General features: G+C 42.2%; 3 protein-coding genes across 3 annotated transcripts; 1 reads left to right on the top strand and 2 right to left on the bottom strand.

The window, feature by feature from the left end:
* The first annotated feature begins 6,905 nt into the window (after positions 1-6,905).
* LOC308113670 (mitochondrial glutamate carrier 1-like) lies at positions 6,906-10,552 on the top strand. Its single transcript, XM_080470066.1, has 9 exons — positions 6,906-7,006; positions 7,324-7,449; positions 7,656-7,711; positions 8,066-8,156; positions 8,249-8,367; positions 8,478-8,673; positions 8,764-8,921; positions 9,004-9,079; positions 9,188-10,552. Exons 1-9 carry the CDS (start codon positions 6,984-6,986, stop codon positions 9,345-9,347), a joined length of 1,005 nt encoding a protein of 334 aa, XP_080326192.1. The 5' UTR covers positions 6,906-6,983; the 3' UTR covers positions 9,348-10,552.
* An 865-nt stretch (positions 10,553-11,417) lies between these two features.
* Positions 11,418-24,175, bottom strand: LOC308113675 (CD9 antigen-like). The gene is made up of 8 exons (XM_080470072.1): positions 23,982-24,175; positions 17,186-17,288; positions 15,478-15,575; positions 15,311-15,385; positions 15,138-15,221; positions 14,737-14,793; positions 14,566-14,649; positions 11,418-14,468 (listed from the first exon to the last, which is right to left on the bottom strand). Exons 1-8 carry the CDS (start codon positions 24,048-24,050, stop codon positions 14,403-14,405), a joined length of 636 nt encoding a protein of 211 aa, XP_080326198.1. The 5' UTR covers positions 24,051-24,175; the 3' UTR covers positions 11,418-14,402.
* A 6,319-nt stretch (positions 24,176-30,494) lies between these two features.
* Positions 30,495-49,940, bottom strand: ngfa (nerve growth factor a (beta polypeptide)). The gene is made up of 3 exons (XM_080470070.1): positions 49,728-49,940; positions 32,676-32,783; positions 30,495-31,865 (listed from the first exon to the last, which is right to left on the bottom strand). The coding sequence occupies exon 3, from the start codon at positions 31,852-31,854 to the stop codon at positions 30,973-30,975; it is 882 nt and encodes a 293-aa protein (XP_080326196.1). The 5' UTR covers positions 31,855-31,865; positions 32,676-32,783; positions 49,728-49,940; the 3' UTR covers positions 30,495-30,972.
* Between the last annotated feature and the right edge of the window lie 22,149 nt (positions 49,941-72,089).

Genomic DNA, 72,089 nt, shown 5'->3' with positions numbered 1-72,089 from the left:
CGGATTCAAACAGAAGTGTCCTGCGCCTCACCAGAGAGTCCATCTGTTTCCTCCACGTCTGTTTTCATAGCTCAACACTGACAGATAAATCTGATGGCAATAGGGAATGATTTCTCCTGCATGCCGAATGTAGCAGACGAATGCTGGCCTTAATTGCAGCAGCTATATTTGAGTTGTAATGTAGGGCGGGCTTTGCCTCCTTGACTTCGACACTGGGTTGGGACAAATTTGCATACCTTTAAAAATCAATGGCAGCCCAAAAAAACACAAGACAATGGAATTAGCATGAAACTGGGGGAACAAGGACTTGGGGCATCATTTTTTATTTTTCTTTGTAACTGTTTTCCCTTCAAAGTGCCTTTTAGATCAGACAGGGTCATGCTGTAGTATTTGAATTCTTCCTCAACGTGCAGCTCAGATGGCAGGAATACGACTCATTAGTTAAAGGTTGTAAGAGACAGAAATGGGGACAGTTTGAAGATCTTTTAAATGGATGCATCTCTGTGAATGGTGTTGTTAATTACCCCAGAGGAGACAGATTCGGTGTTGGCCGTGAGCCAGCTTCCAGATGCTATTCTTACGCTGAGGGATCGATGATATTTCTTCAGCTGTCTCGGGGTTACACCTCACCGAGACAAGGGGTCACCAATTACGTGGAGCCAGCAGCCTGTGTTTTCTTTGATGTTTGGTAAATACACTGTATTTTTACTCACATGTTGGTGAGTCATCTCGCACTCACTCACAGTGTGAATTACTTGAATAAATTGATGCACACACAGCATATGCCCAGAGGATTTGTTTTTTTTTTTAGGTGATGAGTGTTTGAATTAACAGCAGTTTGTATGTGGCAATTCTCCAAAGGGCTTAATCCCATTCAAGGTACCCAGCGGACACAGTGCAGATCACGATCACAGGACGAACACACAGAGACAGACGAATGTCCACCCATAGGGGCAATTAAAAAGTGACCAATTGACCCCCAGTTGTATGTATGCACGAGTGAGTCAGCTTTAAAACCACATTACAAAGCACGACTGACATTTCAATGACATCCAGGCTAAAGGACTTGCGATTACTGCATGCAAAGTGGAAAATTAAATCAACTGCAATGTTGAATTTAGTCAAATTACATAAATGCCACTGATGCATTCGGTTAAAGGAGAGAAAATCCAGATTATTCCTGAGATGGCTGGCAGTGCTCACATCCAGAGGAGGGCAGCGACGGAGACAAAATAAGGTGCGAGGTAGTGAGCTCAATGTTACTAGTAAGCCCTCCTCTCCAACTAGGTTGATTATTTTAAGCACTGTGAGATTGATTTTGAGCCCCTGTGGGGGCCTTCAGGGTCTGGATGAAAGTGAAGGTGCACACACACCAAAAAGAAAAAAAGAAAAAAAGAAAAAAAAAAAGGAGGTGGAATCAAAGTTAGGACAAGAATGAGAAGAGGGACCGAAATGGGAGGAGTGGAGAAGACAGAGGTTTTCTCCTGACTCCTGAGGTTATTAATAAGAGTGTCTTCAAGGACACCAGTGATGATTTAGGTCAAACTATTTTCTTTTCCTCAGGAGGTGTACCAAGGTCAGTGAAAAGGGCTTCAGGAAATCTCTCTGGACGACAGAACGTGATAAACAATTGCATACTCTCCCAAAACGCTGATAGGCTGTAATCATATTTTAAGAGTCACCTCTCATTGCCATGTCGACTCGTTAAAAACAAGCTGGTTTGCAACTGGTGGGAGAACGTTCACATGAGCAGCCAACAGATGGAGAAACAGATTGTTGCACGCTGTCCTTGGCGATATCATGTATTCTAATGTAATTCATTCGGAAAGCTGGGCTGTCCGCATGTATTCAATAGAGGTAGTTTCTCATTGTTCGCTAAGACGTGCATAAAGAATCTGTTCTCTCTTGTCTGAAGAAGATCCTGCCATGGCCACTTGTTGTATGACCAATGAAGCACGATGTTCATCGCCGCCTCGGGACTCGCCTTTGTGCGTGTATTCAAACAGCGCCAGCGTTTAGTGACAACTCAGCCTGAATTCCCTCAGATGAAAAGTTAATAATGCTTTTACCTTTGGGCTAAGGAGCAGAAATGTCGTTGCACGCCAGCTGTGGCCCAGCCATGATCATTTCCCACCTGTTCCACTGAGCTTTCACTTCATTACTCCTCCTCAGGGTCTGCAAATTTCATAAAAACATTTCTGCTCATGCGAATTATTCTGTTTGTGGCGCCTCACAGCTTGCAGCTGCCCATAGAGGAGACGTCAACAGACTAATCAAGTAAAGAGAAGCACCGACAAGAGCATCTTCTTTACAAACCAGGGCAAAATGATGAGATTAGGTTTGTCTGCCCTCTTGTGGTCATATAAGGTATTAAAGTCACTGGCGGGTTTGTTCCCATCTCCCCCTCTCCTCTTCCTTCTCTACTGTCTCACCCACCATATCTATGTTACATTGGGTTCTTCATCTTCTCCAGAACATGCAAATTGCTCACTCTCAAAGCCAAAACTAAGTAATAACAATGTGCAAAATGAAACATACATATTCAAATCAATATGAAGATTTCTTTTCCCAGCTATTTGTAATCCATTGGTAAGATATTTTTCCATATTTATACAGTTAAAAATCTGTAAAATAGACCAATGTATAAAAAAACGTCTGTTTCCGGGCACAAATCACATATACAGCTGGAATATTTTGGAGTTCCTAGATTAAAATTTATGTGATGAAATGTAAATTGTTGAGAAGATTAAATGAGCACATTTCAAACCATACAGACTCCCATTCTGGAGCAGAAACTAACAGTAGACATGGTTTGCACTAACATCATCACTCCATTAATCACTTCAGAAAAAGACCTGAGCTCACTGGAACCGGAGTGTGTTTTGATGGTACCAATCACAGTAATCTCCATTTAATTTTGGCAAATTGCCATAGTTTTCTCTTGGCCTGTTGACCAAAACAACAGACATTATTATTTTTTTTTTTTTTGTAATGATCAGTTTAGCTTCACAGCAGGAATATGGGTTTTGGAAAGTGTGTGTTGTTACTCGTGGGAGGAAGGAGAGAACCTGCAGAAAAGTAATGCAGGAAGAGGAAGAACATCATGTCTCAGCCACGAGATTTAACAAAGGTGATCACCATTACTTTAACAGTTAACTCAAAAATATCAAAAAAATTTAATAAATTTTTGAAGGGAACTGTCTGGAAATCACCTCACCTCGGTGACATCCCTTTAAGGTTCAGATTTATACTTTGATCAACTTCCAGTGTGTCTTTTACATCTCAGCGCATTGAATTGACTCACTTTTACCACCAGGGTCTGAAAGTGTGTCAGGAAGGTTAATTGTTGAACTGTCCATGACCCAGTTGGTGGTAATCATCTGATGGCTTTGTTACATAACTGTGACCCATCGTGATAAATGTGGCCCAAAGACAGGCCAGGTCAGAAACCTCCACAGGATCAGAAACTCACACGGGTCCATTTACATGTTCGGTAATAGTAGATTCATCAAATGGATTCTGTAACTTGTGATTTGAAGATACTGTTTGTAAAGGCTCATGTTAATGTGTATTTAAGACTTTCAGTGTGTGAAGTGTTCAAAAGCAGCCGTATCCGGATTCTTGAATGATTCACAGTTTAAAAAAAACTAAACAAAACTACTTTAAAAAAAACTTTAAAAACCTCAACATACCCCTAAATGCAGTTATAAGATCACTTCTTCTTATTCCGATCGCCAAAAGATTGAATGATTCTTCATTTTACATTCAAAAAAAGAGGTTGGAAAGTAATTTTTCAGGTAAGAAACAAACATGTGAGTTTTAACACCGAACAACAAAACTATTGTGACCAATAACAACAACTACACATCATATAATGTTAGTAATTTCCTGTCAAACACTCTCCGTTGTAAAGCATATTTGTTGTATCAATTAAAAACATTGACAAATGACTCTGTTTTCCTGTATTTTCACAAATTAATGATTTAAAAAAAAAAAAAGGTTGGTTTGTCATCGATTTCCTGACTAGCTAATTACTTAGCAACATAAATAAAAAAATAATAAGAATATATAACAAATAATAAGAACTATCCTACATGTGCAACCATGAACTTGACCAAACATTGTTATAACAGGCAGTTCTTATAAATATTGGTACGTAGGACGTCTGCAAGCCAAGAACATATAGAACCACTGACATGAAACAGACAAACCACACACGAGTTGTGTAACTTGTTATTTCTGGATTTCACAGATGTCGTCGTGCAGGATTCTTTACGTGCTCTGACGGGTTGAGACCTGCGAGGCACCCACTCCTAACTTTTTTGTACCAAACGTTTCAGCTTATATTCGTCGGTTTGAACTTTAACAAAAAAAAAAAAAAAAAAACGAACATTGGATCTTCGTGTGCAACCACACATGTATACAAAACGCAACAGGAACTGAACTGACATGTCGATTTAAAGTCTAAAGTGGCACTTTAGATTCAGTTTACACGTCAGTAATTACATGAAAACGACGTAATTTACCTTTTATTTAACCAGATAGATTATTAAGAAGAAATTCATATATATAACGGTAAAATAGCAAAAGGCCCTTTGCAGGAGAAGGGGGAAGAAGATTGTTTGCGCACCATCAACCTGGGAACCATGAGGAGACCAATTACATTTTTTTTAAAGAGATTTGTTGAATTTCTCTGCTGAAGAGCATACATGTTACGATTTCTGTAGTTTCTTAGATAATAAATATCGCAATAAAGACTGTGCTGTGCCTGCAACACGTGTGAGAATTGTTTATTATGAACAATAGTCGAACAATTTTAAAGGGGCAGCATGAAAAGAATAAAAAAAAAAGCCTCATCTGTGCATTAGATGGCAGCAGTGAGTCACCAGCTGTTACATGGATTAAAAATGATGTGATAAAATGCAGATCCAAATAGAATTGCATTATATTAAATGTTTTATGTGATGAGATTGACCCTCTATGATTGAAATGATCATCAAAACAAATATAAAACAACAAAAAAACGAAGGTTACAGACCTCTGTGCTTGAGGATGGAGGCAAACTCCTCCCATTACCATCCTCACCGCCATCTGAAGCATCTAAAACACGGCATTTAAGAGCTTTTCAACATCTTGTTGACCACATTTTATGATAATCGGGTTCAGTTAAACGTTTGACGAACTCAGTCAGACTACATCTGAAGAAAAACTCATATCCAACCAACAAATAAAGAAACGTGATGAAAACAGTCTCGACTTAAATGTTCTAAGAATTCCTCAATATTTTCAATACAAAGTGAAATCTGTGTCACACAATCCTGCACTCTTGAGTTTCACCGAATGAAATCAAATCTACATGGGACTTTGACAAGTGTGAGAAAAACAGGTCACACCATGACCTGCCTGAGGGCTTCCTGCCCACAAAAACACCACCTTCTTCTTCTTCTTTCCTGCACAGATCAGACAGATGTTTCCTCCACTTTTACAGGTGGATGTTGCTCTTCTGTAATCACACTGATGACATTAGATTGGCAAAATGCGCAAAAATGACCTACTGCAAATCATTTCTAAAGATTTCTATATTGTAAGATTTACAGAAGCTGATTCCAGGGAACGTGTTATAGTGGAAAGTTTTATCTGAAAGAATGTTTGAGTTGTTTCATTTCAGCTCCTGTCTTCTTCATTAGTCGGCATCACTTGTTATTAGGGGTGGAAGTAACTAAGTACACATACTGGCATTACTGGCATTGTCTTGACGAAGGTACCACACCTTGATCTCTCTTGTATTCAGTACTTCAATACAAGTTTGTAATTTTATACAACCCTGACATACAATTTACACCATGATGTCTCCTTTTAAACTTTTACGAGTCACTTCTGTGTCTGATCACAATTTGAATTAATATTCAAACGTTTTGAACCACATTTTTTTTGTTTCCAATACATTTATTCTTTTGGTCCCCAAACTTGATGATTTCCAATACATTTATTCTTTTGGTCCCCAAACTTGATGATCTTTTGATTTCTGATCTTTTATGCAGATATTTTAACAGTACATATACAAACAATTTATTGTCAGAAATTTGTCTTCGACAGGGCTCAAATTATTTGATGTATATGAATATACATCAAATAAGGTTTTCTTTATTCATATAGATTATTTACAAGGGGTTTATATACTTACTAGGTATATGTGTGTGTGTGTGTGTGTGTGTGTGTGTGTGTGTGTGTGTGTGTGTGTGTGTGTATATATATATATATATATCTCATCTAGAACAAATGCATAACAATAATTAAAAAAAAAGGAAAATATACCTATACCTATACATATATAAAAAAAGAAAAAACAAATAAACAAACAAACACAATTGCATATTGCGGATTGAAATTTTAATATTTAAATGATGATCAAATAAGCTCAAACCTAAATGTGACGTTTTTTTTATTTTTTTTTAAGAAAATAATTGATTGGGAAAATAAATCAAACGGACAATTGAATTAAATGCAGTATAACGGTGAATTCAGTACTTCTACTTTCAACTTTCTGCAACTTAGTGAATAAAACATCAGTTTAACTTGTGTGTACATTTTCACTACTTATAATACATATAATGAGCCATTAAATTCCTTTCCAGGATGCTGCACTTCAGGAAGATTGTAACTAATTACACTGTTTTGATGGATCAATTCAACCCTTAATATGAGCGCATGTCAAACTGGGCGTGGAGGCCCTAGTTGCCCCGGGGCAATAGCCCCTTCATACAGTGGTGTGTGATGACTGACACAGACTATTTTTCGGCTGTGAGTGTAGTGGGTGGGGAATGATCTCGAGTTCATCCCTGGATCTGCGGGGCTGGACTTTCTTCTATATATATAACCCGGAGCTTCTCTTTACTCCTGCCTTGCTCAGTGTCTCTCGGGGACCCTCCACCTGCTCTCACTCTGCGGCCTCAACTACAACCAGCAACCAGCAACCAGCAACCATGGCCCAGCAACAGCAAATTAGGTATGAACCCATCAAACATGAGCATGATTATATTGATTCATTCCTTTAATTTGTATAACGTATTTATACCAAACACTTCCAGGTTGCTAAGGGTAGAGCTGAAAACGCACTCGTGCGTCACGTTTTGTTGGATTCTTCCGGTCAACATGTTATTTTTGGATGACGAGATTCCCAGAGGCCCTCGCGATAAAACCTAATCTTAATTCCCGATTCACACACACCGGGAAGGGAAATAAACCACTGTGCTGCGCAGCGTGTGCGTCTATGCTGGAGTTCTGAATCATCACGTTCGAGACATTTTCTGCTTTCCCGTGAAGCCTCCCAGCCAAACTGATCAATGGAGGAATTGCTGGCCTGGTTGGAGTCACCTGCGTGTTCCCCATCGACCTGGCCAAGACCCGCCTGCAGAACCAACGCAGCGGGCAGCAGCTCTACAAGAACATGTAAGAGCCGCCTCCAGTTTCACGTACGTGATTTGTACCATGCCAAACGCTTTACTTTAATTCATTGATCGTCCCTGTAGTAAGCAATCCGTCAAATAAATCGGGTTCATGAAAATGACTGATGGCACTTCATAAAAAGCAGTTGTTTCATTATTTAGCATAATGGAGTATCACTTCATGTCTCTTGTTTCTTTCTCTCTGTTCAGGATGGATTGCCTGATAAAAACTGTGAAATCTGACGGCTACTTTGGCATGTACAGAGGTAAGATGGCTATTCATGTTTCAATAAGTTATTGCTGGATAAACGCGGCGCATATTGAGTCTACCTAGCTGGAGCTAGAATTACTCAACTTGGCAGAGGTAATAAAGTACTGATATCTGTGATGAGGGATTTCTGTTTGCCCGGCCAAAGCAATTAGACTTGCCAATTAATTCATGGAATAGAAAATTTCACAGCTCATGCTTCATTTTCCAGATTATTTATTTGATTAAAGTTCTGTGATCCAATAAATAGCCGTTAGATTAAAACATCCTTTGCCTTATGTAGTTGTGATGTATGCTGCTTCTTTTTTTTTTTTCATTTACTTTCAGTATTTAACATCTCACACTCGTGCAGGCGCGGCAGTAAACCTCACCCTGGTGACCCCGGAGAAGGCCATCAAACTGGCTGCTAACGACTTCTTTCGCCACCAGCTGAGCAAAGATGGGTCGGTACCACCAAACACAAATCTCAGAATCTCACCAAAATGAAGTCATCAAAACATTTTGATGATATGAACCCTTTCTGCGTTGTCCCCAGTGGGAAGTTGACGGTCTTCAAGGAGATGTTGGCGGGATGCTGCGCCGGCATGTGCCAAGTCACCGTCACCACGCCCATGGAGATGCTGAAGATCCAGCTGCAGGATGCAGGCAGGCTCGGTACAGTCAGACACTCGCTTCCACCCAGTTAAAGGCTCCAGAGCAGCGGTTTTCTTCCGTCAGATATTTTCACCCCAGTAGAGTAATTCGTTTTTTGCTGTATCTCCCAGCCGCTCAGCAGAGGGTGATGCCCAGCGTGGTCACGACTCTGAAGATGGGAGGAACGACCGCCGTCCTCAGCCGTTCCTACAACGCCAGCCCGGCTCCTCCAGTCATGCGAGTGTCTGCCATACAGATCACCAGAGAGCTGCTGAACACTAAAGGAGTCACAGGACTTTACCGGGGACTCGGGGCCACGTTACTGAGGTGAGTTTCTCTCATGTAAACATCTCTTGCTTTCTGATAAGAGGAATAATAATGCGATTTTTTATTTTTTATTTCACTTCTTCTTCTCAGGGACATGCCATTCTCGGTTGTGTACTTCCCTCTTTTTGCACATCTGCACCAGCTTGGCCAGCATTCGTCCGGGGACCCGTCTGTGCCTTTCTACTGGTCCTTCATGTCCGGCTGCTTGGCCGGATGCGTCGCTGCCGTGACCGTCAGTCCCTGCGATGGTGAGTCCTTGTTGTTTTGTTTTGAAAGGACAAGGAAGTAAACACTGGTTGCATTTGAATGAATTTTGTATTTCTTGTCCAGTCGTCAAGACGAGGCTACAGTCACTCAAGAAAGGAGCCAACGAGGAAACCTACAATGGCGTAGTAGACTGTGTCAGGTACTTATGCTTAAATCGTCGATTTTCCTGAGACACACCAAACTTTGTGTATTGCCTTTGCCAGATTCGACGGGATCACCAGAACGCTAACTCTCCTTTACGTTGCAGGAAAATCCTGAAAAAAGAAGGACCCGGAGCGTTCCTGAAGGGGGCCAGCTGTCGGGCCCTGGTCATCGCCCCGCTCTTTGGCATTGCCCAGGTCATGTACTTTGTCGGAGTCGGAGAGTTCCTGTTGGGGTACTCGCCCTACAACATTTACTCTGCATGAACAAACTGTTCCCAAGTCTTTCTGCCGGCTCATTAAATTACGGCAGCAACGCCCCGGGCGTAGCATTGGACCCAGCGCTCTATTGCTTTGTACTTTTTTTTTTTTTTTTTTTTAAATTAATTAATGTTGGAGGCTAAAGCGAATCACTGAAAGGACCAGAGTGATGCCAGTTAGTGTCAGAACAGCTTCAGATGACACCTTTAGGATTGTATCTCTTACCCAAGAGATTGAAGCTCACCCTTGTCAGTTTGGTTTATCACTTGAAATGAGAGTTGATGCTCTCACTGAGGGGCGGGACCGTCCATCTTTACCTCTGTTTACCCAGAACAGACTTCGACTCTACTCCTGTGGCTACAAACCTTCATGTATTCAGACATAAGCTACAAAAGCACCTCATATCATTCAAACCCTCCTGTGACCTCCACCTGCTTTTCACAAACCGTCTCAAAAACAACTGGATTTAATAGTGCTGCAAAGGAGAAACAAGGATGCTGAAACTTTACTGATGTTTCCCCAACAAGTTATTTAAGCACAATCTGCAAAAGCGATTCAATATTTCAACTGTCTGAACTCCAACTTCCCATTAGGGGTTCTGTCTTAACCTTTAATCTGTGATGAGTGGTTTTCTAAATTGTTTCAACCAATTTCATCGTCTCCCATTGGTTGTTGCCGAGGAGTTTGGGAAGCTTTGTCTGTGCACTGTGAATCTCTTCCAAGGCATTCTACGCAAATATCTAAGCTTGAATATCTCAAAGTTTGAGTGGAAGTTGGATAAAAGCAAAGTGAAGCGATAATGATGGATAAGAGCTTCTGGGACCAAGTCTTCTGATAAAAAACAAACAAAAAAAAACCATCACATGATCATGAGAGCTCCACTCTCTCAGTCGATAGTGGTTGTCGGTTGGTCGGGTTTCTTTCAGAGATACAGGAGCCCACAAATGTGTCATACAGAAGCAGAACAGAGTGTACGATCCGGCTGCACTCTCAAGTCAGCAAGGTCTTCTCAGTAGATGTACCGATGTAAATATGTATGTATGTAATGTTCAATGAACTGCTCGACAAAACTCGAATTGAGAAAAATTTTTAACAATTTGACATGTCAGGGGAGTTTCATTCTTTGACGTTAAAAGTTATCCATTGTTCATTTTAGAAGAGCACATGTAAATACAGATTTCTAAATGCTGAATAAATTTCTATGAATGCAGTGTGTGTGTGTGTGTGTTCTTTTCCTGTTTGTGGAGTGTGTGCCGACGGACGTATTGCAGATTAGAGTTTACAAACACTGAGTTGGAAAGAAGCAGCAGGTCGACTGTAAGTGTGACTCTTCTTCTTTCTGTTGTTTTTTTTCTTTCTGATGCAATCCTGACAGTTGCTGTCACACACTCCTTTACACATGCATCACCAGTGTGGTTGGGTTCTTGGCAGTGAAAGTGCTCATGCTGCAGTGCGGGGGTAACCGTACCCCGGGTAGCCCCGCAGCCTTCGCCAAATTGCAGACATAACTGCCTCCCTCGGATACATGTTCAGCTGTCGTCCAGGCTCAAGTGCAGAAAGGTGAACCTCTGACATGAATCGAATGTGACTAAACCTGGAAGCTGTCCTGACCACACGGGATGTGAGGGTTTTTCTCAGCATTACCGCTGGCTTTCTTAAAATTGTCTTATTGTATAAATATTCACGCAACTGCATTCACACATAATTCCAATGACATTTTCATCATCTCTTCACTACGGATTTTGTGTAAATTAGGATATTTCTATTTAAAGATTTTGTTCAAATGTGTCTGTCTTTCGGAAATACAGGTGGCATGATTTGAGGGCTGTATTTAGAATTTAGAATAGGTTACTGAGGCTGTGAGTGAAATGGTGAATGGATACCATGAACTACATCATTATGTACCATCTACTAGGATAGAAAAATACATTGCACTGTTAGGGTTGTTGACAGAACCAACAACATTTTTAGTTAAAACCTTAAGAAATTCCTCATAAAAGTGCAATCGGATGCAAACTCAGTCTGTGTCAGCAAACTCAGCACGTGAAACTGTACGATAACAAAAGACACAAGATACTCTGTAAAATCTTTATTCAACTTCAAACACCTATATTCCTGAGAGACCTGGAATGGTATCGAAATAAATTAACACACAATCAGCGATGACCGTTCAGGTGCTGAGCAGGTCACACCTCTACGATCCCTTCAACAGGTAAAACTGAGGGACACGGCAGAAAAGTGTTGAGACTCTCAGACAGTCTCAGAACAAACGTGTGCACGATGGCATCCTGCAGACACGAGTAGGCCCTGTTTACACAACGAATATGAGTGTATCCGCAAAACTTTCTTCACTTTTGGGGGGCTTAGATGACACCGGTGTGCAGATCCACTGTATCCGCAAACTTTTTAACCCGGGTCCCGAGGTGGAAAGATTCTTTCACGGTTGCTATTCCCTCCTGCAGAGACTGCCGGAGACAATGGGGCACTCTTACTGCGCATGCGCATATATCTCCCCCTCGCTCACCTTCCTTCTGCTCATCTACTTGTAAACAACCATGTCGGACTCATAGTGGTTTGACTCGCGGTCCATATTCTAGTTTTATCGTCCATATCAGTAGTTTAATAGTTGAGACTCACCCCTGATAGCATCCGATTCGTCATCAGTCCATACGGATGTCGGGTGCTCTCCATTTTCTTCATGTTTATAGTGTATTCTTCTCTGCACACGTCTGTGTGTTTTCATTACAAAATCAAGCAACAGCGCCCTCAAGTGACCCGGCATACTGACTACATCGTTGTCAGTGTGTCCGCTGCTGCAGTGTAAACACACTCCTTTTTTTAAAAAACGGATTAGGTGTGAAATATCGTGTAAACGGGGCCTACGTCTGGGCTGCGTCTTCATTTCTGTCGCGTCACAATGAAATGGAAAGTAAAAAGAAATCCCACTTAAGTCCTTCATAACCAGATTTCTTCATCTTAAAGTTGCAATGATTGTTTTGAGTTAAAAAAAAAAAAAAAAAAAAAAGAGAGAGAAAAGCTTTTCTCAGTACCAGAACTGTTTGGACACTGTGAAATGATTCTTGCTCACACCATGTCAGCTCTCACTGGCTGAGAAAACACAGACGAGTGTGACAGTTTAAAAAACAATAACAATAACAACAACACTCCAACACAATAACATTGAGTCGAGCCACATATGGGCTACCCGTCAAACGTGTGTGAAATTTAACTGCAGTCCAGCTCTACAAACATATGTACACTCCTGCTTAATTCTCAACTGCCTGCAGCTCACCAAATAACTTGTTTAGCACAGAAAGGCACATTAAGAAGCTGTTTCATTTTGATGTGTGGAGTCGCTACGACGTACAACTACTGCAAGTTTCTGTCTAAATACAGCTTGTTAAATAGCAAACTATCACATCAGCCACAAATAATGTGCAACTACAAAAAGACTAAACAAACAAACAAACAAAAAAACTCCCCACATATTTACAACCTGGAGTCATGACACTTGAAATAAACTACAAAATTTACAGCAACCTGATTTAATTTGGATAAAATTTGAGATCTGGTTTGGAGTGCCTAACCAGCTCTCCTACGTACTGAGTTTAGAGGAGTCTGAGGAATAAAGGAACGTGTTTTAATGTTTTTATTGGGGCTTGTACTTGTAAGGCACAGACGGGGGGGGGGGGGGGGGGGGGGGGGGGGGGGGGGGATGGAAGTAGGGAAGCCATCCGAGGCCTGGCTTGGTTAACCACGTTGCAGCCCCGGTGTGTCTATTCTCAGTCGATCGGCCAGAATATGTTTAGCCTGTAAACATAGCCACATGATATGTGTCTTCTGAACCGAAGAAGTCTACAGCGGCTGAGATGTACTCTCTTATGTAAGGACCAACGGAAGAGCCGGAGGCGACATTTTTGACACTGTGCCAGACTGTTTAGGAGTTTTTTTGGGAGGGGATAATGAGGAAATCTCAGTTGTATTGTGGTAGTAGAGATTATTTTAGTCTACCAACACTAGCCTGTTTAAGTCCTATCAGCTGCCAACCGTGTATATTTTCCACATTATTCCCCCAATTTAGTTTTTTTTGAAAGTACCTTCTGTGCCACTTTAGGTGGCGTTTTCAAGTATTTCCAAAACCAGAAAAAAGATGAGCACATTGAATTAAAGATGACTTGTATAAAATAAAAAAAGTGCAAAACATTGACGAACCAGTTTAACATTTTGGGAAATGAATGAACTCCTATGCACGCTTTTAATTTCGACTGATCTGATTGGTTGCTGGATGAGCAGTGGATTAATCATTTGTTTTGTTCAACACTGCTCAAGAAATCAAGTAAATAAATTTCCCCAAATATCAAACTATTTCATTACTGGAACAGTTTTTCTTGGTTAGAGATTACTACCTGTGTATTTTGAGTGCATGTTTCCAGTGCAGGTGTGCATCAGAAACATGCCCCAGTTAACGCTGATCCAGCCAATCAGGTCCCTTGTTGAGAAGCCAGAAAACATTTTGTGACGTTGTGGTCTCTCATGCAACACAACATATCTGTGTTTGGATATCTGAGTGTGTGTGTGAGCGCGTGCATGTGCTTTCATTTTTTTCGAGTTCAACCGAGCTAAGTCAGCTGCTTTCACATCAGGTCGCTCTCTCTCTCCGGCTTCGGTTTCCCACAGCCGAGGGGTCAGTGTCAAGGCTGTGTGAAGAAGAATTGACACCACTGTGTCAGTATGTGGGTTCGAATTTTGGAGCAATGGGCCAAATGGCCATGAAGAAAACTATTTGACAGATTGTGTGGTCAACATAGCAAACTGAACTGTCTCCCATCAGGTATGGCAAAAGACGTAACTTACTCAGAGTGCAAATGGGAGCAAAAATAGATAAATTTTTGGAAACTGGTAGAAGAAGTCAGAGGAGTGGCTCTCAGGGGCTTTTCTTTTTTTTTTTCCCGGGGTCCTATGGCTTGCTACTGAGGGAGGATGGACTATTGAGCCGGACTGCTGTATGGTCTTTTGGGGCTTGACACAGGAAGGGTGAGGGGAAGTGGTCAAGTATCCACCTCAGATGACCTCCCTGCTGTTGCGGATGGCGCAGCAGAGCACCATACTGAAGATCATCCCAATGATCTGTGGAGCGGAAACCAAAAAAACCCCCAAAATCAGACAATTTAACTGTCATAAAATGTCGATTCAGGTCTCCACCTCTCCTCTCCTCCTCACTCACCATGACTCCAGCGATGCCGATGCCCACGCACCCGATGATGAAGAGCTTATTGTCGAAGAACTCCTTGATGCCTGATTCACAGTCCTGCGGATCGCAGATAAAAGTGGCACTGCTTGATTAAAGTTAATTCAAGCAGTAAAAAGTTTAACGTCCACTAGTGACTGATCTCACCGTGGTTCCTGAATCAGCATCGGGGCACGGCTTTTTCATGGTCCCACAGCAGCTCAGCTGAGAAGGAGAATAAAACATATTACAAAAGTCCTTTTTGTTAGACTAACAGGTACATCTTAAAAAAAATCTGAATACTGTGGGAACCGTTTCATACTTTAACTTCTGCATATTTTATATTTGTTGCATTTTTTTAAAGGTAATGAAAGTAAAACATGAATTATCTCCAAATATACAATATTTAGATCAAATGTATTTTCCACTTAATTTTCACAATCAATATTCCAAAACTGACAGACACTTCGGTTTATTGACACAAATGGCAAGACTTTTCAATGTTCTTCTAATTTTCCTGAAAGCACCTATTTTTAAGTTATCCTGAATGCATTTTTATATTTACGTACTACTTTCTGGTAAGAGGTGATCAGTGTGCCGTTATTATTTTCATCGTAGGTTTCTGCGTAGAAGGTCTGGACATCTTCAATGATCTGCATAAGAGAAGACAAATACTGATTCAATGTAACACTCAAGTGTCATTCGTTCTTTCAAGTCAATTTTCTCAGAAAAAAAAAAGCACCTTGTCTTTGTTGAGGAATCCAAACACACCGGCGGCCACTTCAGATCCAAAGATGATCAGCAAACAGGCAAAAAACTGAGAGAGAAAAAAGTTCCAGGTGACATTAAAAGCTTTAAAGTGGGATAAATGTGGATGTTAAGTGTTTATTTATTGAACCTGATACTCACTGAACCCAGGAGGCACTGGGATTCTCTAACAGCTCCGCAGCAGCCAAAGAAACCGACCAACATCACCAGACTGCCGGCACCAATCAGTATGTAGACGCCTGGCAAAGCAAAACGCGAGCAACGTGTGGAAAGAAAACATTTATTAAGATTTTATTTAAATTTTAGATTTGAAACATCTCCTGATAAAGTGCTCCCAGAGTGCGTGGCTCTATTTCCCCATGTTTCTTTTCAGCTACCTCACTTCACCAAAAGGGGGCAGCATATATCCAGATATGCATTTGACTGGCTGGAGAGAACGTTTCAGACTTAGTTTTCTTTTATTCAATTTTATTGTTTGAATGGGTGTTTTTATATGTTTTTCTCTTACAGGTTGAGGTGCCTTCTGATAGTGTCCTCGTGTGTCTCATAAACATCCTTGTTAGCAGAAGTCTGATTCAGCCGTGGAGCTCTTAGTGGGATGCTTTCAGTCCTCTTTAATGCTCTGAGCTCCCAGTTACCAGCTCATTAGGAAACGCACATCACAGGTGGATCTTCAGGGAGGAACTGGTTACCACAGTGCACTCTCGTACAGACGGGATCGGTTGCGAGGCAACAGCTCCACGGAGGATGTGGAGTCACCAGTTCCCATGTACACCGAGTTCAGATGGGACTGAATAAGAGGGTTGGTAAGAATCCCTCTGTGTGATACAACTATTACTCACATAGGAGTGTTTTTGTTTTGCCAGCAGTTTGGTTGACATGCCAGGGTGTCAGACGCTGTGTCGGTTTATTTATGTTTTCCAACTTTTACTGCGCTCCCGTATATAAATGCCTCTGAAGATATTTTCCCTTTCTACTGTTAAAAACACCCCCAAAAAAAAGTAGAGGTTTTTGTTTCATGGGAACGTAACGTAGCAACCGCAGAGCGCTCTAACTGTCAAGGCCATGTGCGGCACTACAGTCCCAGAGGACCTGACAGAAGCCACCCGTCATCTCTGGACTTAAATTCACAAAGAGATGTACAAGAAAACCTTTACAATATTATATAGGATTTTGATGCAATGGTGATTCAAACCAGGTTCCTCCATACTCAAGACTTCATATAAGACACACATATCAGACTAGAATTGCAGTGAGTGGAGTCAGTTTTGGTGAGAGTCAGGAGAATTTTTTTTTTTTTTTTCAAATTGTGAGTGTGTCTTACACACTATTGTGAGTTTGGACTGCCCTTGTGTATCATTTTCTTAGATCCTCACTGTCATATTAGGATAAAACTTGAATTTTTGTCATGAAATCCCTTCTATTTTTTTTTTTTTTTTACAGTCATCTCTTGTGGGTTTGCAACTGTGCCTCCCCTCTGTTCTTTCTGTTCCCTTCCCTCAGGGGAGGGTGACAGACTGAAAGGTGGAGTGCAGCTCTGTGGTTTCCCTCATGTATTCACTTTTTTTTATATGCAGCCAACGCTTCCTGTTATTCACTCTCATCTGAGACTTGAAAGTTTAATCATCCAAAAACCATGACAGCGTAGTCAATTCCACCAATAACAATTTCAAGTGCAAAAAAAAAAAGAAAAACATGCAGCAAAGTTGTATTTTTGTTCATCTAGTTAAAATTGAAACAAAAACAACTGACAAGTCACAGTGTTTATCCGTCTCAAAATAAAAAATTACAATCCATGTCATGCTTTGTGTGTTGGATATTAACCGAGGTGTACTTCGGCAGTACTCACCAATGAAGAAGTTGCCTGGAGCCTTTTCACCACTGAGCAGAGAAACCGTCTCTGGGTCGAAACGCAGCCACAAACCCACGGCGAGAACGAAGGATCCCATCAGCTGAAAGCGGAAAAGATACACAACATATTTCGTACATAAACTGCTAAGGAGAAACAGGGAAACTCATCACTTGTTCACTTGTAGCCAAACACTCCAACATAGCAACGGAATCCTGATTTTCCCTCCCTCTGGTCAAAAGATGAACAATAATAATCATTAAATTGTCTAAAAAAAAAAAATTAAAAAAAAAGAATTACTGCTGGAATGATTTTCTGTTACGCATTTCGAAACGAAACATGTTTCTCATACAGTGTTTGTCCTGGCCCTTCGGATGACATCAGTGTGGGAAATTGGTTTCAGCGTTCATGCAATGCTGTTTTCATCTAACACGCAACAGTGGAACAGTTTTTTCAAGCCTTCAGGGGTCGTTTGTGCTCTTTTGAGTCCCCATAAATTCAATTTTCCACTCGATTCCACCAAGGCCTTCCACCCCCTCCACTTCCACACAACAAAGTTATAATTTTACAAAGTTAGATGGGATAGAATATCATCTTTTCGTGCCAAAATAATATGTCTGAGTATGCAGGGTGGGTGGATCGTGGCGCATTATAGACTAAACTTTTGTTACTCTGAAAGGCTGTAGTGATCTTTTCTTTCCCAGTGAGGAGAGAATGACCTGCTTGGCCGTGGGCAGACGTATGGCACCTTGAGCTTAAACAGGCTCTCTTGTTTGTTTTGAAATGTGGTTACACGTTGCTCACATTTTCCTTCATCTAAAACTTCCATCAGATTACATCCAGCGGGGCTAATACTCAAAACCCCGGTTTGTCAGGGCGACCTGGCTAATTCAAAAAACTAAAAACTGTCATTCTCTTAGTGGTCGGAAAACCTCGACGTGAGTGCTTTCCCCCCCGCCGACATCTGAGATGCTCTAATGGGCAGAAGTGGTGGCGGGAGCTCCACTGATAGATCAATACTGAGAGGTTTTAATGATCACTCAGCTCGTGGCCCCCTGGGGATAATCCAGGCTGAGTTGAGCTTCAAAAACAACATGGTGTGTGTGTGTGTGTGTGTGTGTGTGTGTGTGCACAGAAATTAAATGGTTTGTGTCAATGGACAGTATTTAGCGGGGCTTTGTCACATGGTCTCTCTCGGTGTCCCAGATCTAGAATTTAGGTAGACCCGCTGTTTGTGTATCCTAAAGCTCTGAAACAGACACTATAACCAAATCCAGACCAAAGGAATCTGTTCCATCTCAATTCTACTCTCAGACTTTACCTTCCTCTGCTTCTGCAATTTCTCTTTTTCACTCTTTATTACTCATTATGTCATCTTTGCTTTCCGCACTCCTCCTCCACTCCACATGCACAGGTTATATTTTATGGCGTCGGTCTGAAGTGAAGCCAGTTGCTCAGTTGTAAAGCATTGGAATGGGACAGGTGCCGGGGAGCCGGCTTCCTCCCAAACCGAGGATTTAGTGTCGTGCCTGGTGATGTATGGGGCAGCTGAGCTGCTTGGGGTGGGGTGGGGTGGGGGGGGGGGGGGGGGGGGGGGGGTGGTGGATTCAAGATTAACCGCTTCAAAGTGATAAAGCACGTTGAAGCAAAGGCTGTAGATCTGTAGACGCACGGGGTGTGAGGCTGGATTATCTGTGAGAAAACCTCAGGATCTGTTTAACGGTGGCGTTTCTTGGCACACCTGATGGTGCGATGGTGTAGGTTGGGGCGACGCCTTTGACTTTTGCAGCTTTGCAACACGGGGGCAACTGTAGCTTGTGTTCTGAGGAGAGCAGGTGGTTGCGTTGCACTTAGAGAAAACCTCATTGCTGTTATGGCTTCGTTTTAAAAGCCTTTTCAAAACCAGGATATGAAAACGCTGCAGTCGGTAGCTGACATGCTAAACACATTCCCAACGCCGGCACTCCAGAGCCTCGCTTCCCCCAGAGGTCCCATTAACACTCTCTCTGCTTTCATAACCCTCCACCCCACTCCACTCCCCATCACTTTACCCCCCCCCCCCCACCCCCCACACACACACACAAACACATGCACATCAATCACTCCTACTCCAAAATCTACCCACCCCCTGACTTATCCCCGTGTACCCCCCCTCCCATAACCCCACCGCCCCTCCTATCCCAACCAAAGGACAAAGGCCCACTGTCTCTCTGTCACTATACGCCGTTAGAGCACAATAGGAGTGAAATACACAGACACAATGAGAGAGAGAATGAATTAGTGAAGGGAGAAAGGAGAGGAGAGAGTAAGATGAGGGAACCCAACAGACGCGTCCTGTTCAGAAACAAACACAGACTCAAATCTTTGTCCCATCTCGGATTAAAGAGAATAGTTCAATCTAGTTTGCCCAAAACGCCTCCGTGGAAATGTCGTCTGTCTGGATATTCCTTGAAAGAGATGGAAATCTGTCTCGAGGCTAAATTGAGGTTCCTTAACAGTTTTAAGGCCTAGGTTTTTAACAGTGCAGTTAAATAGTGTTTTTGTGAGGGGAATTTCCATGAGAACAGGGGCTGAGCTGACAAGAGGGCTGTGGTCTTGGTCAGAGACCGTCTGTGGCAATATCCACTGTCAAGGTTAGAAAGAAAAAAATAAATAAAAAAAAAACACCCACCGAGCTCTACTGTGAATTAGGCAGGAATAGTATATGAAAGCTAAACAGTTTGGAGGCACTTCTTTACATGCAAGAGTAATTTGTGAGTGATTTAAACGGGCTAAAAACAGTCTTCAGTCTGGCACATGTTTGGAAAAAACAGATGCAAGCGCACATTAAACGTGACGAGCAGCAGGAAAGTGTAAACAGGAGTGGGATAATTATGGGTGGAGTAAATCCCATTGTACTCCGCGACAGACTGGAGCGGTTCCACTCGAGTGCAGCAGCACCTCCAGAGTTACGTGTGTGTGCGTTTCAGGGCCGAATGTCGACAAAACTACTGAAAAGCAGCTCAAAGAAATCTGTAAAAACATTGTTGTCTGAATGTGTGTAGAGTTATTTGGAAATATTAAAGGAATTCTCCTGCAAACGCCGCACCACAGACTCTGCAGTCTATGAATTCTGCAACGCAGTTTATTACACAGTGGGTCATATTGAGCTTGTGTAGCTCGAGTCAGGACAGAATAAATTGTGTGTAATAGTGTTCTAAATCTAAAATGACATTATACAGTTTTGATGTTGACTGGAGGTCGCGACCTTGTGTAAAGGTCCTGCTCTGCTGCAGATACATTAAATGCTGTATATGGGACATTTAAAGATGAGTTAATGGTTTTTCTATGTCGCTAAATTCCTGGGACGTGTGTATTACTTGATGCACTTAGCAGTGTTTGCAGTGATCTCTGGTCTGTTTTCATCTCACTGTCTTATCTATGGGTTGGAGGCTGGTCAAGGCGGGAAATAGTAGAGTCATCGTAGTTTATCTGCAAAATACTAATAAAACTCTGTTAAATGTGCTTTATTTATGATAAAATCTGGTTCTTTTATTGTAATCTCAAACATTCATAGTGGTTTTGACGCTTGTTCGAGTCCAGGATTGGTCTGTGGGCCTTTCAGTGTGGAGTTTGGATGTTCTCCCGTTGTGTGCGTGTTTTCACAGTCCATGTGAGTGCATGTTGAGGAGACAACGTTTTCAAGTGAAAATGCTAAACTTTCACCAATGATACCTCCAAAGGTGTGTGTTTATGGGAAAATGTTGCTCGGAGTGACTGAAAATGCAACTTTCTAAAATTGGCTCCCAAGGTGGAACTTTTCTGAAACGCTCCGACTCCACCGTCATGTAAATCGGGGAAAATGCAACTTTTTGAAAACGCTTGGGCTCCGTCTCGGCGTAGATGGCGGAGACGCTGCTGCTACACACACGCACCATGGCCGTTGGCTTTTCTGCACATGCTGCACAGATAGAAAATAAAAACAACGGCGGCCTCCAGAGTGCCATGACTGTCAGTCCATATTCTCCTGGGACTTGGTAGTTTTAGAGTTGACAGTCACCTGTAAAAGTAAACCATCTTTGTCATCTGTCCATACGAAATATCTGTGTACTCGCCATTGTTAGCGTATTGTTCGCAGAGCGAAAGTTCATTACAAAAACAACAGCACACCCACTAGTGGCCCCACATGAAAATGCCATCGTTTCTGTTGTTTCCATGTAAACGGACATTGTTTTCAAACAGCTCCTGTATAAATGCAAAACTTTTTTGAAAGTGAGACGCAAAAACGATGCGTTTTCACTAGAAACTGTCGTGAGTACTCAGTACATGATATAGATATAGTAAAATAAGCTGTGTCTTACCCATTTTTTTATCTAAAAAAGAGATGAATATAATATAGAGGGACAGTAAAATAAACCTTCCTTTGTTTAAACAGAACCTGGAGGCTGAATTGCTCAAAGGCAGCTACTTTATCTAATACCTTCAACCTTAACGATGATTACTGCCATGTCCACTTAGACCTCAAGCTCATAAAGAAGAGGTGTGGTCATCGATTGAAACATATACTCTTTAAAAATAAAAGAGACCATTACTTTACTTCCGTGTGGCGTGTTGAGTGTCCAAACCAATAAATACACACAGAATAAGAGAATCTGACAGTGGGCAATGCGGAGAAGGACTTTGTGAGATCATCTGAGCATGTGGGTGAAACCAGACCACCCTTAAATGAGTTATCATCTCATTACATTTACAATTAAGTTATAGGAAGACAAAGATCCCCACATGTCCCTTGTTTTAGATGACAAGGGACAAACATGCATGGGCGAGTCTCACATTTTCTGCGCAGCAGACATGTTTGTCCTGCGCTGTTTATCTTGCACCAGATTAATTTTTGACTAAACACGACGACGGACCACAGCTCACAAACAAAGGCCAGACAGAGTGGCACAGTGTTGATGTTCTGTAGAGCTTTTAAGCATAAATATTGAGAAATGTACTGAAGGGAACATGGACACAGTCTTCAGAATTTTGTCTGTGTATGCCGCACACTATTGTTATTGAAATGTGCTTCAAGTGCAGGCATTTGTTTTAATATGAGGGTATAACATCAGAATCATCCTGTACAGAAATCTAAACCCTCTCATAAGGTATGCCTTCTTAATAGAGTAAAAGTAATTATCTGTTTTAGATCCAAATGTGTGTCAATGTACAAATACTTATCGATGTAATTATATAGGAGTTTAAAGGGCTCAGCAAAAGAGATTCACACGCAGTCAAAGCGGCTAACAGTGGGAGTGGTTCACTAAATGTATGTCAGTTCTCATCAGGTTAAATCAACATAATTTTCATGTGAAAAACTGTGTGTCACTGAACAAATTTCGGGGCTGCCTATATGTCTGCTTTAAGGTCAAAGAGCTCAAACAAACCTTAAGAGCCCTTCCTCCACTCACTTTTATCACTCATTGTGAGGCCGCAGCCCAGAGAGGAAATAGGATGTTGTAGTCATGAGCAGTGTGTGTTCATGGTTCCACTGTACCCGGCGCAGTACAAGAAATGTGAAATACTTTTTGCAAAAAGCCTGTAAATTGAGAAATTGTGCAGTTTTCATGGTAAAAGTCACACATGGACAGCGTCCATCCACAGATTCATTCAATACCCCAACGCTTTATTTCCTATCGTAATCTGGGTCAAATTCATGCCAACTGTTCCTCTTGTACCACGTGAACGTGCGCACACACACGAATATCCCTCTCAATCTCCCAGTGACCCTTTTATCGCAGTCACCATTTCCCTGTTTCTTCTGTCATGAGGGGACCTCATGTGACCCTTCTCACCCCTGGCTGTCATCTTTCACATTTTCAGCTGTCCGTCTCTGCATGTGTCCACACTCTGATGTCCCAAACAGGGAAATGGACCTAAGCGGTCTGCAGTGGGACCGGTGGGACCGGTGGGACCGGTGGGACTGCAGCATTCAGGCTTTGCTCAGGAGCTGCACACTGAAACTACGCTATTGTCCTGCTGTCACAATGGATCCTTTCACCGGGCCTGATATACACACACACACACACCCACACACACACACACACACACACACACACACACACACACACACACACACACACACACACACACACACACACACACACACACACACACACACACACACACACACACACACACACACACCTTTCACATCCACCTGACTGTTTATCTTGAGTTGAGTGACTCTTTGCATGACCCCAGACTGGCGCAGATCTTTTAAAAAAAAAAAAACACCGAGAATAAGACGCAGACGAGATGATGGTGAGATGATGGCCCCATCACCATAAAGTTAGTTTGTCAAGCAGTTTTGCAGCGTTTCTGAACGAAGCCGCCCGGCGCACTGTGCCAAGTGCAAAGTTGATTTTCCATGCTGCGTCTCAATCTCTCAATCCCTCTCTCTTTCTCTTTCCCTCCCTGTCTTTTCATTCAGTCTTCCTTTCAAAAACACGCTTCCCCGGGAAAAAGGGGGCGGGTTTTTCCTCTGTGGAAAATCTGATTTGAGCTCGGTGAGCCAAAACTAAAAAACCTCTGGCTGTCACCCTTTCCGCGCCACGCAGGGTGAAACCCACGCCGCCGGGTGGCCGCAGAATAAAACTCACAACAAAAAGTCGTAGAAGAAGAAGATAAGAGCGGAAACTGTGACCCCGCGGCTGAAACATCACGTGTGAGTAAAAACCCAGCTGTGCGCGCATCGCCGCTGCACTTGCTCTCCGGTTATTTACGCACAAGTTTGCCCTCATCTTCATCGCCAAACCACCACTAAACGCGCACTTACCCAGAATATGAAGTTGAACACGAACAAAAGGTACTTCACACATTTCATTCCTCCTTCCACTTTGCCCATTTCGCCTGGATGTGTCGGGATTTGTTGTTTTTGACGCCGCAAATAAAGAAAAGACGCTTTTCTGGCTGCGCGCAATGAGACAGTAACGGTTCACCAGACTGTGCGGCACTGAAGCGTCAAGAAGCTCTCTCTCTCTCTCTCTCTCTCTCTCTCTCTCTCTCTCTCTCTCTCTCTCTCTCTCACACACACACACACACACACACACACACACACACACACACACACACACACACACACACACACACACACACACACACACACACACACAGGATCCGCTTAGACTCTTTCCAGACCGCCCATTTCAATAATGCAGAGGGTGACAGAAGGGGGGGTCGAGACTACTCGATGAGGACTTAATGTTGTTATTGAGGTGTTGTTCCCCTAACGAGGTCATTATTTGGCTCTGAATGGAGGGAATTCATGCATAAGTGTATGCTTTTTTTTTTTTTTTATATATCCAAGATCCAACTTTCTAACCTCATGCCACATAATGGGCAAGTACTTTAACGACCCTCTTTGCATGTAGGAAAATATATAAAAACATCTGTGTCTGATAGATTTTTTTTCTCTCCATAAAACGGATCCACTACCTGGTTAGAAATCAGAATTAAAAATCTCCAACATCTCTGGAAAAACTGATGTGCTCCTCAGACTTCAGGTTTCCACATCACACTGAGACTGTCTTGCCAGGACTGTCCTCTGAAGTAGCTGTGATGGCGAAGGTTTTGTGGTTTTCACTGCAATAGAAAGCCATCAGATGTACGCGTTTTAACGGAATATCACATTAGGCTCAATTAGACTGCAACTTAGCCGGGGGGAAGTCTTCTAACAGAGATCATTCATTCATTCATTCATTTTCTTCCGCTTATGGTTAAATAAAATATTTGTCTCAATCATTATTTGATATTAGGATCAGTTTTTTGTACCATAAAACATGTTACATCAAGACATTTCCCAACTGCAGTGGCTGAACAACCTTTCCACATGTTTCACAGGACATTCAAACCAGATGTCTTTGCAGCAGTGAAGATCTCCTATGAGAGGCAAAGTATTTTATTTTATTTTCTAAAGTCATGCTGATAGGATTAACTGGAACCTAAATGAAAGTTAACATTTTTTTTTATTATTATTTCTGGTTTTAGTGTCAAAGCATCTGAAAACTGCCCCTCGTCTTAAAGTAGGTGTTATACTTTATACCATCATTATATTGACACATACAGTATTTTCTTCTGATTCCTCTTTCAAACTTCTAACCTGCAGCAAATAAAGTACAGAGCTTAACTCATTTGGAGCAATGGAGAGTACAAAGAATTTCTCTAAACTTAGATGTAAGTGAAACATGAAAAATGTTTGGTGAATGACACAATGACTTCAGGGCCGGTTTCCAGAATTACTCACATGGAGAGGAAGTCTGAGTGCAATCGTAAAAAAAAAAGATACAGACTAAATCTTGTGGGAATAAAATCAGGAGAGGAAGAGTATTTAACTTAGTGTATGTACCTCAAAAACAACACATAATGCATATATATATATATATATATATATATATATATATATATATATATATATATATATATATATATATATATATATTATGTATACCCCAGGAGGGACAACATCCAAAGAGGAGCTCCATTCTATCATTGGCCATTAGGCTCTGGTTAGAAAATGTCCTTTTAGAGAAGCACAGTGGTCTGCCAGGCTCGGCCGTGGAGTGAAGACAGAGGCAAACAGGAATGACACGGAGAATGAGGAAGTGGAGGGCTAAAACAAACACCCATGAATTATTTACAACTATTGATGTGACTGATCACCAACATTTAGCTCTTCTCAGCCACACTTATCCATCTCAAACCTGAAGTCTGTGCTCCAGGACTCATTAGGAGACTTGCTGGGGTCTGAGAGAAAATGTTGAATATTGTTTATTTTGGCTGCGTACCAAAGCAGCACTACAAGAGGAATGGCTGATAATATTAGCGAGTCCCCAGCTCACTGGCTGTCGTTGGCCTTTTGGTGGCTCCGGTTTATTTGTAGGTCCAAGAATGCATGCAAGGAAAATGCGTGGCTCATAACATTCATGGAGTTAAAGAAGGAATTTTGAAAGGTATACATTAGAATACATATATATTGCCATAGCTTTAAATAAAGCACTTGTTCATTATCTAACAGCTTGCAGGGGCTCCACAGTAAAATTCATTTTAGTTCACCGGCCACTTCCAGTTCAATTTCATCTTAAGTGGGTGGGACTGGTGAAAAAGTGGCATAATATCCTTTAACTTTAAACTCTAAAGTTTTTTTTTGGTTGCGGCACAGGGTACACGTTTTGATGAGGTCTGTATTTGTCCAAATCTGAACAATTAACACCAAAAATTACTTCAATCTCAACATTATACCCATTTTAATGATACCAAATACAGTAAAATGATCTACAACTGCCTTTTGCATGCATGTTTTAACAAACATGCTTTCTTCTCAATTTTTACAATTTGCTTGGTGGGTTCATGGAATTGCAGCCCTGGCAGGCCGGATATGGCCCACGGGTCCTGGGATTACACATCACAGTGAGATTATCTCTGGTTAATCTCTGGACGTGGCGTCAATCTAGGGGTTTGTAATATGCGTCTTCCTCTCTTTGCTCTCTGATGGACTGGTGGCCTGTCTGAGGTGTCTGCTGACCTTTTGCCCCATGTCAGCTGTGGTCGGCTCCGGCACCATGTGCACCATAATAAAGTGACATAGAAGATGCAGTTAAACTGGTTCATCATGTAACATAAAGTCAACAAAAGCTCAGATCTTTACACGCAGGTTGATGCGCAGTTTGTGTCTGTCGGTAGAATCTCTCACCTTGTTGTCAACGACAGCTGTCACAGACAGATCTCACTACTGTAAAACATCTTTAAAATGTAACATCCATGTTTGACCCTGCATGCAGTCTCCGGATCGGAGGGCTTGAGGAGGAGCAGCTGCGATTTGCCAGTTGTTCCCACCCATGTCTAGGTCATGGACTGGACGTTTGTCAGCATGTCTGAGGTCATTGTGTATATCTCCTCCGTGACAACTGCGAGCTTGAAATACACTGGAGCCTTGTATAGTCGCAAAGCTATTTTAGCTTATCTTAACTACAGTGATTCTTACTGTCTGATGACAGCTCTTAAGCGTAACAAGGAATCAGTGAGGGACTAAAAGTAAAGGTGACCCTCTAAATAAAGCAGTATAGTGACACCTAGTGGAAGATACACAATGCAAATGAGGCCATGTGTGGAATAGGCCACATTATTCTTCAAATTATTATTATTCTCTGTATTCACCCATGTTTAACTGCAAGCTGAAAATGACTGTCCATGCAATAGCTATACCACTTTATCCAATACAAGGTGATCCGGCTGACTGTAGTCAAAGGCAGGGTGACCCTGGACAGGCCAACAGTCCATCACAGGGACAAACACTGAGAAACAGTCACACACACTCACATTCAAGCCTGTGGGAGATTCAGACTCACAGTGTATTTCCTTAAAATAACGACTAAAACTGTAAAAAATATAGGTGCATTCATGTGTCTTTCCTGAAAGCTTCAGCCTCCTCTTTTTCTCCTCATGCACGTTCATAGGTGTCGAATCAAAAGAAAAAAAGGCAGCGGTTATCAAACCACACCGCCTCTACTAAAGAGGTTATCTGAGGTCAACCTTCGCAACGCTTTTGATCAGACTTCTTCTCTGTGCCGATGTTTCCTGGCAACACACCGAGAGCTGGATAACAACGTGCATGGTTGTAAAGAAAAGGCTTTGTGCAGGTGAGAGTGGAGCCAGGCGTCTGGGGACGGTGTAGTGCGAGCTGCGCAGACTATTTATAGAAAGTAGAAAAAAAGAAAGAAGAGAATTTGCATATTGAATTACATTTACATTTTTTTGGAACAGACATCTTGTGGTTATGCAGTTATTCATGTGGCCACAAGAGGGAAGCATAGACCAAAAGACACTTTTAGTGGGGCGCGACAGAGAGGCAATGTTTTGAGAAAGTTAAAAATCACACATATAAGATGTCTGTAAGTGATATTCATTTCCTGGCAGCTCCAGATACGATCTGCTGTCGTTGGCCTCATCTCAGAGTTGTGGAAGCTGACCTGCTCAAATCAGGACAGATTTCTAGGCTATGAACGCTACCTGTGTTACAGAAAGAAAGATTTCAGTTAAGCCACAGTGTCAAAAGAGGGTTAATCACTAAATGTTGCTCATACGGTCACCTAGTGGTGGAAATAGGTCACTGCGCCTGACTGATTTCTTCTTTTTCATCAAATCACCCTGACTCTTTTGTTATAAAATCTTACAAATAATAATACTAACATAAAAGTTGCTGGGGAAACATTAAGGTTCAATTCAAGTCCAGTTTTATAATGAGATGAGTGAGAAGTAAACTTGGGATCATTTCAGTAGCTTTAATGTTTCCCGCCTCATTACCTGGAAATTTCAGGACACATCCACATTCATGTTGAACAGCCGAACGCAGATCTTTTCATCCTTCTCCCTTTGAACATCAGTTCACAGCTCTAATACCCGTGACTTATCCAGGTGTGCACTTCTGTGGTAAAATATCTGTTGAGTGATTTTCTTGTGATGACTTGTTCATGTTTGTTCATCAGGAGGTAAATGGTGGACTATTACTCATGTGTCTGTCCTCTCGTGCCTCTTTTGCAGTCATGTTGAGCTGCTTCTTCCACACCCGTCTGTCAGATATGCAGAATTTAAGATACTGATTAAAGTTTCTGGCATGTGTATTTATTTTCTGCAGAACGTTTCAGTCGACGTGAACAAAGTAAAGATGAGGGACTTCCACAGAAATATAGCATATAAACATGTTTATATGCAAGGAGGGTGTTATCGCTGCAGATTTGAAATGAGAAACTTAGCTGGAGATTGGTAGTAACTGCTGGCAGTCCTCATGAACTGAGACAGGAATGACTGTATTTCCTGCCTGTTGCTGGGAATGTTAAGATGTCCTCAACAAAACGCATCCAAGCCACTTTATCCAGTTCAACAACCGGCAAACGCACCCTGGACAGCTCGTCACTTCATCCCAGTGCAAACAAACAGAGACACACACACTCACATTCACACACCTGTGAGCAGTTTAGGGTCATCAATTAACCTTAAATACATGTTTTTTTTTGACTGTGGGTTATTAGATCCCATAATAGATGAGTGTTCCCACATGGTGTGAGCAATGTATATTTAGCTCAGGGTTAACCTGTTTTACAAGATCATTATTCAATTAAGCCTGTTAAGATTATTGAATAAGAATAACGACTCCATATTGACATTGAAAGTGTGCAATAGGTGAACATTTGTTGCAGGGGTTGTGTATTTACATGTCTTAAAAAAAACAAAAGTTCAATCACGGTGAGAAGCTTCAAGCAGTGTTTACATCAGTTTTCTTCCAGTGCTGCGAACGTCGCAGCCAACCAACTGAACTGTCGTGCCTCTACGGAGTGAACAACATTCCTGGGAACAGCTCGGGTCACATAAGGACGTACAGCTACAGTAGCCATGATGGGCTGATGACTGAGTTGTCATCATCTAAATGAATGATTTTGTGACTCTTATATCTCATATATAAAGTCTTTCCCCCCCCATCTTTTACATGTTGTACCTTTAAAGACTCATTTTAGTCAGTTGAATGCGATACAATCTTATTTGCATTTAAGGTTAGTGGCTGTCCGGACCAGAAAGACTTCGAATCAAATAATATAAAATGAGGTTCTTTACAGCAATTATGTCACGAGTATAGAATTCAGTTAAAGCATGGTATATTTCCTATGCTTTATTTTAACAAACAACAACAAGGAACAACATAAAATTAAATTTAAAGCATGATTATGTGCCCCCTTCTCTATTTCATATTTGGAATTTTGGAGATATAATTCCTTCCCTGATGTTGCAAAGATTAAATCCAGAAATTCAGAAATGCAAATCCTGCAGCAACAGTGCTAGGGGCAGCTTGAGTGGCGTGTTATTTATGGAAGGACAAAAGCACATTTCAGTGGTTTGGTTTCCAAAAATGCCAGAGAAACATGAGCTCTAACTGTGGCTAAAAGCAATATTCAAGCATAATTTGCCTATATGTGAGTGTGCAACACATTAACTTTGTACGCTTATTTTTACACACGATTTTGTTTGTCTTCATACCTTGTACAAATGTTTTTGCTTCAATAAGGAATTTCACTTGTGTAACTTGTCTCCAAAAGATCCAGATTTCCCCCCCCCAAAAAAAGCCTCCCGCCAAATGAAGAAACCACCAAATTTTAAAAATGGCATGATTGACCCACTTTCCTATGACAACAATTCTAACTAATAAAATAAATACTTGTAATCAATAATACTTCTACAATAAAGCAATTTAAAAGCTAAAACGTGGAAATGAGCACTATCCGGAATGGAAGCAACAAACCAGGCAAGTACTGAGGTGTTTAATAAATAACAGTATGAACAACACAACAACATCAACATTAAAAGCTTGAATTCATTTTTGTATATATATACACATACTGTATATATTTTCATAGTTGACTGTATAAACCATAAATATTACATGCAGTCCTCATAACTTAAAACAACCAGGACTTCTCTGACTGAGGTAGGGTCAGGGGCCGAGGGGTCGGACAGGTGAAGCTGTGTGTGTGTATGTATGTGTGTGTGTGTGTGTGTGTTGAGTGAATACTGTGTGTGACACTGTGTGTCAGTGTGTGGGATTATGTTTAGTGGAGGGAGAAAGGATTACAGTATTGGCAATCAAGCTGCAGTGGCGTGTTTGTGTGTGTGTGTGTGTGTGTATGTGTGTGTGTGTGTGTGTGTGTGTGTGTGTGTGTGTGTGTGTGTGTGTGTGTGTGTGCTTGGTTCATAGTTCAGTGGTCAGGAGTGTTACTCCCCAGTCAGTGCCTCAGTCTTCCCGCCCAGGACTTCCGGCTGAGAACACACACACACGCGGCGTTGATGCGGATAAAACGCCAGGCTGTCCGTTCCTTGAAGGTGGTCAGGGCACTTACAAATATGTGTGTGTTGGTGCAGTAAGAGTTCCAGTGGCGGCTGTCGATGCCGAGACAGCCCGAGTTGCCCGATTTGGAACCTTGCTTTCCGCCCCTTCGTCCCACGTTGGCGGTCGGGGCGCCCCTGTGCGTGGGGGATTGACAGGTGGTCTCGTAGAAGAACTGTTTCTTCACCACGTTGTTGATTGTAACATTGGGCAACACCGTCACCTCATTTCCAGCTATGTCTGTGGCTCGTGTCAGGTTGCCCACCCAGGTATTTATGCTGTCACATACTGAGTACTCCCCTCGGTGCATGGTGTGCGATCCCGCTCTGCGCCTCACCCTCACCCCTCTCACCCCCTCAATGTCATAGCCCTCGCCTTCCAGGGCATCGTGCGATGGGGGCACCTCGCTGAAGACGACCCGGGGCGAAGAGCGGTAGCGCCTCTTGGAGAAGAGCTTGGGGTCCACCACTGGGATGGAGGGGTCAGGGGCAGAATCCAATGTAGAGCGGCCCGCGGCGGGACTCCTGCTCTGTGTGTGAGACGCGGCCCGATGGGGCTTCTTGGTCCTGTGGTGGTTGGTCCTATGATGGTGCTGTGAAGAGTGGTCTTCAGAAAACTGGTCCCTGGCTGCTGGCTGCTGCTGTCCTGCTCTGTGATTGGCTGCTGTATGCTGTCCTCCCTTGTGGTTGGCTGTCCCGGCGCTCCGGGCCAATCCACCTCCCATGTTCAGTACAGCCTGGACGCCGATCAGGAGGAGCAGGACCAGTGGTGACGACCTCATGGGCACACGTCCTGAGACAAAGACAAGGAAAGGTGAAAATCCACCTCAAATAGGGTTTTTGTGTTTTGTTGATTGTTAACAGCTCAACAAGTTTAAATTAATACCTGCTGGTGTGTGAAGACGGTTACATATTCACAGTGTACACTGTCAAATACTATGCATCTTCTGGACAGTTCTACCCGATGAATGAATGAATGAATGGTTTATTTCGGTTACACTGCAAAAGTTAAAATTTTGTGCATTCTGTTTCTAATGCTGAAAAGTTCACACACGTATTTTTTTCTGTAGCCGAAATGGGTATAGGCCAATTAGCATTATTATTAGTGTCAGCATTTCTACCTAATTATTAAATCATTAAGCTTCGGCTCAAATTATATACCTTCATAATCTTATGATAATGGATTTGTTGGGTTTCTCTGCTTTAGAAGCACCTAGAAATGTCTGTGTTGTATGTGGTGCTCTACAAATAAAGTTTATTTGAATCGAATAATCTGCAGAGTCACATCTTATATTTCTTGTATAATTTCTGGATGTGGCATACAGACAGATGGCAAGTTATCAGATTTTTCAACTTTCCTTTTTTGGGCAAATGATTTATTTATTTATTTAAAACAAATCTTTAAGTGAAGTTAATAATGGACCAAGCACATACTGTGAGAGAGGCGTTTAATCTACGTGAGTGGATATTTTCCCATGTGTTTTCTTCCTCTTTGTATTGCAGGTTGAGTGACATATGTTTTCTCCATTTTCACCAGGACATCTTGGGTCAGAGAGGAGTGCGTCTTGTTTGGCGCGTTGCTGTGGGAAGTGTTTCTCTCTACCTGTGGAATGTGTCCAGTTGAAGTGGGAGCCCCGGTGGACTCTAGAGCCAGACCCCAGTGCAGGCCGGGCCCCTCATGCCTGCCATCTGGACCCCCTGAACTACAGCTCTGCAAGACACACATCATACAGAGTAAATACACGTGGAAGCAGACACATTTACTGGCCTCACGTCGGCAGACAAAGCTGTATCGAGAAAGTAGTCGAATATGCATTTAGAATCTGTTTTCAACTTCATGTGAGGCCCACTCTCTATGACATCACACATAACTCCTTATTTGTAGAAATTCTATGGTAGCATTCAGTTTGAGGAATAAAAATGCTCAGCAAAGAAGCGACGATGACTCACATTTTAATAAAAATTGATCATCATCTGACCTTATCTCATCCAAAGCGCACACACACACACACGCACGCACGCACGCACGCACGCACGCACGCACGCACGCACACACACACACACACACACCATGTTTAACTAGACTTGCCATGCATAGGAATGTAAAGTAACTAACACCTCATTATAAGAACCAAACTATATAGTGATCGTAAAAGGTAAGCACCAACAATACGGGATGTGAGCATATGCACACACACACACACACACACACACACACACACACACACACACACACACACACACACACACACACACACACACACACACACACACACACACACACACACACACACACACACACACACATAAAGTATCTTTCTACACACGCATGTGATGCAGGAGTGTGTGTAAGACCGATTGCATGGTGAGATGCTGTGATGTGTAATCACAGCTCCTCCCACACAAACACTCTGCAGGTCACCGAGGTGACTTCAAACTTTTTTTTTTTTTTTTTTTTACTTTTCTGCCACATGCTGAGAAATCCATCCCGTTAGCACAGTGCCAAAAGTTTATGAGTGCTGTAAATGTTTTCGTTAGTTTGTTGTGGAGCATATAGATGTCTGATTGGTTTTAAAAACCTGAGAAAGCGCCTCATCAGTACAGCTCACAGCAACCAGGAGATGTCAGTGTTGCCTGCATGGCGTTGCTCGTCCTGCATCCAGAGACTTTGTCGAGCAGCTGAGAAATATCAAAACGTCACTGGCTGTGTTCCCAAAAGTAACATCAACTCAGCTGCAACGGAGAAGTTTACAACCCTAAATCATTTCTCAGGTATTTTCCCACAAGACAGGAATGTAAAGCTCTTGGATTTTTCTCTGCTTTGAATCACATCTTGTGTCCTCAGAAGCCTGGAAAGGCAGTGATTTTTTAAATTTATAAAATTTTTTATGTTAAGTACTTTAAATTTCTGGGAGCAGACTCGTTCTGTATTTAAATTTGAGACACGTCATGCAATCAAATACGGTGTGGGAATGTAGTCGCATATTCTAAAATATGTAAATAATTCTACATCAAAAGTTGTTTGGCATGGATACTCCAAAACAATCGAGTAAATTTGGGTGGTAAAGATGACTATTGTTTTGAGGAGCTATCCTCTTTTGACTTCAATAAACACAATTACACACACACACGCACGCACGCACGCGCGCACACACACACACACACGCACACACACGCACACATGGAGCTGGTCCAAACAGGCAGAGAGTTGACTGATCCAGGCTGAAGGGCAGCTCACTATTTACGTGGCTCAGGGTGAGTCTGAGGGATCTTAATGTTAAAAATATGTGGCTTGTGTTTAATGCCAGTGGAGTCAGCGTAAACAGTGCAGCGGAGGAGCACGGGGTCATAGTAGTTTACAAAGCACCTCTGACTGAAAGGATTACTTCGGCAGTGGATCGGAATCTGTCTCACTATCCCTCTGACCCCTCTAAAGCAAGTAGTGTATACAGAATAACAAACGCACGCACGCACGCACGCACGCACGCACGCACGCACGCACGCACGCACGCACGCACGCACGCAGATATGAGATTCTCCTGAAGGTTCCACAGTGTTTGGATGCTTTCCCAAAACTGTTTGTTTAATGGTTTTGTGGAAACAAAATCAGGCACTGTGCACATGCTGCACTTGGAAAGTTGGATACTTTCACCCACATGTGCGCAACGTTCACGTCGCCTATAATATAACATGTAGAATGGCGCGTCTCGTGTGGAGCACTGGGGAGCGGGGATCCGTCTGGCAGTGATAAAACAATGGCTCTCGCAGTGACAGTAAGCTGTTTTCCTCTTTACAGAAACATCCGAGTACACATGGGATGTGCCTCAAAGGGTAAGAAAATGAGCGTCCTGTTGCCAAACGATGACATACATAGTAAAAATCTATTAAAACACAAGGATGACCGGCATCATATGGTTCACATTTCCAGCGTTCCACATATTGAATTAATGCATATAAACAAAAGCAGTTGTTAGTATCCTCCAATGAATCACACAGGTGGCATCAGGGAAAATCTTTATAAGAAGAGACTGTTCCTCATGTGGTTGGCTGTAACAACAGGAGGATCCCCCTCTCGCAATAAGCCGCCTGCCCGGCCTCAGAGGAGAGTAAATCAAGACCATTTTCTGTTGGGTCATACGTCACTCTCAAACGCTACGATGGCACGAGCATCCCTCGCCACATGCGACTCCCTGCTTCAGTCGAAGAAATTGCATGAATGGAAGCTATCCGTCACACCGCTGCGAGGTTGTGACCCAGAAAACCCGTCACTGGGCTGCGTGAAAGCAAAACAGTTCAGACACAGACTAATTACTTAGCCGAAGGCAGTGGAAAGCAGCCATGCTGTTACTGGTACTCGCCAGGAGACTGTTTTGCTGCTTTGCCAGTCCACGAGGCGATCCGTTTAGCAGAACGTGAAACCTACAAATTGCGCAATTACGGCGCCTGTTGAGAGCGCCGTGCGTTGGCCGTGAGAAAGGTACGACGCAGCAGGTGGGCGAAAAACACCCAGGCTTAGTTTACAGTTCGCGAGGGTTTTTCTTCCTATCGCTGTGATGCATTAGTCATTAGTCACAGGTCGCTGTTAAAAGACGCGCCGGTGCCACGTGTCAGTGCTTCTCTCAAACAAACACACACTTCTCACTCAGGGCGATGACAACAGCCTCAGATTATGAGGGGGTGAGAAAGAGAGACTGACGGCAGCAGGAACAGAGGGAGGAGGAAAGAGGGAGGCCGACGCAGAGAGGAACACAGAAAGGTAAACAGTTTTTCTTTGTCTCTCATCACGTCGCTACAGTGCAGTTCCTCCCGCTGTCAACCACTGCAAATAATTATCAAGCGGGACGACCGCCAGGTCAAGTTGCTCCTCTTTGCGTGCACCCAAGGGTTTGAAGATTTATTTAGTCATAGGAAAAAAATTTAAATGTTATCTCTTTGTCTCTTAGTAGCTCAGCTCACTTGCTTTATGTTTTTTAGCCTCCAGTTGAGATGATACTTTCAACGCGAGAGAAAAATTTCGCAATATCAACTGTGTCGCTTCGATTTCTCGTCAAGTCACAGCTTCACCCACAGCTTCTAATGGAAGCTTTTAATCTTCGGAGGGGAACTCTGCTCGTCACAGTTTAGATAAGGCTGCCATGTGAAGCTAATAGAGCAGTAAAACGATGTCAGGCAACGTCGGTTAAAAGCACAATTAGGTTACGCTCTTCAAACGCTCTTTAGAGAGGCTGTCAGTAAGCAGCCTGCCAGACAGGTGGAATGAGCCTCTCAAACCACTGAACGCCTCATCAGCACTTAAGATGTAGATAAGATTTTCCACCAGACAAACAGACAAAAATATTGCTGGACTGACTTTGCTTTCATTTAACTTGAAGAGTTGATTCAGTTAAACCATTTGAGATTTCAGCCAATGATCAGATTTCTTTTCATAAAGGCTAAAGGCTAAAGGAAAAGCCCCATTTACACCACAACGTTTTAAGTGAAAACGCTTCGTTTTTTGCGTTTTCATTTCAGAAAACTTTCCATTTATAACGTGGCAACGTTTAGTAAACAATGTCCGTTTACACAAAAATGGCAGAAATGATGAAAAATGGTGTCGTTTTCCTGTTGGGCCACAAGTGTTGGGGTTGGGCCACCAACAGTGGCTGTTGGTTGTTTTTGTAATGAAAGAACAGCGACGTGCAGAGAACAACACACTCTAATCATTAACAATGGCGAGTCCACGGACATTCTGGTGGACAGACGATGAAGTCGGTTTGTTATTACGTTGACTGTCAACTATTAAAAAAAGTCCCAGGGGAATATGGACTGGGAGTCATGACACGACGGAGGAACCATTGTTATTGTTCATCTACTCGCACATGTGCAGAAAATAGATGTTTTCCCTTGTTCCACCTTTAGAGTCATTTTCAAAAAGTTGTGTTTTCAGTAGCTCTGAGCACCGTTGTCGTGTAAACAGACACCAAGAACTCAACAGGAGTTTTGTATTTTCACTTGAAAACGTTGTTGTGTAAACGTGAGTCTGAGAGTCTGACATCCGACTCTTAAATATTTTTTCTTACCGAATTCCTCTGAACATGCCAGAGTGTGACTACAGTTACACAGTTTTATCTTTACTGACGTGGTTGTGCTTCCTCCCCTGGCGTTCTTTACCTAATGTGGAGGTTGAATTTGGGCCAATCAGAGAACGACACATCTGCAGGAAGCATCTCTCTGCATGTTTTCGTGTAACTGTTAATCTTGTTTTATCCTTTGAGCTCCTGAATGGTTTCCACTGATTCGCCTTCTGGAGGTCTATTGAATGTTCTGTGAGATGAGCTACGTCTGGTGATTCCTAATGATCCATGAAGGAAAGCTGCTGCTGGCGCTTATCTGTTTGTCTTGCGTTAATTCAATTGTGTATCGGCCATGGTTGCACTCCAGAGCAGGGTCTCATCTGCTGCTGGGTTTTCTGGATCAAGTTATGCATTTCCTGTTCTCAGTTCTACGATTGTTGTTTTTTTGTTGTTTTTTTAAATTCATGACAATATACCCAACTATAATGTATATACTTAAAGTCTAACTATTTCACTTGGAACACTATCCTATGGCGTAAGGAGTCTGTTAACTTTAAGGATGAGGTGTGTAGGATTTAGTGGAAATTCATAACTGCTTTCATCGGTGTCTGATCATCTGAATTAAGAGTTGGTGATGTTAGTCTTTCATGTCAACACCGGGAACAGGTCCTCTTTCATCAAGCCTGCCATCATTTCCTTCCACAGACGCCCGAAGAGGACAAGTTATGTTTTCAACAAGTTCCGTTACATGTTAGAAAGAAAAGACGACACGAGTTTTCAGATGCTTCCGATTCTCTGAACGTCACCTTTAAATATATTAATGAAGACCAAACATTGTGTATCCAAGTTTGAAAAACTGAAATATCAGAGAGAACATAATTTTTCAAATTACCTTATGTGCCAGGGTTTGATTGTTAACTTGTACAAATACCCCTCGAGGTCACATACTACATAATGAACATAATGTGGATTTCGGAGAAAAACCAACAGACAATACAGTTGTTACCAAATAGAGAGACTTTGCGGACACCTTTGTCTGTCCCTGCTTAGCTCGGACAGGAATGTGCCGTCCCGTCCTCTTGTCTGTACGTTAAAATGACATTTGGCTGTGAGAGCCGGCGCACCTGTTGTATATCAGGAATACTTCAAACAGTGAATTCTGCTGCTCTGGCCTCGAGACACAGGAAGAATGAGACAGGCGCTGTCACACTGACAGGCACACACAACCTGCTAAAGCACTTTCCTCCTTGGTGGGATGACAAATGATGAAAGATATGCAGAGCAAAAGAGCATTTACTGTACAAAGTGTTGCAACCTGTGAAATAAATCAAAGCCACGGGCTTTACATGAAACCTCCTCTAATACATTCGTCTGTAATAAAAACATATATGAAGTTGATGTAATGCCTTGAGAGATGGGAGGACTGGTTATTAAGCATCCAAAGTTCGGTGCCTGTAGGATTTTAAGTGTATACGACTGTTTCACACAGCTGGTTTTAACATCAGGAAGGGTAAAATAAAAGCTTGTGTACGTCTGTTGATGGCATCTTGAGAATATCAGGGAAGCGGCGAGCAAGGGTGTGGAAAATAAATGGAAAGGACTTGGCCGAGAGCCAAGGTCTTCATCCTGCTATTTTGTGCCTTCCTTGGCTTGTTTCTCTGCCTTTCCGCTTGTCTGCCTCATTTCTCTACATTTCTTGCACTTGGAATCAGACGCAGTGTCCATCTTCCCTCCTACATTCAAAAGCAGTAGGGTCATTTCCTCGGTACATGGATCCGTCTGTATCTAACAGCGCCAGTGAGTGAGCAGGTGCAGAGAGCTCGCTCAGATTCTTCTTTTCTCATCTTCGGGGAAAATTACACAACCGTTTACTGATTACAACCATGGACCTTCTCATTGAGGTTTCTTGTTTTTCTTCCAATTTGGCCCCCACGAACAATGTGTGTGTGTGTGTGTGTGTGTGTGTGAGAGGGAGAGTCTGGTTTGTTTTTTTGTCTGTGTACTAAAGATATTTGGCTACTGCTTGAGAAGCAGTAAAGTTGTTCCTTCAAAGACATACCGATGAACGAAACACTGGAGTTCAATTAGTATTTTCAGTGGAAAAAATTTGTCTTTAAACTGCAATAACTGTTAGCCCTTTGTCGACATATGGCTCCAGTTTTACTCGCACATAAATAAAATGTAGCGGTATCGCAGCAGGAGAGGAAGGATGGGCCAATGCTATTGGGCTGACAGTAATATGACGATACAACCACTTTGTGCTCTGTGAGGTGCAACAGCAGGTGTGGGCCAGTCTTTTTGGATAGTTTGTAACAAGGCAAACAGATTATGTCGTGCTGATAAGGCTACAGCATGTTACAGTCCAATATTCAAAAAGGCATTTCCAGGAACCACAAGCTTTGGCTTCAGACTTCTGGACTGAAGTTTATTCCATCTACGTTTAGGCAGAAATTTCACTTCTTAAATCCGCAATATGTATTTCTGAAGCAAAATCACATACAATCAGAAGAAGTGTCTCAAACTGGTGATTTTTTTTTTTTTTCTAAAGTCAACAAGTTAATTTATTGTTGTTTTGTCATACCACTTTGAACCACAAGATGGTGTGATGAGTCACAAGAATCAGTGCAATAAGAGGAGCAGAAACGAGTGATGGTACAATAAACACAACAATGAATAAAACATTAACCAGTAAACTGACAACAAACTGGAGAAATCGTGGGACATGAAAGTGACTCACCACCACCACCTGGTGGACAAAATCGACACTACTGAACTCTTAACGTCCTGCACCTTTAAGCCGTGCACAATTTTACAAGTCACAAAACTCTTAATCTCATTTCATGACACAACATTTGTTCCAGAGTCCTGTTTTATTTACAATGGCAACCCTGAGTCAAACATGGCTGTGGAGTAACTTCAGACATTGACACACATTGTCTTACAGTAAGTCGAACAGTTATTCATCATGACCGAAAGATTGAATCCGTCTGGTGTTTGTGAAGTGAATCCAAATAAACAATATTTTATCTGACTTTCATTTAAGCCGTAATAACGTTTGGAAAAACGGGATGAGTGGCCAACAACAACTGTGAAGTGAAACAAAGCTCCTCTCTACACTGAGGGATACAGTTGTTTCTTTTTGTTGTAAAGATACAGTTTGAAGTTTGAAGAACTTGCTCTGAGTTGTTGTTTTTTTTAAAGTCATGTTATGTAACCTTAACACTTTTCTACAAATTCACAAACAGGTGGGTTTTTATAGGTTATTGATCAAGAAATAAACATAAGAAGTGGATTTATTTCTTCAGGAAAAAGTTAGGACCTGTGGTGCATTGGAAGGTGTGTTTACATCACAGAGAAAAGAACAAAGGTCTTTGTGTTCTGAGTTCGATGCCCACTCCAAGACTCCCACTGGCTCGGTGCTGAACGACTGCAAAATGTGTTGAAATCACAAAACATGAGTGTAAGACAGAGGTTGGCCCAATGTGAGACCAAACTCAACAGCTTTGAACTGCTGCACGGACTCCAGTCAACGAGCTTTAAGATTTCTCTCCCTGCATTACTGTCACCCGGGTTTTTCTCTCAGCCATTAAAGAAATCCACCGTCACAATATAAGTGACATGCAATATAACAGCATGCAGTGCTGTTTGATGTACTTTTAATAAAGGCTCGGATGCCGTCGCAGACTCCCACCAAACTCCAGGCCTGGCAGTTTTTTGGCGAGCTGCAGCCAGAGCAGTCTTTCTTGTGTTAGTGGAACGCACTCTGTCCTGTCTTCTCCCCATTTATTTATTTTTTTTCCCTTCCCTACAATTTGGGCCCATCCCCAGTCAACCCACCCTCTCCCCGCTCTGGACCAGTGGACGTGGGAGGCCAATCCTCCAGGCCTTGAAGGCAGGATGAACACAATGATTAACATGTTTTCCAGACCCCTAGTTTTTATGACCTTGACATTCAACAATCTTCTCATGACAAGTGGTTAATCTTTTGGCATGGCTGTGGTAATAACTCCCCCTTCCTGGTGAGAATCTAAAATCCCAGCAGTCCAGAGAGAGGAGGAGGGCCAGAGGCAAGAATGCCTGTCTGGCCACGGACAGAGATGAAGACAGAGGGATGGAGAGGAAGGAATCAGAGGCATCAAGGGATGTGGGAGAAGCAGCGAGTATTACTGGGCGGGATACAGATGGGCAATGAGACCTTGTGGGATTTGAACAAATAAAGCAGCACAAGAAAGAACACGGTTGTACAGAAACCGGAATGGAGACAAAGAAAGGTTCAAGGTCACGATTAGAGGGAGGAACATGGGCTACAGGGAGTTACAAAGTATTTAGGAGAGAGGGACATGTTGAGTTTCATCACAGTGTCTCTCCTCTCAATAGCTTTACCGGATTTATGTTCTTGTACTTTTCCTCCAGTGGAGATAAAACCAACTGCTTCAGAGTTATTGTAGATTATGTTGCTTATTTCATCTCAGGACATCCTCCTCCAGAGTGGAACCTAAAAAACCCACTTGTGATGTCCAAACAGTGGTTTGTTCATGTTGATACTAACCTTCTAGAAGAAGCTCAACACATAAGCGCTGCGACCAAAACCACTGACAGCTATCGAGTGAAATAAATGTCGGCTGTGCAGGCGTGACTCATTCAGTCTGACTTGACTCATCTCACATTGTGATTTCTCTGCTGTCAATGTGTCTTTCACAGCTTTCGTCCTCGATCGAACCGAGTGTCGATATTTGCATATTACACTTCGGCCGCATGCTATTGTAAACAAAGCAACAGCAGAGTGTGAATGAGTCACACAGGTAAATTAGCTACAGCACACAAATCAAATCATGGGCGTTAAAAAAAAAGACAGACGCGTTCGCTCAGATGCCCGGGTTTCTCATTCTGGTCCATTTATGACTGACGCCATAAGCAAGGGTGTGGGCCCCGAAGACTTAAACCGTTTTTTAGTGTTAATACTTTGCATTTTATAATCACATCATTCACCCAACAGTTAAAATATGAAGAACATCCACATCATAACAGGGTCAAATGTTCAGTTCCCAACGTATGTCGTGATAATGAGCAAAATGTAAACTGTAAATTGAAAACATGATAAGCCGGATCTAAAGAGCTCTGACTGAAAGCTCTTTGAATTGGTGTAACATGGACCTAATTCGATAAACGCAATCCAATTTTCTTTTGACCTGGTGGTTCAGGGCAAAGGGTTAACGGATACCTCTGAAGCATGTCAGGATCAAGTGTCTTGCTGCAGGATACTGAAGCAAAAACATGTAAAGACCTCACTCACCCGACAGGGTCTTGTTTTCATGTGAACTCAAAGCGCTGACAGTGTCTTTACAGTCAATAGCACATCTTAATTCTTCTGTTTGTTTAAGAGGGGTTGAGCTCCGACTGCATAAATCTGCAATCGATGACAAAATCCCCACCGCAAAGTAAAAACATCTCAAAACCTACAGATCGGATTATCATCAAATCTAAACTGTGAGTAGAAGATGACCGATACTAATATTCACCTGGCACATCATCAAGGTGAGAGTGTTCCGTTTATGATTCGATCGGTGCAAAAGCGATGAAATTCCTATCAGCATCGAGTGCTGATGAACTATAAAATGCTCAGATGTTTGAATTTGGAAAGGATTATATGAGCTTAACATCAGCGTCACAATGTTGTAAGATTTTACGTTCTGGTATGACGTGCTACACGGCATCGTTTCAGAAAAGGTTCATGTTCACATGGCAACATTTTCACAACGACGTCTGTTTACACAGAAATGGCAGAAATGCTGACAAGGATGTAGTTTTCATGTAGGGCCACTAGTAGGTGCTACCACACACACGAGCCAAAGAGAATAATACGCTATAACCATTAACATTGGTGAGTACACGGACATTTGTTATGACAGATAAAGAACTTGGATTGTTATCACTGTGACCGTCAACTATAAAACTACCAAGACCCAGGAGAAAATGGACTGGGAGCCACGACACTGGATGGAAACGTTGTTTTTATTGTCCATCTACTTTACTTGCGCATGTGCAGAAACTGATAACTCCATGGCCATGGTGATCAAGCTCAGAGGGAGCCTGAGCGTTTTTAGAAAGTTGCGTTTTTCCCTGTTTACAAGACAACGGGGTTGGCGTGTTTTCAAAAAGTTGTATTTTCAGTGGTTCCGAACACAGTTGTCATGTAAACATACCCCCAAAAGACATCAAAAGTTTAGCACTTTCTCTCGAAAACATTGTCGTATTTTCATATTTTCATAGTAAAAAGTTTTATTTTCATAGCACAAATGCAATATTGTGCCTTTAGTCCTTATTCTGAATGAAGTTTGAAACCAGAGCAAACTTAACTTTGCTGAGTTGTACAAACTAGCGTGGTATAATCTCCTTTGTCACACTCTCACACGGGAGCTGGCCTTGTTGGGATCGCCCTGAATACTCTGATAAATAAATGAATGTGATGCAGTCGCGACGCTCAGTCTTTGTTTGATTACACTCACACCTCTTATTAAAACTTGATCTAAATATTTTCTTCTCTGTGTGGCCTCCACATCTTCCTGTCATCGCTCTGTCTCTGTGCTGCTGCGCCTCTCTGCCTCCATAGCTGCCTCCCCTCCCTCCCACCCTCCCTCCCGTCTCCCCCTCGCGCTGATGTCAACCACCTGTCTGCGTGGGACCTCCCAGGCCCATCCTCTGTCTGTTAGCAGCATGCCATGTTCAGTGTGTGAGCAGAGATATGGTGAAAGAGATTAAGCGGCCACTTTCCAGCACGGCTCCATGTGTTTTTGTGAGTTAACGTGACCCGCAGCGAAGGTTTGGATAAATTAATATTTACTTGAGGAGCTTGATGCATGGGCTTAAGAGAGAATCCAGTTGAGTGAAATTGCTTTTTACAGCGTTATTCTCCTGAAAAGTCCCCATGACAAACCATTAATCCTCGCGTTTTAACTCCAACAAAACCCGATGACAGATAGAGTGGATATTCTGAAGGCAGAGGTGGGGAAAACTGCTCATAAAATCTTTGATGTGTTGATAATTTTTTGGGATCCTGTCTGGCTCAAACGGCTACGAGCAGAATGGCACATTATTAATATCTGCTGGCTGTGTAGGAGACCGGTATGTTATGACTAGCCAGTGGCTCATCCTTCTGCATGCTGTGCATTCTCAAATCGACATAATCCAAATAAGTGCATAATAAGTGGCTTCACTTGTAACCTTGGGGCTAAGGCGTGTATGTGTGTTTAATACGTAACCAACACAAACACAGATATGTACATACGTGTGCACGGCTTCTACACATGTACAAAACATGTTCTTTTCAAACGGCCATGCTTTTTACAGCCGTGTCTTTTGTGTACTATCTACACGAAACTAAAGGAAGTAAACTTATGGTGAAGTATATTTTGAATGGTGAAGACACTTTATACAAATATACAAGTGCTGCTTTAATACACGTGTCACATTGGCGGGAATCCAAACATTTGTCAAGATCCAGTATTTTTGTTCTGTTGATGGCAACACGGGAGATCTTCATGTCCAGACAAGTACGAGTCAGACTTCCAATGGAGATACGAGAGAAGAAAAGTGAGAGTCAGATGGTGTCATCACATCAGATCCAAAGGTAGATGCACACGTTTAAAAAAAAAAAAAAAAACCAAAGGGTTGCGGTGAAACAATCCAATAACAGCAGACGTGCACTGAGTCAACTGAGATTAAGGCCACAACCATGTTGTTGTAGCTCTGAAAAAAGCCCAGATAATTTGGTGATTTATCAGCTACTGTGTTTAGGCTGCGTGCGCATGCATGAGGAGGAGAGGAGCCATAGCTGAAAGTCACAGAGGCATTTAATGTGGAATGAGCAGACATGTCTGCACACTCAAGTGTCTCCCTTTTTTTTTTAAAGGTCTATACAGTGCACACATGCACATGTATAGACATAAGAGCAGAAACATGCAGACACAGGCAGATGTAACCTGTCGATAGACCACCTGTTGAAATCAGATCTTCAGATCAGATTCAGTTTTCAATATAAGGAACACGCAGGGGATGTCCGTATATTTGTGTTTGACAAATAAATGGTAATAATCCAGTAGGTCAGAAATGTCAAACATTGTCGGCCGTGATTTCTGTTGAATAAGTTCCTTCTTAACCGTGTAGAGAAGCTGTTTGCAGAGGAAATGTCAACAGGAATTACTGCAGAAACGTAATGTTTGGATACCGTATTCTGTGTTCTGCTCTCAGCTTCAGGAGCCTGACCTGCATTGACCTGGTGAACTCCGCATTTTTTTTTTCCTCCATAGGCGCAGACGTGTAACCTTAAGACTGACCTATGACCTTTTACCTTTCCCACTGAGTCCCGACAGGGCCTTTCAGCTGGTTCACTTTACACCAGATGTTCCTAGCCTCACTCCGTGCATTGACACAAAAGATAACCGGAGTCACGGGTTTACAATTCAACCCATCAATTATCACCTCCTGACAGTTTCAAAGCAAAGTTTAGTCGTAGATGTTCAGGCATCACCTCTTTCTCAGACACACTTGTAGCAGTTTAAAACTGTGGGATGTCTACAGCTAAAGTGTGAGACGATAAAAGGAAACAAAAAAAAAGAGAAGAAATGTGAGGGATTTGTGTTTATTTTTAGACGCCACAGTGGATGGTGGTAGAATTGCTGGTCTGATGGAGACAAGAAGAAACAGGATGTGAGAAATGCTGTCAAATTTGGTGAAACTGCTCAGAGAATGATGGGGTGTGCAGATAAATAAGGTGCCCCGGGTACTAATTGGGCTATTTCCCACTAAATCCAACTATGAGAAGATTATATTAATTCTGCCGCAAGCTTTTGTGGTCTGATAAGAAATTATCTCTGACATTATCATTTTGTGTGAACAAACCTTCAATTATTTGTTTTGTTGCCAGCTGGCACTGTCCCAGATTGCAGTGCAACATGAGCGGTACTCAAGTCAAGTCTAGTGTGACGATATTTCTTGAGAAAATACACAGGATCTCCGCAAGACGACCCAACATGTGCACCAGAGTTCAAATATTTGTTTTCATGTAGCATTCAAAATTAAATTGTCATTTACTACACTAGACGAATAAATGAACACAGTTCATAACTATGGTGAGGTAGTGTTACTCTGCATATAAACTGTGGGATATTTTAGCTAATAATAAATGAATTAAATGTATCTATCTGTATCTGATCTGTCTCCCGTGCATCCCGAACACCACAACATGGGCTCCCGCAACAGAAAGCAGAAATCGACTTTACAGTGAACGATATCTGTTTTATGAGAGCTGTAATGTCGTTGCTGCTTTAGGAGCCGGTGTGTGGTGTGACTTCAGGCCTCGGGTTAAAGAGCAGGACTTCCAGGTGCGGCCTGCCCAGGTGTCCTATACGACACGGTGCAGTCTAGACGCTGCAGCTCATCATTCCATCGTTTATGTGTTTCAGGTTGAGCTCCTCTTCCTGTCATAATCTCTGTGAGTCTAGTTTCATGCTTGTGAAGAAGCGTTGTGTCACTTGTTCGTGTGCAAATGAAATTGATCCTGAATTTAACAAGAACTTAAAATGTGTTGAGATTTGAGGTAAAAAAAAAGTTTTTTTTACCTCATGTTCTTACAAATTTATGACAGATGTACACTGTGGAACACAGTGTGATTTATCCGTGAATTAACACTGTAAGTCTCCAAACTTCTGTCGAAAACTGCAAAGAATAACTTTAGATAAGCCTCAGCTGCCACATCACTTATATGTGTGTGTCTGTTGTATATATATATATGTTTATATATATATATGACAGCAATTGTTTTCATGAGTTTCTTCCTTGAATAAGTAAAGCATCTTGAATTAAACCATCTCGCATTGTTAGGAGTGTAATTCACTATACACACTTTTTAGATGCAGTTTGGTATTTTAATATATTACTCTGTTTATTGATGCATCTACTGTCACCTCTCCCAACAAGATATGCACACGTCCGGTGCTTTAAGGTAATGGTCACGATCTGATTGTGCAGCGCAAATGATGGATACTTCATAAGTGCGCACATTGGCCGATCACGGAAGCATTGGTAGACCGCAAATGGTTAGGGTTAGGGGTAGGCAGTGCGTTTGACGGATCCTTGCGCAAATAATGGATCCATTATCGGTAGATCACGCAAATCACCCTAAAGCACTTTACGCATACATCATTCCAACATGTCATTATTAGGATTTATAACAAATAGTGTGTCATTTTAACATGAAGTGGTGTAAATTGTAACATACAAATCAGATTGTTATCGGAGAAAATAACTCCAATGTGACTTCACTCACCCAGAAAAATGTTTGTATTTTGTTGAGTAATTAAATATATGCATTGTCTTTATGGGAAAAAAAATTTTTTCTTCACTTTCTCTTGCTATTCGTTTGTCTCCTTCCCTTTTACTCACACGCACACACACACACACACACACACACACACACACACACACACACACACACACACACACACACACACACACACACACACACACACACACACACACACACACACACACACACACACACACACACACACACACACACACACACACAAATACACTGGTGCTAACATAGGGAAAGCTGTAACTCAGCTTCAAAGGGAAACCTGAGAGGGTCATGAATAATCACAGACATCTTTGTCTATGGGGGAAAACAGCACTGTCCATCTGCCCTCCATACACATACAAACACAGCTTCGTATGGCTCAGGCTGTTTTTAGCTTCGCCGCTGGACACGTTTCTCAGTTAGAAACTGAGGATACATAAAGAAGGACCACAATTAAAAATATCAGTCAGAGCACAAACACGGTCACATCTTGTGAAATGTCAAAAATGGTTAAAATGTCTCGTACTCTGATACTTCGCTCAGTCATGTTGTGGAATTGAAACACAGTTGAGGCGGCAGACGAATCAAGATACACTGCAAGCAGATTCAACTGTAGATTACAGTGGAAAGGAGGAGGTAGGTAAATGATATAAAGTCTGCACAACTTTTTAGTTACAAAATGAAACTTCTTAACAAAGACGTTCCAGTTTTCTCCACAAAAAATTCCCCTGAATCAACATGTTCATATCGATACTTCGGCAAATGTAGAAAAATACAAATAGTTTGATTTGAGCCGGACGTCTAAGGAAAAATGTGCTGTGAATTATCCCGAGTTAACCACAGATAAAGTACAGGATCTGTTGAGACGTCATGTAAGAAATATGGCCAGATTGCAGGAGAGGAGACCGAAACACAGCCGGCTTCACTCTGGCACACATCAGCTGCCAAACTAAATCTAATAAATTATTTTTATGTCCAGGTATCAATTCCTTTTTTTTTTTTTTTTTTTTTTTTTTTTTTAAAAGGCTTTAATCACTAACCTTAAATCAAAGTGTTAATACTTATGGAAAGCGTTTTTGGATGATTTGCACGATCTACGGATTGTGCTGCGCAAATAATGGATACTTGAGCTATTGCGCCAAAGATCTGTCGATCGCATTGCCTAACCCTAACCCTAACAATTACCCTAAACCTCACGTTAACCCTAACCCTAATGTTAACCCTTAGCGCTTAAACCAAAAACGACATACACCTACATTCAGAGTTACAGGGAAAGATGTGAATAATACTGGTGACCAAAAATTGGAACTAACGTGTCGTTGCTATTTGCAATAAGAAACTCTTTATAAGTTCTTATCCCAGCACAGTCAGATTATCGCAGGTGGTCCAGCATTGCTGATCATTATCAAACGGAGTTGGAAGTGTTTGTTTGTGTGTGTAAATGTTGTTTCACGGTGACATTCCTTCCCTGTCAAAGCCCGAAAGGAATTCCCTTGTAGGAGTGGCAGGCGTGAGGTCTGTGTTTAGCACACATGCTTGTCCCCACATAAGCACAGCACAGAATTAAAAGTACACAAAGTGGATTAAATAAAAACTGAATCAGTGGCACGTCCAAATCAAGCCGCAGGCCCCGCCCACGTGTCGAGATAACCTCGGCAATATAGCTTTTACACAGGGAACCCATCAGAACCTACAAGTCTTTTGAGGGTTGTGTAACATGAGTGGAGAGAAAGACGGACAGAGAGAGAGGGAGAGAAAGAGAGACAAGGTAACCTGATGTCCCAAGAGTTTTCTGAACAGTAAATGGTTTCCCATTGAAGTTTGGAGAACCCCTTCATTTTTTTTTCCTGATCCTTTCAAGTATAGTCTCCTTTCTCCTTCCAGTCACTGTCTCCATCTGTAAAAATCTGGGAAAAATACTCTAAACGACTCAAAGTAGTGGCACAACACAGCAGCCATACATGAACAACTTTACCTTGGGTTTTTTGTGTGTATTTTTTTATTCTTTATTTTTTCACAGTACCCCCCTGTGTGTTATCCTCAGCTGGAATTATCTCCTCTCTGAACTTGCTGCTGCTGCTGCGCTGAGAATTCAGATTCACTCACTTTCACTTAATGACAGGTATGAATAAAGCAGAGCTACAACCTCTGGCATAAACTACTTTTACCTGTTCTACATGGACACACACCCCACACAATTACACCATGTTTAATGAGAGTTTTGACAGAACAAGACAAAACTCACCACCCTGCAATGCCTCCTTCTCCTGAGTCCCCAGTGAGTGAAAACTCCCACAGAAAGTCTGATATATTCCTCCTCACTCTCCAGGCCACAGGCAGAATTATCCCCAAACTCCAAAGTCCCGCTCTTGCTTTTTTTTTTTTTTTTTTAAAACTGTGAATCCAGGTCCCGGGCCATCCACTTCTGTCTGTCTCCCTCCCACACTCTTTGGGAAATGGATTGTTCAAAAAGTTTAGTGAGAGGAGTCCCAAAGCTGCTCCCTCCCTCCTGCCAGGCTCACAGCAGGTCCTAGTGCCCACCCTTTCCACGTGTTTCCGTGACATAAAGAGAAAAAAACACACACACACTCCTCTTGCACATAGACGCTGTCAGTCATTTTCTGCCTCCATTCATCATTTCACTCCCATGTGAGTCGTGTGTTGAACGGATGAAAAACGTTCTTTGAATCGGCTTCTGTTTCTGCGAGACCTGACGTCACCTGGGGAGGTGGGGGGGGTGTCAGGCCTTTGCCCCCTCCGTGCACGCAGACCTTCATGAGACTCCCATTCCGGTTCCAATACCCGAGTCACCGGTGCCTGCAGAGAACACGGCTGTGGAGGCAAAGTGGAGTTTAAAAAAAACAAAACAAAGTCATCAGCTATTTCACTACGTGTGAGCACTCTGTTATTTTCTAAAAACCTGCCATTGCCGTTGTGCACAAGCGCCTGCGGTCCCCGCCGTGAAAAAAAATGCGTACAGTCCAGTGAAACTAGTAGAGTTACAATAGAACTTTGATGGTCTGCTGCAAAGAGGAATTCATATCTGCGGCATGTCAATGGTGAACGGAGAGTAAAAAGGGGAAACAGAGCGACCAGAGGAGTCAAAACCATGCAATGATATCTCTTCGCCGTGGTTGCTGTCAAGCCACACCCTGCATTCAGCAGGGCCTCCAGGCTCCGGTATCACAACACTTCCCTTCCCAACATTTCTCTCCCTTTCTTGTTTATGCATCTTTATTTTCCTATCTCTCAGCCCTGTCTTCTCACCCTCTTTCTGCTCGTACGCGCTTCTCTCTTTCACAGCTCTCCTCTCGCTGACCCGAACCATATCATTGTCAGAGCCCCTGGCGCTGAGCAGACAGACATCCTACCCATCTCCTCCGACGTGACAGCGAGAGGGAGAAAGAGAAAAAAGAGAGAAAGGAAGGATTGTGTGTCAGTGTCATCCCTTTCTCCTCCTCTTGGGAAAAAATGAAATTCCTTTAGCTTCGGGAAAAAAAAGAAAAAAAAAAAAAAAAAAAGAAGTCAATGCCGTGGTGGTGTTAATGAGAAAAGTTTATTGGTTGCAAATGGACCCTGGAAGAAATAACACAGGTGAGAATTTGAGAAGGGTCTCTCGCTTTTTGCTCCGCTCAAGAATTTTGACCCCGACGTTCGAGTTCAAACCCGAGTGGGCATTTCCCTGAAGGTGGCACGGCCCTTTTTCAGAGTTTGTCTGCTTGTGTATGTGTGTGTGTGTGTGTGTGTGTGTGTGTGTGTGTGTGTGTGTGTGTGTGTGTGTGTGTGTGTGTGTGTGTGTGTGTGTGTGTGTGTGTGTGTGTGTGTGTGTGTGTGTGTGTGTGCGTGTTCCTGTCAGAACTGCCTTGGCCCTTGTTATCGAGACTCGGTTTGAAAGGGGAAACCCCAGACAGCGAACTCTAACCTGCACGCCACTCTGGGGTTGGTTCAGGGTGAGAAATGCTGAGGAGGGGTGAACACTTTGCTCTGTGAGGGTGGCGGGGAGGTCAGGAGTGCTGCGATATCCTCACATCTCAGGCATTTTGTGTGGCTGGGGCTGCTATCAACGAGTTTGACCTTGTTTCACGGCGAGGGGCTGATTGCAGCTTATTTTAAAAACAGCATTGTTGGTCAGGTTTCCTCATGATTTGTGTAGCTCTTCCTTTTCTTCATGACATAAAGCTTCAAGATGTTTTTTTTGTGTATCTTGATCTTCCTATAGACAAAAAAAATTCTTTTTTTTTTCTTGTTTGTCAGAGTACTACGTGGTAAAACATGAAATTAATCATGATCACTATACATGTGCATACCTGTGTTTGTGCATGTGTGTGTGTGTTTTTCTTAATGTGTTATAATAGCTGATGTGAGTCACTATCCATTCCCAATGTGTGGTCTTCAATTTACAGCTCCATAAATTCCAGTAAATGCCTGTAAAGACTTGAAAGCTTGTTCTGTACATTTCAGTTTAGGTGCTGTTCTTTCTGCACAATGCCAATTATTTTCAATGCCCCGAAACACAATTCGAGTACATACCTCCCTGATATGCAGCTGTAGGGCACAAATACTGTGCAGCAACGTATAACATTCTGGTCCAAATACCCCGACCGTGTTCATTCAAGCGATGGACAGGCTAATCTTTAGCTACGCTTGATATGTGTCTCAGCAATATCTAAAAGAAGTGGTTGGACGGGTTTTTTTAGTTTTTTTCTACGGGCATGAATTCAATGTTCAGGGACACGCAAGTCTTCTGAAAGAGCCTCATCTTCATAGTGAAGCGCCGAGTCATCTCAAGCACTTCAAGAGTTATGTCACAGTATTTCTGTATTCATACACGAGTGGAGAAAACACATAAAGATGCAGGTCAAAAGAAAGAAATCATTATTTCAGCTTGTCAAGGTTTCCACTACAATGTATATAAGATTTTAGAAATTGGATGGTTATTAAAAGTTTAAAGATATTTAAAGAGTGAATTCAGGGATTGCATTATATAACAATGTTATTGTTGGTATATGTACCTTTTCCTGAAGATTTATCTGAAGACGATTTAGCTGAAAAAAGTTAAGCTCGCTTGTGTTTTGTCATATCATCTCATTTCAGTGGCTCATTTTATTGGCATGCTGCTTGTCAGGGAATCTGATAGACACTTTATATCATTTCCTTACAGTAATACACCTATTTCGTACATGTCAGCAACAATAATAACAAAACCCCTGCAAAGACAAAGAAAACTGGTCCATTAATTAGAGCTTTTCACGTTTGTTAAGTTTGAAATCAGCTTTTGTTTTTGCTCCAATTTGATCAAATCAAGAAAAAGAGAAAAATCAGAATCGATTGAAATTCTTTGGGTGAAATCATGACGAACGCTCCTTTCAAGTACTTTAAAGTTAAACATTTCAATCAATCAATCAAAAGTTATATTCTGGAGGAACAACTGAGTGACGTTTACGTTCCAGGTGAGACAATAACTGATGGTTCACAGCTAACTGAAAAGGTTTGATCAGAGCAAAATGAAAGTATGAGAGTACAAACCATAACTGGAGCGTCACGTCACTCCTTCAGTACCCTTAATAAATCTCTGACAACACTTAATAGATATCAGAAGACCAAACAAAAAGGATTCAGGATACTTCAGGGTTTCTTTTACCGGCCAGATTCTGTCATGATGACACACTCTTACTCTGACATGCAACATTCAGTCTCTTTTTTTCTTTTTGGAATGGGCAGTGAAAACCGACACCAAAGCATCAGTCAGTGATTGATGCTCTCTGTAATGGTTCTCCGTAACACGAGGGGAAGGGTTAGATGAATGGCTTAATTTCACCTGCACCTTTGTTGACTGTGTGTACCTACGGTTGCTTGTGTGCGTGTTTTCCCGTGAACCGACTGAATGACTGTGCCTCCAACCATTGTTGGGTTAGAGAGCTCGTCCTCCTACACCCTCATCATGGCCTTGTGCTGACGCATCCCAGAAGCCTCTTCACTCATTGACTCTTCTGTCCCCTTCCTCCCACGGCCTCGCTATGCAGAATCCTGCCATTGTCCCACCAAGGACGGCCTGTGTTGTCCACGGGCTAGCAAACAGCCACAACCGACAGTCATGCACACCATCCGCCATGTACAGTATGTACACATGGACCCGGAGCAACAGGAAAGCATACCTGAACATACAGGGGGAAAAAAAAAAACCAACAACCTCAAGCTGGACTTCCATTGTTGCTTTATATCAAGACTTTTTACAAGCGGAATACTTTCCCAGTTGTTCCCACAGTTTGCCCTCCAACGCTAATCTCCTCTCTGTGGAAACTGAGCACTTCATTAAACCCGACGTCTTTTGCCTGTGTTTGCGTGTGTGTGTGTTACCGTCTGTAAATGCAGTAACCTCTAGCCTCTCTCACCATTGTTTCTGAGGCCTGCTCTTGACACACATTCCCATCGAACTTGGTGAAACGTTGAATCGACCAACATCTTGTGTTGATTTCACATCTGGGTCCGTGCCAGAGTCCGGGGATGAGAGTCGGTTCGACAGGCTCGTACGCTGCTGTGCATCCCCACATAGAGATGTCTCGTTCACTCTCTCTTCAATATCTCCTCAAAAATTAAGGCGTATTCACCTATGAAAGGAAAATTCCATTGTTGTTGTTTTATTAATGGATAGAGTGTCCTCAGTGGAAAATGTAAGTGATTGTGTTGACATTATTGTCAGTCTGTGGCCATATAATTGTGGTGTACTGGCCGGTTTTCCCTGGCACACAGAACTCATTGTGTCCTGTTAATGGAGCCGCGGCCTCAGGGTCTGTCGCTTCACAGCTTGCAACTCGTAGACACGATAGCTTAGATCTCTGCCTTAAAACGCATTGTTGCGGTTGGACATCCTCCCCAATGACTTCAGTATATTTAACATACAACCAAGTACGAAGTTTCAAAGATGGGAGCCAGTCATGCTTTTCTTAAAGCCTCGGCAGTCTGGGAGAAAACTGCAGATGCATGGGGATGCATGAGGTCCCATGTGGAAAAAATAATCAAGAAAAGGCAGGAAATAACTTGGCTCCTGTCCTGCACCCACATGTATTGTGGTTTGACTTTTCAGGAGCGATCTCGTGATGATGCCCAAGATAGCATAAGGACGTTGACGCATGCTTTTTCAATGCAGGCAATTTCCATAAAAAATAAAATAAAAAATTCCCACAAACTCCCTGATTCTTATTAATATCTAAGAAAATCATTTTCTGGGTCTTTCACTGAAATCCACAGAAATGAGCCACGTACATACAGAAATTCCATCTTCCTGCCAAGTGTGAAACTCCAGTGACTCACATACCGACGCAGCAGATGTCACAAAACATTGTCTCATGTCTGCAGCTCGAGCTGCACTTAATTATTTCCTCTCAATTTGTCTGAGAAAATTTCTCATTCACTTTCACGCTGTGTTTGTGGTCGTCAGCGCATAATGCAGGAATGAGCCGCAGACACGAGAAGGTGTCAGCTCCTTTGTGCCGTTGCCAACAAACAACTTGGTATCACAAGAAATACAGAGGTGTGACATCATTATGAAAAATGTTTTCGTAATTACTCAAAGCAGAAATCTTTATTCATGTCACAACATATCTTGTCGTGTTTTTCCACTCCTGATTACTGCAGGTCGTAAAATGAGATCTCGGCTCAAAGAGCCTTTACAAAACTTTTACGAGATTTAAATTTTCGGAGTGAAGAAAGTTATGACGCGCTTGCCAAAAGGTCGACGATTCAACCCGCAGTGAATAATCACTTGACACTGCAGTTTCCGTTCACAGCTCGTCGTGTGTTTTTAGCCTTTCTCTGCTCATTGGAATGGTTTTGTGTCACCGGCTTGTGGTTCAGTCTCGTGGGTCTCTTCAGCAGGAGTAAAAGGGAAACTGTTTAAAAAAACAACAAAAAAAACCCCACAACCTGCCAGACAAATGGTCGGCAGTCAGTCAATCCTACAAACTAACTGGTGAAGAAAGCGGAGAATTAAAGATATATCCTTCAGGAATTGGTGGAGAACAAACAAGAACTGAAGCATATTGGACTTATTTGTACCAGTTGGAGTCAAACAGCTTATGATTGGTAAATAACAAAGTCTGCAATGGATTTACAAGATGAAAATATATCAGTGTTGTGTTTTTCCCCAACTTAAATCTCCTTATAAATCTCCTCTTAAAATCCCGACAATGGTTATCGTAAGCCTCGTAGGAAATTGACTATTTGTGAATCAGAGTCACGATGACAGTCTTAGTATAGAAAAACAGATCTGCATGCAGACACATGGAAGCACAAAGCACACAGTGATGTAAAGCAGATTTTCTACGTCTGAGTGAGATCTTTGATGAAATGTGTCGCAAACACGATCAATGCAACTGATCAGATCTTTCCTTGCAGTTTGGTCTGACGTTATAACCAGCTACCAGAAGCAGCTTGACACTGTTCAACATGGCTGACATGAACGCATTCATAAACATCCCATTAGAAAATGATTGACATGCCCAAATATAATCACACCTATTGACCCAATATTATAATATTATGATCATAGATATGATTATGAGAGATGATGTGTAGATTGAGGGGGTTGTTGAGCCTCTAGATAACCGTCGTGGGGGATTTGGGTGAATTTGTAAAGGGTGAGGAGCAGAAAGGAGAGGGGAGGCAGAGTGAGTTAAAAGAGACACCTGGGAGGGGAACAAAGCAGCAGCTGTTTTGGCTTTACTCCTTGAAAACCTCACAGAGAGTGTTTTAAAGGGTTAACCTGGGTCAACATGTACACTCTTGCTTGTCACACATATAAACAGCCAGGCATTTATATACAGGTGAACAAGCACAGGTCCGAACACAGCCTGCTCAGGGAGACGCTGCGTTTCCTTATGTTGCGAGTGAAAAGGCCTTAATGTCTCTGCCTCCCGTCATGTGGACACAGAGATATTTCATCACCACAATACATTTTTGAGAGTGAAACAGGAATGAGCTTGTCTGTCTAACGTGGCTCCACCGTCTCTGAAATGGCGACCATGTGACCTTTTTAAAATAATGGGCATCTTGGCGAGTAAATGATCCGAGTGAACACAAAGAAATGGGCCTCCTCCTCCAGGTAGGGAAAAAAAACTAAAAAAACAACAACTTATGGTCGTAGAACATCAAATTGGCTGAATTTATTTTGTGACAACCATGTGACAACAGAGAGAGATCCCAGGGTGTTTCCCTCTCTGACTAATATGAATGAATCCAACAAGGTAATGAATGATAGCTGGGCGAGAACCCTGGGGGTGATTACTATGCACAGTTGGAATGCGTAGGAGAGAAAATGACAGTGGTGTTATGCTTTTCAGGAAAAGCTTGATTGCAACCCCACAAACATTCATCTCCCCCCCCCCCCCCCCCCCGCCACCCCGCCGCCCCCTCCATGCCTCCAATCATCACGGTTGGTGAAAACAACAGCCTGACACACCCTCCCCACAAACCGTATCACATCCAAGATGCTGAAACTGGATAAAGGCGCCAGAGAATAAACCGGAAATCAAATCCTCTCACTGCTTCTCGCAACATATCAATGCTTCTTTATCATCTATCTACATGTGACCCCTCCAGACAATATGAGAAGAGCCTCATGAAAACCAAAAGTCCTCAAACTCTTCTCCGTGGAGCCTGATGAGTAACACCTGTTCACACGGATCCACGCACTTCGGCGATTTCATCATTCGCGCAATTCAACATGCCTAAAACTGGCTGCCTGGTGCGCCCTGTTTGTGGGAAAGCTTCAATCACGAAATGATTTCACACAAAGAAAAAGAAAACTGCAAACTGTATTCAATAGTGCAGCTGCATACATACAGTCACAGTCACAGACTTAAGATAGCAAATGAAATGATTTGCTTGAAACATCCATCTGAGGAAAGATTAATGACTAACTACACTTCAGGGTGTGAAACCAGATGGGGTGGGAGCGGTGTTTAGGTATCGTTTTTCTTTTTATGAGAAACTCCAAGGGAAAAAAATTACGTTTAAAATGTTTATTTACTCAAGTCTCAAACAAAACAAAGAGAAAAATTCAGTTCTCACAAAGAATTTAGTGCCTGATCTACTGAAGGTTCCAACAGCAGGATTTTTTCAGATTGTGTAAAATACTGCTTTGCTGAAAGATTCATTTCAGTCTTATTTACATTATTTGATTTAAACATCCTGATAAGTTTACATTGTTTATGGTTGTACCTGTTTTTAACTATAAAACCTGCAAATCATCTTTGCCTGTAGCTTTTTGTAGTGGGAGGCTTTTCCTCAGTTGACTCTCTACGACTTTTATATGTGAAATTTATTCCATTTTGTTATGTCTTGCAAACATTTCTAAATCTCTTGTGTTAATCGTGTTTTTTCACAGCATTGAATTTGTGACAGATCATCTCTCATATTGCAGTTTTTTTGTTTTTTCTTTTGCTGCGAAAACCTGATGAATTTGCTCAAACACAAGGAAACAATGGAAATCCGTGCGGATAGGTGTAACAGGTATGACAGTATATAAAGATGAACTCAATCGCTGTTTGATATCAACCATAACTTAGTTCATGCTGCAGGGAAATGCGAACAATTAAATTTTTTTTTACTCACAATTGACTCATATCCGACCTGTTTTGTGGCCGTCTGAAAGCTCCAATTCCAATTTTTTCACACCAGACCCCCTACCTCGATCATATGTGGCACCAGTTCAGATATTTTTCTACATGCGACTGCATCGTCACTGACATGAGGAAGCGGCTCCGCCAAAATGTTAAAAGCTGTGCTCTCTTTTTTTTTTCAAATTTTCCAAATTCTCTTACCTTTTCACTTTATTTGGTGTATTTGTGTGCTCATGGCGTGTTCTTTATTGCACTTATATTATACATGATTTCCACACAGGCTGAGATTTAACTGGATTTTATTGAGGTGTGTGGGTTTTACGTTATTTGGGATGGAAACAGTGAGTCACATCTGGCAATCGTGGCGCTGATGGACGTGCCATTCATATTTACTTCTGTAAACTTCTGCACATGCTCTCTGGGGATCAAAATGTCGGGTCCGATCACGTTCACACGGCACTCTGATAGAGGTTAAAACGTAAAACACACAAAAAAATTTAATCCCAGCAAAAAGATTGGAATTGAGCATCAAGATCTGCAGCGTGAACGTAGCCTAAGTCTGTACATTCACTATGAAAGAACTGATAAACAAATTTAAAATTAATTTAAGCTGCTTTGTCCAATCTGCTGGTCCTGTAGCTGTAATCACTGTGTAAGGGAGAAAGAAATTGATCCCCACAACGATATAAATAAATCAGCAGAAGAGGACATGTGTTATATATAGCATCCAAGGCATACCCAATTTCCTCTTGTCTGAATTACATTCACTGTAAAACCAGTTTCCAGCTGGTTTCTAAAAGTGTTTGGTCTCTAAAAAGAAAGGAAAGATCTGTGACCCGTTACAAATGAATTATGTCTTTTGTCAAACTTAATGGGCTTGTGGCTGAAAGCCATAGACAGGACATGGAAACCATTTCAAGATGGACTCTATTGTTTTTTTTTTATATTCAATTTTTTTTATATGGGCTTTATTGACATAAGCAAAACCGATTGGCAGCGGCACCACGAAGCATTAAGCCTCAAGACAGCGCCGTAATTCATCCACACTCCTGGAATGATGAAGATGCACACATAAAAGTGTGCAACGGCTCAGTGAATCACAGGATGAGTCTGGAGAAGAGCAACATTGCGTTAGACAGGAGGCTCCAGAATGACTTTCATCATTCGCGCACACGTAATGAAAATGTGCATTTGATCTGAAGGTTTTATGAGCTTTTAGGGTTGTCCCGAGCTGTCCTCTGGTATGCTCAGACAAAGACAGATCCGTGTAAGAGCAAGTCTGCAAAGGGGATTAAATACAAAATACTAGTATGACACACGACATCTAATGGAAATGAACTCATCAGCTTGATATGGAGCCACGAAAGATTCCCGGATATATTACACATAACATCAGATAGTTTGCGCACCCCAGCGGCACACTCAGATTTAGGAAGGACGGTCGGAGAAGTAATGCGCCCAGACAAAGTCTTCAGGATCTTTGTTGTCATTTGTTTGGATCCAACCGTTCCAGAGTTCACTGGAAAAGCTCTGCAGCAGGTGAATTAGTGCTGTAAATGTTGGCATCAGTATTGTGGGGATTAGATGCACTTCACATGGCTCTCATTCATCCTAAATACCGAACAATGATCCTCCTCCACCAATCCTCCTTTGTTCTGCCCTGTATCATTCATCTTCACTTTATTATTTATCTATTTTTGATTGAGATGGTATGACAGGTAGGGTGGGTTTCATTGCTGCTAAATGTTCCTGGTTGAAGCCTGCTGGCTATGAGAGTGTTTTTGAGTTAAGTTTGAAGGATCTACCTGTGCTTACGTGGCGTTTCTCTGGTGATGGCTTGTAATCCACATAGGTTCAATTAGTGTTCATTTCATTAAACTGCTCATTGAAAATGTCCTTTTTAAATAAAGAAATAACACTTCATTGAGGATTGCACATTAAACAAGGGTTGTTTTAGTAATTATTTCTGTCATGTCTGTTTTTAACTGGAAATACTGGAAATTAGCACAAATCTTTTGTAACCAAAAGAAATGACTTTGTATTTTCCGGAATTTCAGTAAACTGCCTCTCTAACCTCAACGAAAACTCTTAACATTTACTGTGATAGGATGGAGTGCCACGTTCACACAATCTGGCTGGAATTTCAAGCTAAAACAAGTTTGTTAAGGTGATTTTGAAGTGACCAAAATCCGTCACTAACAGTTTCTTTTGTTTTTTTTCCGCATGCAGCAGAGTTTATACTTCTTTAATCCGACTGTAATAGAGCGTAACATCCCAATCAAGCAAACTGGAACATTATAAGTCATACAAGCATTTAAAATTAACACCACAGCTTGCAATAATTACAGAGTGGATGTGAGTAATAACCTGTAAGCACCACGGATTTACAGGACCGACTGTGCAAACGCTGCTGTTGTCCTTTAGGCTCCTGGAGCGCTCCGCTCTCTGTATGGAGACTCGCAGTCGACGTCTGACAGACAGCAGGGCTGGTACTGGCCCACGGGGCTTAGTAACAGTCATAAACAATAGCCCAGAACGCAGGGCGCATCTGCTGCCACACAGTAGTTACTATCTGCCTCCTCCAGGCCGCATCTGTTCAACCACTCAAAGGGAAGGCTGGACGGAGTGAGGAGAGGTGAAGATCCACGAGCAAAGAAATATGAAGAAGGGCAAAGACCGTCCGTGACAAAGTGTGTCAAGAAGCGACACAGAAGTTTGTGAAAAACGCTTCATACACATCAGCCATGTTTCCTCCTCGGAATATAGACAATAAATCAAATTACAGGCGTCATGAAGAGCGAGAGCTGAACATAAATTATGACGCATAAAGTCGAAGGTCAGCCTCATTTTTGTGAGGTGTTGGTAATATTATTCATCAGACCTCAAACAAGTCTGCACATTTCCCTCCTAAAGGTCAGAGAAACAACTCATATCTTGGATGATTCATCTTCAATGACTGACTGAAAACTGCATTCAAACGTTTTTAAATGTGATCTCCGTACACACGGAAACAGCAGAAAACGCCGAAAAAGTAGTTTTCCTGTAAGGCCAGAACAGTACACTGTAAACATGTTTAAACTGTCTTTCTTTGTCATTTTGATCCGTATGAAAAAAAAAAAAAAGTGTATTTGACATGTGATCAGATGATGGTGTAGTAAATGTTCGTGTTATTGGAGAAGCGCTGATAATTCAGGAATAAACCACAAACTGCATCTGGATCCCTTCACTGTTATTGTTGTATGTGCAGAACTATGTACTATGACCACAGTGTGCATGTGCAGTAGCAGCTTCTGAGAAAAGGTAATTTACTTTACTTTACATTTACTTTTCTGTTCAACCAATATGTTTGAAGATGGTATATATCCACCAGTTAGTGCCATTTGCAGTTTTTTGTAATTTAAATATTTTATCAGTGGTAATTTTAAAATAGTTTCATATAGTCATACATTTTTTAAGAACAAGTCCGATATTTTCTTGATGTCAACCATCCAAAAGTCAGTTTTCACAACAGCAACGCCTCAAACTAAAAAAAAAAAAAATAAGTGTTTCTTTCAGTAATAGTGAAACATTTCCAGGAAAATATCATAAATTTTTCCTCTAATCAGATGAGAGGGTTAAATCTGTTTGCACAGTTGCTATATCTTAGTTTCACTTATACAGTTTAATCATCTCGGTTTATTTGTGGCAGGAGTTAAAAAGCAGCCCGTCACTGAAGACTCATTCATTTCTCCTGATTAAATCATTTCCAGGTGCGTCACCAAAGTATTCATAAGAGCGTACGTTTCCTGACCACAGACATGAGATCAGCAGTGATCAATTAGTTTTCTCCATAGTTAGTCATGTCCTGGTTACCACTTTTTAAAGTTTTATGTAGATTCAGACGGCCGAAATCTATTTCTGTCCACTTCATTTCATTATTATTAGTGGAAGATTTTTAAGCACGTGTTTGTTCGCCGCAATTTGGACTTGTCATGGTAAAAACTGTACTGTACCGACGTCATCGTCTGCCCTCTTTTCAGCGTGCGTTTGAATCGACTGGCACAGTTTCACGAGTCTGGGCCAGTTGATAATGCCTGAATTCCCAGTTGTTGTGAATGGATGAGTGTGTGTGCGATCGGACAAAGCGGGCATAGAAAATGGAGGGACGGATGAAATATGGATCGACGCCAACATGTTTTCTCCCTCCTTGGATGGCTTTCAAAATGTCTGATCCTCTGACCGCCCTTGTTTATCGGCCTGTCAGGCTTAATTGTTGAAACATCACCGTGCTCACAAATCTCCAGAGCGACTCTGCGGAGAGGCCGAAGGAGCTGCGATGTAATAACCGGGAATCTTTCTTTAAACACCAGCTGCATTCAACTGTTTTCAGAACGTAATTTCTAAATACTAAGGTTTGAATGAAATGTTGAAATGTTTTTCCCTCGAGCTCGCGTTCCCTTCAAAGTCCAAAGAGCTGTTCAAAGTAACCCTGAATACACCATTCATTTCCTCTCCAGAAATCTCTCACCTCTTGGCCTTGGGACGGTTGGGGATTGTGTTTGGATTGTATTTGCAGACCGAGCCAAACCTTTCACAGCAACTCAAAGCTACTCTTGATGTGGATGCAGGTCCAGCGAGCCCAGAATGGTCTATTGAGAGGAAATACACGTATAATTGTCAACTAAAGAAGCTCATAATAGATATGAAGCCAAAGGATAACATAATCATGCTTTCTTTTTTTTTTCTTTTTTTTTTTATGTGTTTCTGTCTTTTGGTGAAAGAAAAACTTTGAGTTTCATTGTTTTTGGCACCTGGTTTGTTGTGTGGAGCGCTCCGGACAGATGTTTCAAACACTGATCTGTATTCTGTCTGGTTTTCATCTTTCAGCTATTTATTATCCTTTTCTTACAGTGGGAGAGGCAAAGTCAATAACTCACAACATCTCTATGCACCAAAGAGCATTAAGGGCGGGGCGGCAGGAGACGATATAGAACAAAGAGTGATGGAAATGATACGGGATGATGAGTGAAATGTCTTTCTGCTATTATTCTGACTTTTGTGGTTTAGTTTTGGAGCTGATCAGAATATAACGTCCATATAACTCACGAGCACAGGCTAAGCTGGAGACGTTAGTGGGATATGTTTCACAATCGGCATGATACTTCCAGAAATAAGCTGCTTCTCACCCTGTTGAGTCTGTGAGGCGGAGGAAACATCAGCCGAATGGAATGAGCTATAATTGATCCCGAATTACTGGAAACGACGAACAGCACAGACTCTGATCGGCATGAATCCCCCCAAAAAATAACAGAGTAGATACTTTTTTTTTTTTTTTTTTTACAGAGGCCAGCTTCTACTTCTGTGCTGAAGGAAAAAGATTGAAAAATGTAATTGTGAGTGTGTGTGTGTGTGTGTGTGCACGTGTGTGTTCTTGGGTGGTTAGAGCTTGGCAGACACACCCTGCCTCTGTGCCAGGCACTACTCTAATCAGCGCAGGTCACTGGAGCTCGATGGCTGCTCGCTAAGCCTCCTTAACTGGGAAAAGATGTGGTGGCTTCACCCTCCGCTCGGCTCGGAGCTCCAATATTTCACTCAGAGATGGGGACCGTTTTATAATCATTTCATCATGGAGCCCAAAGTGATTTCAATATCCCGAGTCGACGCAACCAAGGTGGGGCTGCTTACCGTGTTACACAAAATGTTGCAGTAAGCATTTCCAGCCAGCGTTTATGGCCAAGTTTAACTTTCACAGTAATTGCTGCTGTATTTTTCCACTCAGTCTTGTGGAAGTGTGTCCGATGCTGTCTGATATGAAGTAACAGATTTAGCTTTATCAGTTTACTCTGGATTTGTGAAAAGCAACTGCTGGATTTACAGCAATGTCTACCTTCTTTTTTTTTTTTTTTTTCAAAATTTCCAAAATGTCAAAATATGTGGAGCGCCATTTGGAATCTATTCTTGTGGGAGGAGGCTGCATGCGTGCACACGCACACATTTAAATCCACACACGTCATGTTCTGGGCTCCCAGCGGTCTGCTGAACCTATCCTGGTGTTTAGTGTTGTCTAGCAGCAAGAGAGGGCCTCAGAGCCATAAAGATGTCTCTTCCACTCCATTCATAAACCTATGACGAATCCACTGCGAACCCGGAGGGACCACACAAGACCGCTTCTCAATCACGCCGTGACCACGCCGTGACCACACCGTGCCCAACCTCACCACTCCTTACCGATTCCTCATCCACTGCAAAGCTGTATTTCATCATTTTAACACTGAGCATTACCAATCACACACCGCATGTAAACTGTCAAAGTGCTTCACTCTGGAAAGCCTTGTCATCAATCTTATCTTCATTCAGTCCAAAGTTAATGAACTCTTGAGATCTGGTGGCCTTTTAAAGATTTACGTCAGAAAATGTCAATATCCCCTTGGTTAGATTAGATTTATGAACAAGCGTGATACTTTTTTATAAATAACATGCAGCACTTTGTATTTTTCTGCTGAGTTTTCCCTCTGAATGGCACAATACTGGCTGATGTGGCTCAGAGCTGCTTTAAAAACATGCAGGGAGCCCTTGGATGGGGTACTGCTACTCTGCATAACAAGGGTATCTTCATTCAGAATACTGAAGAAAGTGATATGGTACCTGCACTACTTCTCCCTTAAGTAGTTCTTTCTGAGTCCTTTTATGAAGAAGCTCAAAAGGAAGGAAAGGAGAAACAGTTTTTCTGGTGCCAGTTAACATTCAAAGATATCAAATATGATCCCACAAAACAAAGAGCCCATTAGAAGACATTATATGAGAAACAGCTCCTAAAATATGGATATATATTTGTCCTCATGAGTTGTGGACTGTTCAACGTTGATTATATTGGGAAGAAGAAATAGAGGCGTGTGTGATAAAAACAGTATTACACACCGGTAAAGAAGTAATGTGTTTACTTGAATGTCATGTTTAGCTGGCTGTTTACAATATGAGAAATGTAATAATGCAGCAGGTAAAGTGTAAAGCGATGAGACCTCAGTCTGACTGATATCAGATTGGATGGGTTCAGTGCTTCCTTTTTAACCTCCTTTAGGCGAGGAAACACTGATGCATCCTTTACCAAAGGTGACCAGATAATGCTGCCCCACAATTCCTTGCGGTGACAACATTTAAAGGGAACCGCTCATCCGAGCGTTCAGAGAAACTCACAATTAAGGGACGCTGATTATATTAAGTTACCAATACAATAATATGCCTTGAACAAATTTAAATAATCTAAAACCCAGATCCCAACTATGAATGTTGTGCGGATGTTGTAAAACAAACACAGTAAAGTTTTTGTGCAACCTATTCTCAGTTTGCATGGATTATTCATTCACCTGGTAGCCTTTTTTCCTTTGATTTCAATTCAAACTTTGTGATATTTGAGATTATATCAGCAGTTAGAGGCTCAGCGGAAAGTGTATAAATGCACTTTTTGGAGTCCATTTTTTCACCACAACAGATGTCACTAACCTTCGCCGCCGTCGGATTATTACTACATCAACTAGTGGAAGTGTGGTCCGATTGTCAAAACAACGTGATCGCCTTTCCCTAACTCCTTTAGGACGCCTCCTAACAGCTTTCTTTAACCCCGTGGCGTCATCCACGGGGTTAAGGAAAAGTGACTAGGAAAGGAGAAAGGAGGGACTATCCAGAGGCACCCATGGAGTTTTTCCAGATCTCCACCTTGGCCGGAGTTTTGAGGAATAATCATTTGTGGTGAATTGTAGCTGCGTTTATGTGTAATTGCAAGGTCCAAACGCAGAGAAATATCCCACTTTTTTTCAAATACCGGAGTACGTGTAAATGTGGGCTTAGTAAACTGAAAATAAACTCTGTAAACTCCAGTCTTTCTATAACTCTGCTTTGGGGTCCGCCATGCAGAGCTCATCTACTTTAATGTGGGGGAGAACAATGTCTCATTATTTATGAAGCGAATCATCATCAATATGCAAATCTGAATGAAAATAAAAATAAAGCTTTTCTCATGATATTTGAAAGATTTGGGGACTTTTTATTCTTTTATCAGTTGATTGTGACCATAATAAAATGCAGGACAAAGATTGTAGGCAAATATAAATGACTTGTTATGAACAAACTCAATATATGCAGGGTAAATGAAATCTGCACAAAGTATCACTGCAGAACTGAGAAAGCTGATTTCTCCCACAGCAAAGCAACGCAGTAACGCCCCAGATGAAGGTGATCACAACATTGTGCTACGTCACTACACCCAGAAGTGAACCCACCCCACGTTTCCGGCATGCATGCCCTGGTTGGACATTTTTTCCATGTCCCTGTGTCACTGCAGGCATGTCTGACACTGTCACAGGTAATCTGTGCTAACAATAGAGATACCTCTCTTGGCAGCCATCAACATGACAAGCTTCCTGCAAGCTGAGAGAGATTTAGGACTGTTGTGTGCATCACTTCCCACTGTGCTGCAATGCCAGCCCTGTGGTGGAACGGCTGGTTCATTTCAAAACTTCCTGCCAGTTGAAGGATGCCAAGAAATCCAGAGGAACATGAACTCAGAGGTTTTACACATTATACATATATTATGAGAGTAACTCAAACAATAAGTTCAAATAAGTGAAAAACCAATTGGAGATGTCAAAATTACAGTTTGAAATAATCTAAAACAAAAGTGAAAGTTCACGGGTCAAATGAGGTTTTGAGTCTTGGAGGAGAAACAAACACAACTCAAAAGTATCAGGGGCATGCCATGAGCCACTCACTATATTATCAACTTATTGGCCTGCGACAAAGAAATAGTGAGTGATGTGCAGCTCATATCATGTTCACAAAACAGTGTCTGGATGAGAGCTGTTCTCCGCTGATGCCACGTGTTCCCGCTGCCACATCGAGTGTCTGCCGAGTGTTGGCCGCTCGTCAGGATGAGACAACAAACAGGCCGAGCCTTCACACGTTCATTTCTTTGCTTACTGAGAGATGCTTACTGTAGCAACAACTTCCTCTCGTGTGCTGCCAAGAAGAGGCCAGCTCTGGTTTACATCTCAACGGCAAAAAAAGGAGCTGGAGAGGAAAATGAAAAAGTAGAAACAGAGGACAAAAAAAGGGAAATAGATCGACACGGGAGAGACAAAAGAGAGAGAGACACTTTCGGAAAGAATGACATGGCACAGGGACAACGCAGCCATTAAAACCAGCTGACAATCCCACTGACTGATTTCACCACATCAGAGATGGCACTGAGTCTCCGTCTGGCCCAGAGGAGCTCTGGATAAAACACAGGCACTGACTGCGGCCTATTTAAAGCCAAAGCTACTTCTGAAACTCTACCTAGTGCTGAAGGAAAGTGGGCAAACAAATACAACACAATGGGTCTAAAACCGTCAGACTGTTTAAAAGAGCACAATTGCAGTGAAGTGAAGTGTCCAAAGAAACACACATAAACCCACTCAAACTCAACAACAGGGGGCCAGTCCATTGTTCCCAGACGTGAGAGAACCTGCAATCAGAAAGCTGTCAAAGACGGCCATGTTCTGAAACAAATCAGGATGGATTTCAGTGGCACTTGTCTGACCTTACAAGCACTGTATCAAAGAGTAGTGAAAGGAAAAACATGTTACTTAAGACTGCCTTTGTTTTTCTTTGTCTCTAACCAGCTCCAGCCTCTACCTGGGGACTGACACGTTGCAGTGCGGAGCCTCGCTTAACAAGCCGGAGACGTACAGCATTTTGTTCCACCGTCCCTCAAAAAGGCGATGGCTTGAATAGAAATCGTGTGAATTCTTCTATATGAGCATTTGGTGTCCCGGCGAAAAGGAAGGACAGGTTGTGAGATAACTTTGTGTGTACTTGTGTAATCCATCAGAGGTTTTATAAATAGGCTGATGTTGAAACCGCATGCTGCCCACTCAACCCAGCTCGGACCCGATATCCCTCCGATGTGACGTTCAACCTATTTTGAGCGTCTCACACATTAATGCAGCGTAATTGAAAGTGTGGCTTTAAAAAGGCGAGCACGTGTGGTTTTTAGTGTATTTACGGTAATTGTCTCTATTTCAGCTAGCATGACACAGTAACCACATGCGTCACGGCCTGGTGGGGCTCAGACGTCGAATCGGGCAGACGGACGAATGGATTTTAAAGGTTCTCAAAGCTGCTAAGTGTAGTTGCATCACACTTTGTCAAATCCAACTCAGTTCTCCCTCCTGCTTTGCCAAACCTTCCATGAGTCCTCCACCACACTAAAGACACTGTGATTTTAACCCCTGGCCTTGACTGATTGTGACCAGGTGGTCTCCATTGCCAGTCCGCAGGAGGGATTGTGAGTGTGTGTGTGTGTGTGTGTGTGTGTGTGTGTGTGTGTGTGTGTGTGTGTGTGTGTGTGTGTGTGTGTGTGTGAGCTCACGCACACGCACGCACACACACACACATGGAGATGACTCACAAAGAACAAGAAAAGATAATAACATGGAAAAACCAGCAACTTTCTCTACATACACTCATTCTGACAGATCCGAATGTGATTTGGGCAGTTTGGACGGGAGATAAAAATGATTGTGTGTGAGAGAGAGAGAGAGAGAGAGAGAGAGAGAGAGAGAGAGAGAGGGAGAGAGAGAGAGAGAGAGAGAGAGAGAGAGAGAGAGAGGCCCTACAGTGAAGTATTCACAGGTGTCCATGGCCATTAACGTGTGTTTATCGCTCTGTCTAAAACTCACACAAGTATGGAAGGTTATTCTCGACGTCTGCCAATGGAAAATCACCACCACAATGTTCTCAGAGGCGATCAATTAAACACGGCCTAATAAGTGCTGTCACACATCTTGAGAGGCTAAAAATGTCGTAATCAAGACTGTTACCATCCAACCCGACATTCGTAGTGAAATATTACATCGGTGCCGACATTCAGCAGAGATCTTCCCTTATTAGCTGCGCTGAAATAGGCGGCATGTGTTTATTGTTCCACCTAAAGTGGATGGGCGAGTGAATATTTATGGGCTTGTGATTTATACTTTGTTTAAATGAAAGGTGAAAACGGAGCTTTGGGATTGAAAGAAAAGGTAACGGTTATATTTATGACACAATCAAAGGTTTGACGAGTCTTTCAGAAAGCATTTCAGGCTGTGGCCGAACAGCGTTTATTGTGCATAAACACGCCGATGATGTGGGTGTTTTTGATTACAAATGACACAAACAGATACAAATCTTTACAGACATTTTACCCGGAACCGCGTTGCTCTAAAGGTCGTCTGAGTCGAGTTTACTGTCAGTCACAGAGCACCAAACACGGTTGGAGAAATAAACATGAAACCGTTTAAACTGTTTACATGGGGAGAACTCGTTTTTTTAACCTCTTTGAGAGGATCTGTAGCAACATGTTTTAGATAGAAAAGTCTGAATACAAGAACTTGCGAGACGAAGATGGCTGGTTATACTGTATAAAACGAAAGTAGACCTCCAGTGTAGAGAAACGCAGTGGGCACATTGGCAAAGCACCAAAATGGTGATTTAAAAGAAAAAAAAAAAAAAAAGGAAGCGCAGAATGAACAGACACCTAACACCCAGTCGAAGCACATTTCCAGGGACAAACATCCATCACGGTCATTTATGAAGATGAAAGTGAGATAAACACGGATCTCAGCTAATGTAATGGAGATATTCATCTCTAAGTAGCGTTTTGGCCGCAGAGCTCTGACTTCCTCTCTCTTCTCAAGTTGTCTCACTGGAGGATTGCTGGTTAACATGCTGGTGAAGAATGCGCTTGTAAAACACATTCATGGTCAGGTTACATCTTGAATTAGTTTTATTTATGTCTTTCCGGGGAAGGAGAAAGAGATTTAAAACTCCACATGTCATCAGCAGATTTTTGGGGAATTTACTCGGTTGTCCCGTCAAGATGAGAAATAATTCAGAAAATGCAAAGCCGGCAGATTCGAAAAAGTATTTTCACATTCTTAATCTTGTGTATTATGATTTTTCTAAAAAGACATGAAGCACGTGCCGTTGCTACACACATACAGCAGGCTGTGTGCGGCTGAGCAAGACAGACTAATAGGTGGTAATTGTCATGTTCCCCCTTTATTTTTAATGTTGTGAGGGTTATTACAAGAGAGCCATCCAAGCCTGCGGTTTTAGGTTGCTTCTGTGTGTCTTCATGTTCAGATGAGTGTGACCAGGGGCAGTGACATCCGTTAAATAAAATATCATCCACAAATAGATGTATACTTCTGCCTGCACGTAAAGATCAGCGCACATGAAACCAGTTGAGCTGCGAGCCGCCCGCAAAAGTTAATCCATCACATCTGTAATTGACTGTTGATGAGTATTTGGCGATGCTCCTTTAAACACGGGGTAACGTGCCTTTATGACAGACACGCATACACACGAGTGCGCACACACACACACACACACACACACACACACACACACACACACACACACACACACACACACACACACACACACACACACACACACACACACACACACACACACACACACACACACACACACACACACGCACACAACCACTTTGACACGTGCTAAATAAAACATTGGACCCCAGTAAGCCAATCCTGCCCACATATGCTGAGCACAGCATGGGCAGCACGCTGCATTGTACTGCTGTATGACATTCTGTGGGCTTGAGTTTCAATTTGGAAACCATAACACGGGTCAGAGTTGAAGAGCGGTGGGGGAGGAGGAGGAGAAGGAGGAGGGGGGGGGGGGGGGGGGGGGTTGTTCATGTTTTCCAGGCTAATCTAAATCACATGGATTTTTGTCACTGCTGATTTTCTTACCAGCGGCATTATTATTTATCCAGAGAGTCTTTTTGACTCAGGAGTGCAGTCACATGAAGGAAATCCAGTCTTTGATATGCCAGGTGATGCGCTTAAGTTTCAGACTCAACGCACCCTGACCCATCTGGAGGAATGTGGCTGGAGACGAGGGGAGGCGGAGAGAGCGCTACAGCCAGGGGAAATTCAACATAAACATCGTCCATAATGACAAATTATGAGATTAGCTCTGGAAAAGCTGCCCCACCCTTTGATTTCTGTTCAGCGTGGCTCATTACCTTTAATTGGATGAATAAACTGTTTACAAGGCACGAATATGCTGCTCCATAAAACCCCAAAGAGAGACACGTCTGTTTGTCCTTGTTGCTGATCGCACGTTTATTAACCCTCACTTAGTCCAAATAGATTTAGCACTTCTCTAATGAACGTGCAAGCTCTCAGACTCTTGCAAGCATGACTGGTGGAAATTTGGTATTTAATACTGATCACACAGAAAGAAAACTCATAAAGTTGGAGTGTTTGCCTGCTCAGCCATAGCAATGCTATTATCAACTTGTCATAATACGAGGCCTTATTCATGTAGATATGCAGACCTGCATAAAACACATTTTGTGACCACAGCGGATAAAGGAAAGCTCCGGGGGAGTTGTTGCTAAAACCAGAATGCCTACACTCAGTGTTAATGTAATTAGCTGGAATGGAAATGATGTAATGTAATTGCCTGGTGGGAGTCCCGATTAATTGATGTAACATTATATTTCCACCGCGTGAACTTTCTCTCTGGTGAGCCACAGATGATTACTTCACCATTCAGGGGAGACAAGCCATAAATCTGGATGTATGTGCGTGAATGCATATGGGCATGACTGTATGCACGTCAAACAAAAACAAAAAAATAGAAAGAAAGAAAGAAGGAGGGCAGTAGCTGCTGCTGACTGAACCCATGTGGTAAAGTTTCCTTATAATGAGCCGCTGTGTCTTTCATTAATTCACCTCATAAAGACAAGGAGAGACCACCACGGATCCAAACATGTCTCCCTATTTGAGTGAGCTTCTAACTGGCTCATTAGGATCTCGTGTGGGTTTTAGCTCCGTCTTGAAAATTTCAACATTTCACTTATGACGATTGTGGCGTGCAAAATGGTTGTAAAACCTAAACGGAATAAAACATAAACCATTTTATGTCACCGTCTTGACCACTGTGCACCTATACTA

This window comes from Lipophrys pholis (assembly GCF_963383615.2).
Source record: "Lipophrys pholis genome assembly, chromosome: 8".
In the NCBI taxonomy this organism is placed as follows: domain Eukaryota; kingdom Metazoa; phylum Chordata; class Actinopteri; order Blenniiformes; family Blenniidae; genus Lipophrys; species Lipophrys pholis.
This window is presented reverse-complemented; position numbering and strand designations above follow the sequence as displayed.

What these genes read in the sequence shown, in the direction of transcription:
- LOC308113670 (XM_080470066.1), top strand. Translation starts at nt 6,984, where the DNA reads ATGGCCCAGCAACAGCAAATTAG. An exon ending in CACCAGCTGAGCAAAGATGG is followed by an intron (nt 8,157 to 8,248) that starts GTCGGTACCACC and finishes CGTTGTCCCCAG; the next exon opens with TGGGAAGTTGACGGTCTTCA. An exon ending in GCAGGATGCAGGCAGGCTCG is followed by an intron (nt 8,368 to 8,477) that starts GTACAGTCAGAC and finishes TGTATCTCCCAG; the next exon opens with CCGCTCAGCAGAGGGTGATG.
- ngfa (XM_080470070.1), bottom strand. Translation starts at nt 31,854, where the DNA reads ATGAGGTCGTCACCACTGGTCCTGCTCCTCCTGATCGGCGTCCAGGCT.
- LOC308113675 (XM_080470072.1), bottom strand. Translation starts at nt 24,050, where the DNA reads ATGGGCAAAGTGGAAGGAGGAATGAAATGTGTGAAGTACCTTTTGTTC. An exon ending in TGTTCAACTTCATATTCTGG is followed by an intron (nt 17,289 to 23,981) that starts GTAAGTGCGCGT and finishes TTCCGCTTTCAG; the next exon opens with CTGATGGGATCCTTCGTTCT. An exon ending in TCCAGGCAACTTCTTCATTG is followed by an intron (nt 15,576 to 17,185) that starts GTGAGTACTGCC and finishes TTGCTTTGCCAG; the next exon opens with GCGTCTACATACTGATTGGT.